Genomic DNA, 72,089 nt, shown 5'->3' on the forward strand with positions numbered 1-72,089 from the left:
CTGAATCATTTCATTTTGAAGCCACACCTACCGGGAGCTGTTTGGGTTTCAAAATAAATCTAATATTGTAAACAATCTAATCTTTAGTATTAGATTATTACCTTTAGCTAATAGTTTTTTGCTGGTACTTGATTTAAATGAAAATTGAATCTTCATGATTTGCATGGTAGGAGAAGCTCAAATCCATGAAATAAGTGCTCATTGTAAATCATGTGTTTGTCAATGACTTTGTCTCACATTCATGTCTTAGCTCTTCAAGGAAAACTTCCCCTTCTAAAACAGCCCCTCTCTCTCAGTCACACTCTACCACATCCTCCTGCTGTATGTATAGCACTGTTCACTACTTGGAACTCTCTTGTTCGTTTGTTTACTGGTTTATGTGTATGTCCCTCAACAACAGCACCCCACACACACTATAATATAAGCTCCATGAGGGAAGGAACCTTGTGTTTTGTGTCTACAGCAAAAACCCCAATGCCCAACACATAATGACTACTTAATAAATGGCTATTGAGTGAATGAATGAAAGTAGAAAAAGTTCATAGTACATTAAGCATTATTGTTTAGACCTAACAGTCTATGTTTTAGCATAATCCAGTAATAATGAGGGAGATTTAAAGAATGCAAATCATGTGTAGTTTAAAATGTAAATTGTTTCCTAGGGTAATGTACCAGGCATGAGGATTATCTTTAAAGCCTCCTTGGTTTTTCAAAATTACGTAAGAGCTAAGCACTTAGAGGTCCCTCAGTGACCTAAAGAGGAATAATTCACCTCCCTGGGAGAGGTTTCAATGCGAAGGAGAAAAACCTCATCATTTAGTGGAAGCTGAAATCTTCCCTTCAGAATATCCTTTTCCCAGGCACTTGGGGCTGGGTAAACATTTATTTTGACCCACTTGTTAGTTGTTTGTTAACTTTTTTGAGAGAGAGAGAGATATATATATACACACACACACATCAAAATACATATTTTATATATATAATCTTTCCAATTGCCTTCCTGTTGATTTTCATATCATCTTTAAATTTGATTAATATCATTTCTTCAGACAAAGAAAGTAAAACCCAAAGAAGACAGCAACAACATGAAGAATAAATTTGGCAATATGCAATCTCAGGGCAGAGTGTCAAAGATTTAAAAACAAGACCAAGCAGGTATGGAGGTACACCAGTAGTCCCAGCTACTCTGGAGGCTAAGGCATGAGGAGGATAACTTGAGTCCAAGAGTTTGAGTCCAGCCTGGGCAACATATCAAGACACTCATCTGAAAGGAAGAATGAAAAATTGAAAGAAAGAAAGACAGAGAGAAGGGGAGGAAGAAAGAGAGAGAAAGAGGAGATAGAGAAAAGAAAGAAGAGAGAAAGAGAGAGAGACAAAAGAAAAGCAACATCAATAAGAATAAACAGGTAATTGGCAGCTTGTTGCCACCTGCTGCTCATTCTCCCATAGCTCCATCCATAGGAGCACCTGCCTAGCTAAAAGACTACATTTCTAAGGACTTCTTTGCAATTAGGAATGGCCAGTGCAACTAAATTCTGGCCAATGAAATTCATTTGACATCCAGGAAGGCATTTGAAGGAAAATGACTCAACTAGGGCATGTGCCATTTTGCCATTATTCCAGTGAATATATGAATAATAAGAAAGCAAAACAGCCTTATTGCTGACATTAAGAAAGTTGCAGTGCTCTGATCTAACCAGCCCCAACATTCTCTTAACCCAAAGCCTAATCCAGAGCAAAGCCTTAACTCTTCAATTCTATAAAGGCTGAGAGAGGTGAGAAGGCTGTAGAAGAAAAGTTGCAAGCTAGCAGAAGTTGGTTCATGATGTTTAAGGAAGGAAGCCATCTCTAAAACATAAAAGTACAAGGTGAGGCAGTGAGTACTGATGAGGAAGCTGCAGCAAGTTATACAAAAGATCTAGCTCAGATCATTGATGAAGGTGGCTACTCTAAACAAAAGATTTTCAGTGTAGACAAAACAGCCTTCTATTGGAAGAAGATGCCATATAGAATTTTCATGGCTAGAGAGAAGTCAATGCCTGGTTTCAAAGCTTCAAAGAACAGGTTGACTCTCTCATTAGAGGCTAATGCAACTGATGACTTTAAATTGAAGCCAATGCTCATTTACCATTCAAAAAATACCAAGTCCTGGCCGGGCACAGTGGCTCATGCCTGTAATCCCAAGCACTTCGGGAGGCCAAGGCAGGCAGATCATGAGGTCAAGAGATTGAGACCATCCTAGCCAACATGGTGAATTCCTGTTTCTACTAAAAATACAAAAATTAGCTGAGGGTGGTGGCACGTGCCCGTAGTCCCAGCTACTCAGGAGGCTGAGGCAGGAGAATTGCTTGAACCCGGGAGGTGGCAGTTACAGTGAGCCGAGATCGTGCCACTGCACTCCACCCTGGCAACAGACAGAGTGAGACTCCATCTCAAAAAAAAAAACAACAACAACAACAACAACAAAAACCCAGGGCCCTTAGGAATTATGTTAAATCTATTCTTCCAGTGCTCTATAAATGAAAAAACAAAACTTGGATGATGGCACATCTGTTTACAGAATTGTTTACTGAATATTTTAAGATCACTGTTGAGACCTACTGCTCAGAAAAAAAAAAAAAGATTCATTTCAAAACATTGCTCATTGACAATGCACCTAGTTACCCAAGAATTCTGATGGAGATGTACAAGGAAATTAATGTTGTTTTCATGCCCACTAACAAAAAAAATCCATTCTGCGGTCCATGAATCAAGGTGTAATTTTGACTTTCAACACTTAGTATTTAAGAAATACATTTCATAAGGCTTCAGGTGCCATATATAGTAATTCCTCTGATGGATCTGGTAAAGGTATATTGAAAACCCATAAAGGATTCACTATCCTCGATGCCATTAAGAACATTTGTGATTCATGGGAGGAGGTCAAAATATCAACATTAACAGGAGTTTAGAAGAAGTTGACTCCAGTCCTCATAGATGACTTTGAGGGGTTCAAGATTTCAGTGGAGGAAGTCACTGCAGATGTGGGAGAAATGGCAAGAGAAGTAGAATCAGAGGTGGAACCTGAAGATGTGAGTAAATTTCTACACTTTCATGATGAAAATTGAATGGATGAGGAGGTGTTTTGGTTTTTTTTTTTTTTGGTTGATTTTGTTGTTTTGTTTTAGAGATAGGGTCTCAGTCACCTAGGCTGGAGTACAGCAGCATAATCATAGCTCACTACAGGCTCAAATTCCTGGGCTCTAACAATCCTCCCTTCCCAAGGTAGCTAGGACAACCAGCAAGCACCACCACCACACCCAAGTAATTTTTTTCCTGTAGAGGTGAGATCTCACTATGTTGCCCAGACCAATCTTAAACTCCTGACTTTAAGCAGTTCTCCTCTGTTTTAGTCCACTTTCACACTGCTGTAATGACACGCCAGAGACTAGGTAATTTATGAAGGAAAGAGGTTTGACTCACAGTTCTGCATGGTTGGGAAGGCCTCAGGAAACTTACAATCATGGCAGAAGGGGAAGCAAGCACATCTTACACGGCAGCAGGCAAGACAGTGAGTGTGTGTAGGAAGAGGAACAGTCAAACACTTATAAAACCATCAGATCTTGTGAGAACTCACTCACTGTCACAAGAACAGCATGGGGAAACCTTCCTCATGATCCAGTCATGTCCCACCAGGTCCCTCCCTCAACATGTGGGGATTATGGGGATTACAATTTGAGATGAGATTTGGGTGGGGACACAGAGCCAAACCATATCATCCTTTGTCAGCCACCCAAAGCACTGGGATTACAGGTGTGAGCCACCATGCCTAACCTGGAATTGTTTCTTATGGATGAGCAAAGACAGTGTTTTCTTGAGATGAATATACTCAGTATACTTTGAAATGACATCAAAGAATTTAGAATATTACATCAACTTAGTTGATAAAGCAACAGGGTTTAGGACGATTGCCTGCCATTTTGAAAGAAGTTCTGTGAGTAAAAGGCTATCAAACAGCATGGTATGCTACAGAGAAATCTTTCTGAAAGAGTTAACTGATGCCAGGCGTGGTGGCTCACACCTGTAATCCCAGCAATTTGGGAGACTGAGGTGAGCAGATCACATGAGGTCAGGAGTTCAAGACCAGCCTGGCCAACATGGTGAAACCAGGCGTGATGATGCATGCCTGTAATCCCAATCCCAGCTACTTGGGAGACTGAGGCAGGAAAATCACTTGAACTCAGCAGGCGGAGGTTGCAATGAGCCAAGATTGTACCATTGCACTCCAGCCTGGGCAACAAGAGCAAAACTCCATCTCAAAAAAAAAAAAAAAGTTAACTGGTATAGCAGATTTCATTGTTGTCTTATTTTACTAAGTTGCTGTAGCCTCCCCAGCCTTCAGCAATGACCATCCTGACTAGTCAACAGCCATCAACAACAGGGAAAGTTCTTCCACGAGCAAAAAGATTACAAGTCACTGAAGGCTCAGATGATTGTTAGCACTGTTTAACAATAAAGTATTTTTCAATGAAGGTACATACATTTTTTTTTTTTTTTTTTTTTGAGACGGAGTCTTGCTCTGTTGCCCAGGCTGGAGTGCAGTGGCGCAATCTCGGCTCACTGCAAGCTCCGCCTCCCGGGTTCACGCCATTCTCCTGCCTCAGCCTCCCGAGTAGCTGGGACTACAGGTGCCCGCCGCTGCGCCCGGCTAATTTTTTCTATTTTTAGTAGAGACGGGGTTTCACCATGGTCTCGATCTCCTGACCTTGTGATCCACCCGCCTCGGCCTCCCAAAGTGCTGGGATTACAGGCGTGAGCCACCGCGCCCGGCCAGGTACATACATTTTTAAGATATAATGCTATTGCATATTTAGTAGACTACAATGTAGTATAAAATTATCTTCTATATGCGCTGGTCAATCAACAACTTTCTGCTACTTGTTTTATTGAAATATGTACTTTATTACAGTGGTCTGGAACCAAACCTGCGTTATCTCCAAGACATGCCTGTGTGTACCGCCTCTATCCTGAGGAGACCTCCCCAGGTCTCTGATTCTGCTGCACCTTTTATTCTGGCATCTGTCTTCTCACATTGCTAGGATCTTTTATTGTCCCACAAATCCAAATATTCTCTACATGTTGGAGGATACTAGCATCTTTTTTTTTTTTTTTTTTTTTTTTTGAGACTCTCCCTCTGTCGCCCAGGCTGGAGTGCAGTGGCCGGATCTCAGCTCACTGCAAGCTCCACCTCCCGGGTTTATACCATTCTCCTGCCTCAGCCTCCCAAGTAGCTGGGACTACAGGCGCCCACCACCTTGCCCGGCTAGTTTTTTGTATTTTTTTTAGTAGAGACAGGGTTTCACCGTGTCAGCCAGGATGGTCTCGATCTCTTGACCTCGTGATCCGCCCGTCTCAGCTTCCCAAAGTGCTGGGATTACAGGCTTGAGCCACCACGCCCGGCCATACTAGCATCTTTTAAAAATGATATTCTCATTGTATTTCCTGCATAGTTTAATAAACCAATAATTATTTTGACCATCTTCAGCAATTCTACTCTCATTGCCTCTTTTAGGCCTAGCATTTATAACACTTCTGATTGGGCACTTTGGGTTTATATTAGGCAGCTCCTAAATTCACCTACCCATAGAAAGAGTCACAGATACAAACCTCTGTAAGAGTTACACGTAGTAATATTTATATTCTAAAATCATTAGCTGGGTGTGATGGCACATGCCTGTAGTCCTAGCCACCTTGGGGGCTGAGGCATGAGGCTTGCTTGAGCCTAGGATTTGAAGGGCTGCAGTGAGCTGTGGTCACATGACTGCCCTCCAGCCCGGGTAACAGAGTGAGACCCTGTCTCAAAAAAAAGAAGAAAAGAAAGAAAGAAAAAGAAAATCAGTTATAACTCAGCACTACAATGATTAGTTCTAAGTGTCTCTAAAAAAAATGGTTTGCAAGCTTGAGCATACACCTGGAACTCATTAAAACACAGATTTTTGGCTCCAATTCCCAGGGTCTCCAATTAGGTCAGTCTGAGGTAGGCCCCAGTTGCTGCTGCTGCTGCTGCTGCCGCCGCTGCGTCTGCTGCCACTGCTGCTTCAACAACCACGCTTTGAGAACCACTGCTCTAAATCATGGCAAGCAATTTGCACCCTTTCAAGCATAAGCAGCCTACCTGGCTTCCAGATGTACCCACCAACTACGAGTTCAGGAGGAAAGACTAGAAAAGTACTTCTGTGTTGTGCTATGGTTTGAATGTTTGTGTCCCCTTAAATTCACACGTTGGAACCTAACACTTGATGTGAAAAGGATTAAGAAGTGGGGCCTTTGGGGAAATGATTAAGTCATAAATTATGAAGGCTCCATTCTTATGAATGAGAGTAGTGCCCTTATAAAAGAGGTTGAACCGGGCGCGGTGGCTCACGCCTGTAATCCCAGCACTTTGGGAGGCCAAAGTGGGCAGATCACCTGAGGTCAGGAGTTCGAGCCCAGTATCAACATGGAGTAACCCTGTCAGTACTAAAAATACAAAATTAGCTGGGCGTGGTGGTGCATGCATGTAATCCCAGCTACTCTGGAGGTTGAGGCAGGAGAACTGCTTGAACCTGGGAGGCAGAGGTTGCAGTGAGCCGAGATCACGCCATTGCACCCCAGCCTGGGCAACAAGAGTGAAACTCTATCTCAAAAATAAAAAATAAAAAAAATTTAAAAATAAAAGGTTGAAGGGAGCTGCCTTGCCCCTTCTACCATCTGAGGACACAAAAGAAGCCATCTCTAAAGCAAATGGTGGGCCTTTACCAGACACTGAATCTGTTAGCACTTTGACCTTGGCCTTCCCAGCTTCCAGAACTGTGAGAAATAATTTCTATTATTTATAAATTACCTACTCTATGGTATTTTGTTATAGCAGCCTTCACAGACTGAGACATGTTGCTACTTACAACATATGGTCTAACCTAAATGAAAAGCTGTGACAATTTTTCTCTTGGTATTTTTCCAGCAATAAGGAAAACAATCTAAGCACTGATTTTAGGAGCAGTTTAGGGAGGGTCAGAATCTTGTAGCCTCAAGCTACATGACTCCTAAACCATAATTTCTAATTTTGTGGCTAATGTTAATCCTACAAAGGCAACCTAGTCCCCAGACAAGAAGAAGATCAGCTTTGGGAAAGGGCTGTTGTCATCTTTGTTTTAAACTATAAATTAAGTTTCTCCCAAAGTTAGTCCAACCTAAATCCCAAAGTGCTGGGATTACAGGCATAGGCCACTATGCCCAGTTAAAGTAAAACAATTTATGTGACTTTTTTTTAATGTGACTCAATAAAACCACTTTATTTTCATAAAATTTTATTTTGTCTGATTGACTGATATATATATATAGATAGATAGATAGATATAGATATATATATTTATATTTATATTTATATTTATATATATAAAGCTTGGTTCTGACTGCCCCAAGCCACAGCCTGACTCCACACAGATAACAGACCATCAGTAATAAAGCCACATCTCCTAGTCCTTGAGACCAGGTTTCTGACCTTGAACAGTTTACTTCAATTCTTTTCATGTCGTGTGTGTGTGTGTGTGTGTGTGTGTGTGTGTGAAATATAGAATGAGGAGTTAACATACGTAACCTTCCATATCTTAAAAACTATGGTTCTCGGATTCTAGAGATTAAACTGAAGGAAGATCTTCTTGATCCACAGTTATGATGGAAACTGGGATGTGGTGACTGGAAGTAGCCAAGAAGATGATTTAACATGTTCCCAAAATGCCAGATACCTTAAGTAATTTCCCCAAAATGTCATGCTAGCTAATGTGTTGGGAAAGGAAGACTTTTTTTTTTTTTTTTTTTTTTTTTTTTGAGACAGAGTCTCACTCTGTCGCCCAGGTTGGAGTGCAGTGGCACAACCTCTGCTCACTACAGGCTCCACCTCCCGGGCTCAAGTGATCCTCCCACCTCAGACTCCCAAGCAGCTGGGAGGCTGTACCACTACATAGGCATGTGCCACCACAGCCTGCTAATTTTTGTATTTTTTGTAAAGATGAGATCTTGGCATGTTGATCAGGCTGGTCTCAAACTCCTGATGTAAGTGCCCAAGGGGTTCACCTTGCCCACTGCCTGGACAAAGCCAATTTATCAAGACAAGGGAACTGAGATTGAGAAAGAGTTATCCACACAGAGCCAGCTGTGTGGGAGGCCGGAGTTTTGTTATTCCTCAAATCAGTCTCCCAGAGCATTCAGAGAGCAGAGTTTTTAAGGACAACTTGGTGGGTGGGGGTAAGCCAGTAAGCTGGGAGTGCTGATTGGTCAGAAATGAAATCGTAGGGAGTCTTCGGGCTACACGGAGGCCCATAATCACATGTAATCATAGCTGTCTTCCTGCACTGAGTCAGTTTCTGGGTGGGGCCACAAGATCAGATGAGCCAGTTTATCGATCTGGGTGGTACGAGCTGATTCATCAAGTGCAAGGTCTGCAAAATATCTCAAGCACTGATCTTAGGAGCAGTTTAGGAAGGGTCAGAATCTCGTAGCCTCCAGCTGTATGACTCCTAAACCATAATTTCTAATCTTGTGGCTAATGTTAGTCCTACAAAGGCAACCTAGTCCCCAGGCAAGAAGGAGGTCAGCTTTGGGAAAGGGCTGTTGTCATCTTTGTTTCAAATTATAAATTAAGTTTCTCCCAAAGTTAGTTCAACCTACTCCCAGAAATGAACAAGGACAGCTTGGAGGTTAGAAGCAAGATATGGAGTCAGCTAAGTTAGATCTCTTTCACTGTCTCAGTCATAATTTTGCAAAGGCGGTTTCAATGGGCTCAAGCAATCCACCTGCCTCAGCCTCCCAAAGCACTGGGATTACAGGCATGAGCCATGCACTTGATTGGGAAGACTTAAGGTGAAACTTATTTATTTATTTATTTATTTTTAGATGGAGTCTTGCTCTGTCACCCAGGCTGGAGTACAGTGGCCCAATCTCAGCTCACTGCAGTTCAAGCAATTCTCCTGCCTCAGCCTCCCCAGTAGCTGGGATTACAGGCATGTGCCACGATACCTGGCTATTTTTTGTATATATACTTGAGATGGGGTTTCACCGTGTTGGCCAGGCTGATCTCGAACTCCTGACCTCAAGTGATCTGCCCACCACGGCCTCCCATAGTGCTGGGATTACAGGCATGAGCCACTGTGCCCAGTTAAAGTGAAACAATTTATGATGTTCTGTATACTTTATACCACGTACATACATTAATGTCTTTTTTAAGTTTCTGGCTAACTCGAATTTCCCTATTAGTTTCCCAGAAAGAGATATATCTGGAAACACATTTAAAACTTGGAAAGTAGATACCAGGTTGATGGGCCTCACATGTAGCCTGAGAGTCTGTGATCTGGCACAGCAGTCACTGCTGGGCCCAGAAGAAGCACAGTGTCATTTCTGAATAGATGATCTGTTTTATTATTTTCTTAGCACTTTTACAACAATCCTGTGAGATAGGCAGGGTTTACATCTCATAGAAGAGGAAACTGAGGACGCAAGATGATACATGACTGCCCAAAGTCATTACTGATGAGGATAAACATGTTAAGGCCCTTTTATGAAGGATATTTTATAAAGGATATAACCTTGATCTGGATATCATTTTTATTTTATTTTATTTTATTTTAAAGATAGGGTCTTGCTCTGCTGCCCAGGCTAGAGTGCACTGGCACAACTCTAGCTCACTCTAACCTAGAACTCCAGGCTCAAATGACCCTCCTGCCTCAGCCTCCTGAGTAACTGGGACTACAGGCATGCATCACCACACTCAGCTATTTTTTTTTTTTTTTTTTTTTTTTTGAGACAGAGTCTCGCTCTGTCGCCCAGGCTGGAGTGCAGGGGCACGAACTCGGCTCATAAAACCTCTGCCTCCTGAGCTCAAGCGATTCTCCTTCCTCAGCCTCCCGAGCAGCTGGGACTACAGGCACCCGCCACAGCACTTGGCTAATTTTTTTGTATTTTTAGTAGAGACACAGTTTCACCATATGGGCCAGGCTGGTCTCAAATGCCTGTGCTCAAGTGATCCTCCCTCCTCGGCTTCCCAAAGTGCTGATATTACAGACATCAGTCATTATGCCCAGACTGGAGATTTTTTATTTTTTTTGGAGAGACTAGGAAAAATATAGATGCCCCCAAAGCTGTCTAGTACAACAGATATATCCCAGAAGCTTGTGAACTTCTCTACCACTCAGCTCCCACCGTAACATAGTTTGTTTTGCCATTATGAGGCAGTTCTTTTTTTTTTTTGAGACAGTTTCACTCTTGCTGCCCAGGCTGGAGTGCAATGGCACGATCTCGGCTCCCTGCAACCTCCGCCTCCCAGGTTCAAGCGATTCTCCTGCCTCAGCCTCCCAAGTAGCTGGGATTACAGGCGTGCCCCACCACACTCGGCTAATTTTGTATTTTTAGTAGAGACGGGGTTTCGCCACGTTGGCCAGGCTGGTCTCAAATCCCTGACCTCAGGTGATCCGCCCGCCTGGCCTCCCAAAGTGCTGGGACTATAGGCATGAGACACCACGCCCAGCCAAGGCAGTTCTAAGATCTTTGAAGCCATAAACTTTTCGTGAACTGAAAATGTCTTTTTGTGGCACTGCTCACACACAGAGAATCTATAAAAGTCATGGATGTTGCACCGTGAAGAAACTTGAAATAATTCCAGAAAAGTTCATCAAATACCAAAGCGTTCTGTGGAAGAAAAGATAAAAAGTGTTTAGTCTGTGCAAAAAGGATAGAAAACCTATATTAAAGAGAAGAAAGATCTCAAATAAATAACTTAACATTCTGCCTTAAGGAGCTATAAAAAGAAGACTGAACTAAACCAAAGCTAGCAGAAGGAAGGAAATGATAAAGATAAGTGTAGAGAGAAATAAAATCATGAATAAAATATAAAGAAAATCAATCAAACCAAGAGTTGGTTATTTGAAAAGATCAACAAAAGTGACAAATCTCTAGTCTAAGATGAAAAAGAGAAACAACTCAAATTATTAAAATCAGAAATGAAAGTGGGAACATTACTAATGACCTCACAGAAATACAATTATAAAAGGATACTATGAACAATGGTATATCAACAAATTAGAAAATCTAGATCAGTGTTTTGTACATAGAAAGCTACAAAACATTGCTGAAAAAAATTAAAGAAGACCTAAACAAATGGAAAGACATCCTATGTTCATGAACTGGAAGACTTAATATTAACCTAATAACAAAATTCATATGGAATTGCAAAGGGCCTTGATGGAATTGCAAAGGGTTTTGAATAGCCAAAACAAATGATATGGTTTGGCTATGTCCCCACCCAAATCTCATCTTGAATTGTAGTTCCCATAATCCCCGTTGTGGGAGGGACCAGGTGGAGATAATTGAATCCTGGGTGTAGTTTTCCCCATCCTGTTCTCATGTTAGTGAGTTAGTTCTCACAAGAGCTGATTGTTAATTTGTTTTGACATGGAGTCTCACAGTGTCGTCTGGGCTGGTGTGCAGTGGTGCAATCTCAGCTCACTGCAACCTCCGCCTTCTGGGTTCAAGCGATTCTCCTACCTCAGCCTCCCAAGTAGCTAGGATTATGGGATTATAGGCACCCGCCACCACACCTGGCTAGTTTGTTTTTTTTTTAATTTTTATCTTTAGTAGAGACAGGGTTTCACTATGTTGGCCAGGCTGGTCTCGAACTCCTGACCTTGTGATCCGCCTGCCTTGGCCTCCCAAAGTGCTGGGATTACAGGTGTGAGCCACTGCGCCTGGTCAACCTGATTGTTTTATGAGGGGCTTCCCCCTTTGCTATGCATCAGTCTTCTTCCGGCCGCCATGTGAAGAAGGACATGTTTATTTCCCCTTCCACCATGATTGTACATTTGCTGAGACCTCCCCAGCCCTGCAAAACTGTGAGTCAATTAAACCTCTTTCCTTTATAAATTACCCAGTCTCAGGTGTGTCCTTATAGCAGCATGAGAACAGACTAATACTGTAAATTTGTACCAGGTAGTGGGGTGCTGCTGTAAAGATATCTGAAAGTGTGGAAGCAACTTTGGAACTGGGTAACAGGCAGAGGTTGGAACAGTTTGGATGGCTCAGAAGACAGGAAAATGAGGAAAAGTTTGGAGCTTCCTAGAGCTTTGTTGAATGGCTTTGACTGAAATGCTGATAGTGATACAGATAATAAAGTCCACGTAGAGGTGGTCTCAGATGGAGATGAGGAACTTTTTGGGAACTGGAGTAAAAGTCACTCTTGCTATGCAAAGAGACTGGTGGCATTTTGCCCCTACCCTAGAGATCTGTGGAACTTTGAACTTGGCAGAGATAATTTAGAATATGTGGCAGAAGAAATTTTTAAGCAGCAGAGTCCAAGAGGAAGCAGAGCATAAAAATTTGAAGAATTTGAAGCCTGACAATGCAACGGAAGAGAAAAACCCATTTTCTGGGGAGAAATTCAATCCAGCCACAGAAATTTGCATAAGCAATGAGGCGCCAAATGCTAATCACCAAGGCAATGGGAAAAATGTCTCCAGGGAATGTCAGAGCCCTTCGCAGCAGCCCTTCTCATCACAGGCCCAGAGATCAAGGAGGGAAAAATGGTTGGTCTCCTGGGTCGGGTCCAGGGCCCCCCTGCTGTGTGCCTGACTTGGTGCACTTCCAGCCATTCCAGTCATGGCTAAAAGGAGCCAAGGTACAGCTCAGGCCATGGCTTCAGAGAGTGCAAACCCCAAGCCTCGGCAGCTTCCACATGGTGTTGGGCCTGCAGGTGCACAGAAGACAAGAATTGAGGTTTGGAAGCTTCTGCCTAAATTTCAGAGGATGTATGAAAATGCCTGAATGTCAAGACAGAAGTTTGCTGCAAGGCTGGAGCCCTCATGGAGAACCTCTGCTAGAGCAGTCCACAAGGGAAATGGATCAGAACCCTCACACAGAGTCTCCACTGGGGCACTGGCTAGTAGAGCTGTGAGAAGAGGGCCACCATCTTCCAGAATCTAGAATGGTAGATCCACTGACAGCTTGCGCCATGAGCCTGAAAAAGCCACAGACATTCAATGCCAGCCTGTGAAAGCAGCCAGGAGGGAGGCTGTACCCTGCAAAGTTATAGGGGCAGAGTTGTCCAAGGCCATGAGCACCTACCTCTGGCATCAGTCTGCCCTGGCTGTAAGACATAGAGTAAAAGGAGATCATTTTTGGAACTTTAAGGTTTAATGACTGCCCTATTGAATTTTGGACTTGCATGGGGCTTGTAGCCCCTTTGTTTTGGCCATTTTCTCCCATTTGAAATAGGTGTATTTACCCAATGCCTGTACTCCCATTGTATCTGGGAAGTAATTAATTTGTTTTTGATATTACAGGCTCATAGGCAGAAGGGACTTTCCTTGTCTCAGATAAGACTTTTGGCTTGAACTTTTGAGTTAATGCTGGAATGACTTAAGATTTTAGGGGACTGTTGGAAAGGCACTATTGTGTTTTGAAATGTGAGGACATGAGATTTGGAAGGGGCCAGGGATGGAATGATATGATTTGGCTGTGTCCCCACTCAAATCTTATCTTGAATTATAATTCCCATAATCCCCATGTGTCATGAGTGGGACCAGGTGGAGAAAATTGAATGCTGGGGCAATTTCCCCCATCCTGTTCTCATGATAGTGAGTTCTCACAAGATCTGATGACTTATAAGGGGCCTCCCCTTTCACTGGGCACTCATTCTTCTTCTCTTTGCTGCCACCATGTGAAGATGGATGTGTTTGCTTCCCCTTCCACCATGACTGTAAGTTTCCTGAGGCCTCCCCAGCCCTGCAAAAGTGTAAGTCAATTAAACCTCTTTCCTTTATAAATTACCCAGTCTCAGGTATGTCCTTATAGCAGTGTGAGAATGGACAAATACAACAATCATGGAAAAGAAGAACAAAGTTGGAGGACTCATATTTTCTGATTTCAAAACATACTACAAAGCTGTAGTCATCAAAACACTGTGGTGTTGGCATAGAGATTGACATATAGACCAATGAAATAGAATTGAGGGTCCAATTGATTTTTGACAAGCATGCCAACACCATTTAATGGAGAAAGAATAGTCTTTTCAACAAATGGTACAGGGACAATTGGACATTTACTTCAAAAGAATGAAGTTGGACCACTAACAACAACATACATAAAAATTAACTCAAAATGGATCAAAGATCTAAAAGTAAAAGCTTAAATTATAATACCCTAGGAAGAAAACACAGGGGTATATCTTCAGGACCTTGGATTTCACAACAACTTCTTAGGTATGACACCAAAAGCACAAGCAACAAAGAAAAAATAAATTGGACCTAATCAAAATTTAAAACTGGGCATAATGGCTGACACCTATAATCCCAACACTTTGGGAGGCTGAGGCAGGATGACTGAGCAGAAGAGTTTCAGACCAGTCTGGACAATATAGTAAGATACTGTCTCTACAAAAAAATTTAAAAAATTAATTATTCATGGGCCGGACACGGTGGCTCACATCTGTAATCCCAACACTTTGGGAGGCTGAGGCGAGTAGATCACAAGGTCAGGAGATCGAGACCACCCTGGCTAACATGGTGAAATCCCGTCTCTACTAAAAAAAATACAAAAAATTAGCCAGGCATGGTGGCGGGTGCCTGTATTCCCAGCTACTCAGGAGGCTGAGGCAGGAGAATGGTGTAAACCTAGGAGATGGAGCTTGCTGTGAGCCAAGATCACGCCACTGCACTCCAGCCTGGGCGACAGAGAGAGACTCCATCTCAAAAAAAAAATAAAAAGTAATCATTCATGGTGGTAAGTGCCTATAGTCCCAGCTACTTGGGAGGAACATATGAGCCCAGGTTTTCAAGGTTACAGTGAGCTATGATTGTGCCACTGCACTCCAGGATAGGTGACAGAACAAGACCAAGACCCTGTCTCAAAAAAAAAAAAAAAAAAGTAAAGGTTTAAAACTTTAGTACATCAAAGAACACTACCTAGAAAGTGAACAGAAAGACTATCAAATGGCAAAAATAACTTCTAAGCCAGTGCAGTGGCTCACACCAATAGTCCCAGCTACTCATGAGGCTAAGTTGAGAGAATTGCTTGAGCCCCAAAGTTTGAGTCCAGCCTGGGCAATATAGTGAGATTCCTGGCTCTAAAATAAATACGATAAAATAAAAATTTGTTTAAGTTATTTACAAACCATACATCTGATAAAGGTCTAATATCTGAAATTTTTTTTAGCTTTTACAACTGGACAACAAATAGACAACCCAATTCAAAAACAAGATAGAACATGAATAGACATTTCTCCAAAGAAGCTATACATGGCTAACAAGCACATGAAAAAGTGTTCTATGAAGTTATGTCCCTCACAACATGGATGGCACTGGAGGCTGTGGTCCTACGCAAATTAATGCAGGAACAGAAAACCAAAAACTGCATGTTCTCACTTATAAATGTAAGCTAAACATTGAGTATACATGGACACAAAGACAAGAACAATAGACACCAGGGCCTACTTGAGGGTGGAGGGTGGGAGGATGGTGAGGATTGAAAATCTACCTATCAGGTACTATGCTTATTACCTGGATGACTAAATAATCCGTATACAAAACACCCATGACACACAATTTACCCATTGTATTAGTCCTTTTCATGCAGCTAATAAAGACATACCAGAGACTGGGCAATTTCCAAAAGAAAGAGGTTTAACTGGACTCACACTTCCATGTGACTGGGGAGGCCTCACATTCATGGTAGAAGGCAAGGAGGAGCAAGTCATGTCTTACGTGGATGGCAGCAGGCAAACAGAGAGCTTGTGCAGAGAAACTCCCATTTTTAAAACCATCAGATCTCATAAGACTCATTCACTGTCACAAAAATAGTGTAGGAAAGACCTGCCCCCATTATTCAATCGCCTCCCACTGGGTTCCTCCCATAACACATTGGAATTGTGAGAGTTACAATTCAAGATGAGATTTGGGTGGGGACATAGCCAAACGATAATATTCTGTCCCTGGCCCCTCCCAAATCTCATGTTCTCACATTTCAAAACCAATCATGGCTTCCCAACAGTCCCCCAAAGTCTTAACTCATTTAAGCATTAACTCAAAAGTCCACAGTACAGTGTCTTATCTGAGACAAGGCAAGTCCCTTCCTCATATGAGTCTGTAAAATCAAAAGGAAGGGGCCATGTGCAGTGGCTTATGCCTGTAATCTCAGCACTTTGGGAGGCCAAGGCAGGCGGATCACCTGAGGTCAGGAGTTTGAGAGCAGCCTGACCAACATGGAGAAACCCCATCCCTACTAAAACTACAAAATTAGCTGGGTGTGGTGGTGCATGCCTGTAATCCCAGCTACTGGGGAGGCTGAGGCCAGAGAATCACTTGAACCCAGGAGGCGGAGGTTGCAGTGAGCCGAGATCATGCCATTGCACTCCAGCCTGGGCAACAAGGGCAAAACTCCGTCTCAAAAAAAAAAAAAAAAATCAAAAGCAAGTTAGTTACTTCCTAGATACAATGGGGTACAGGCATTGGGTAAATACAGCCATTCCAAATGGGAGGAATTGGCCAAAACAAAGGGGCTACAAGCCCCATGCAAGTCTGAGACTTAGCGGGACACTCAAATCTTAAAGCTCCAAAATGATCTCCTTTCACTCCATGTCTCACATCCAGATCACGCTGATGCAAGAAGTAGGTTCCCATGGTCTCAGACAGCTCCATCCTGTGGGTTCGCAGGGTACAGCCCTCCTCCTGGCTGCTAAATAAAACTTGGTAGGAAAAAGAGAGAAAAAAAAAAGAAAAGATGTTCTAGATCATTAGTCTTTAGAGAAATGCAAACTAAAGCCACAATGAGATAGCATTTCATACCCATGAGAATGGCTATAATTTTTTCTTTTTAATGAAAAATAAGTGTTGGCAATAATGTAGAGAAATTGGATTCATCATATGTTGCTGCTGGGAAGGTAGAATGGTGTGGCCACTGTGGATAACACTCTGGTGGTTCTTCAGTTACTTAAACATAGAATTACGATATAACTCAGCAATTCTGCTCCTAGGTATATATCCAAAAGAACTGAAATCAGATATTCAAACAAATACTCATACAGGAATGTTAATAGCAGCACTATTCACAAAAGCCAAAAGGGGGAAAAAAACAAATATTCTTCAACAGATGATTGGATAAACAAACGTGGCATATTCATACAATGGAATCTTATTCAGCCATAAAATAAAACTGATAACATGCTACAAACATGTTTTGAATGAACTTCAAAAACATTATGTAAAGCAAAAGATCACATCTTGCATGATTTCATTTATATGAAATATCCAGAATAGGTAAATTCATAAAGGCAGAAAGAAGATTAGCAGTTGCTTGGGCTGGGAGAGAGTGCGAATGAGGAGTGACTATTTAATTAGTATAGAGTCTCTTTTGAGGGTGATGAAAATGTTTTAGAACTTTTAATAGATAAAAAGCTATGGTTACACAACATTATAAATGTACTGAATGCCTCAGAACTATATAATTTTAAATGGTTAATTTTATGTTACATTAATTTCCCCTAAATTAAAAAAAAAAAGACAAACTGGACTTGCTTCTATATTTTCAGAAAGGCAACTCTCTTCTCTTCCCAGATCCAGTAACAAGATACAAGGCTACATGGAACCTCGGTGCTTTCAAAACACACCTGCGGCTGGGCGCGATGGCTCACACCTGTAATCTCAGCACTTTGGGAGGCTGAGGCAGGCGCATCACCTGAGGTCGGGAGTTCGTGACCAGCCTGACCAACATGGAGAAACCCCGTCTCTACTAAAAACACAAAATTAGCCCAGCATGGTGGCACATGCCTGTAATCCCAGCTACTCGGGAGGCTGAGATAGGAGAATCGCTTGAACCCAGGAGGTGGAGCTTGCAATGAGCCGGGATGGTGCCACTGCACCCCAACCTGGGCAACAAGAGCGAAACTCCATCTCGAAAAAAAACACTTCCCTACATATCTAAAAAATAACTTCATTCATTTAGCAACCACTCTGTGGAACTGATATTCAGCTCAAACCACTATTATGGATTACACTGGTGCTGAAATGCAGGGATATTTCTGACTGGCTGAGCATTTTTTTGATGCCTGTGCTATACTGGGGTTAAATACTTGACATCAGCCTGGTCACTCTGTGGCAGGCTCTGCTCTGAGCACTGAGGATACCGTAATGAACAAATCAGACAAAACTCCCAGCCCTCCTGAAGTTTACATGCCAGTGGGGGATGAGAGAAAAGAAACAATGAAAAAGTAATTGCAGCATGTTAGCTACAGATAAGTTCTAAGGAGAAAAACAAAATAGAAAAGGGAATAAGAACTGTTAGAAATGATGTTCCCAGTCATGGCAGAGGAGCTCCTATGAGACCAATCCTGCTGCTGGTAACAACTGTAAACTCTGGACCAAAAACAAAACAGGCCGGGCGCAGTGGCTCAAGCCTGTAATCCCAGCACTTTGGGAGGTGAGACGGGCAGATCACGAGGTCAGGAGATCGAGACCATCCTGGCTAACACGGTGAAACCCCGTCTCTACTTAAAAAAATACAAAAAACTAGCCGGGCTTGGTGGCGGGCGCCTGTAGTCCCAGCTACTGAGGAGGGTGAGGCAGGAGAATGGCGTAAACCCGGGAGGCGGAGCTTGCAGTGAGCTGAGATCCGGCCACTGCACTCCAGCCCAGGCGACAGAGCGAGACTCTGTCTCAAAAATCAAACAAACAAACAAAAAACCAAAAGCAACCTGACTGGAGAGAGACCAAAAAAGGCAGATTCTGAGGGGTTTGAGAGCTTTAGCCTGAGGGCAGCCCCAGGTTTGCACCAAGGCATAGACCAGGTGCAGTTTATTAGTTCAAAGAATCCAAGGAGAGAGTTCAGAGAAACCATAGCAGCTGGAAAGTGAGAAGAGAAATCCAGGAAAAGGGAGAGGTAGGGAGAAGTTCCAACTTCTCTGGGTATTAGCCCTTCACTGAACCTGGCTGGCGTCTGAACCGGGCACATATGCCAACTCCAAGCTGCCCAGCTAAATTAAAATAGCTGAACTAAAATTCTGCCACTCACTGCAACGAAAACAGTGTTTACTGTTGTGTTCAGCCAAGGCAACCAACTGATTTAAAAAATAAAAATAAAAGGCCGGGCGCGGTGGCTCAAGCCTGTAATCCCAGCACTTTGGGAGGCCGAGACGGGCGGATCACGAGGTCAGGAGATCGAGACCATCCTGGCTAACACAGTGAAACCCCGTCTCTACTAAAAATACAAAAACTTAGCCGGGCGAGGTGGCGGGCGCCTGTAGTCCCAGCTACTCGGGAGGCTGAGGCCGGAGAATGGCGTGAACCCGGGAGGCGGAGCTTGCAGTGAGCTGAGATCCGGCCACTGCACTCCAGCCTGGGCGACAGAGCGAGACTCCGTCTCAAAAAAAAAAAAAAAAAAAAAAGAAACCCTGTCTCTACCAAAAACACAAAAAATTATCCAGCCGTGGTGGTGGGCGCCTGTAGTCCCAGCTAGCCGGGAGGCTGAGGCAGGAGAATGGCATGAACACAGGAGGCAGAGCTTACAGTGAGCCGAGATCGCGCCACTGAACTCCAGCCTGGGCAACAGAGCAAGACTCCATCTCAAAAAAAGAAAAAAAAAGCTATCTTCCTACCTACTGCACCTTACCTCTTTACAATCTATTTAAGTAATCTCTTTTTAAGCTTTGTTAGATGGGAATGAGAAAATTAGCACATCTTTCTGGAAAACACTCTAGCAAAAAGTAGTAAGAGTTTAACATTGTACCTTTTGATCTTATAATTCCTCTCTAGGATCTTATCTTTGAGAGATAAGCAGACAAGTATGGGAAGAGAAATGTAAAAAATGTAGAGTGGGAATATTTTCCTTTTCCTTTCTACATATCCTAGGTTCTGCCATAATGAAACAGCATTTCACAACCATGAGAATAGCAATGATTTTTAAAAATGGAAAATGAGACCGGGCATGGGTCCTCATGCCTATAATTCCAGCATTTTGGGAGGTCGAGGCAGAAGGATCACTTGAGGCCAGGAGTTTGAGAACAGCCTGGCCGACATGGTGAAACCACGTCTCTACTAAAAATACAAAATACAAAAATTAGTCAGGCATGTTGGCGCATGCCTGTAATCCAAGTTATTTGGAAGACTGAGGCAGGAGAATTGCTTGAACCTGGGAAGCGGAGGTTGCAGTGAGCCAAGATCGTGCCACTGCACTCCAGTGACAGAGTGAGGCTCCATCTCAAAAAAATAAAAATGGAAAATAAGTATTGGCAAGAATGTAAAAAAATTGGCTGAGGCCGGGCGCGGTGGCTCAAGCCTGTAATCCCAGCACTTTGGGAGGCCGAGACGGGCGGATCACGAGGTCAGGAGATCGAGACCATCCTGGCTAACACGGTGAAACCGTCTCTATTAAAATACAGGCGGGCGGTGGTTCCAGCCTGTAATCCCAGCACTTTGGGAGGCGGCGGGTGGATCACGAGGTCAGGAGATGAGACTATCCTGGCTAACATGGAGAAACCCGTCTCTACTAAATACAAAAAACTAGCGAGTGGTGGCGAGCCTGTAGTCCCAGCTACTCGGGAGGCTGAGGCGAGGAGAATGGCGTGAACCGGGGCCGGAGCTTGCAGTGAGCTGAGATCCGGCCACTGCACTCCAGCCTGGGCGACAGAGCAAGACTCCGTCTCAAAAAAAAAAAAAAAAAAAAAATTGGCTGGGGCCATATAAAATTAGACTGACAAAAGACAAATGAACAAGAGAAAAACAAGTTTATCAACATGTGCATTGGAATATATATATGTGAGCATTCAGTGATAAATTCTAACCAAGGGGTGGTTAGAACTTGGGCTTATATCTTAACAAAAGAGCAAAAGATTTTTATATAAGTGACCAGACAAAAGAAAAGGACTTTGGACTTCTAGGGGTGAGAAACTGTGGAAAGGTAAATACATGGGGAAAATAATGGAAGTTAAAGGGTAGTTAGTAAAAGTTATTATGATTCCTCGATGCCCCCTCTGGGCTGATTGGAGCCTATAGTTGACTCCAGTGATTAACTTTTTAATTCTTTTTTAGAGACAGGATCTTGCTCTTTCACCCAGTTTGGAGTGCAGTAGCACAATTATAGTTCACTGCACCCTCGAACTCCTGGGCCTGAGTGATGCTCCCACTTCAGCCTTCCAAAGTGCTGGGATTACAGGCATGGGTCATCCTCCTCACTCAGCCTCCAGTGATTAACTTTTATCCTTCCTGGGACAAAGGGACACCTTTACAAATTTACGTCTTGCATTTGGGTAAATAAAGGAAGGGCAGAGAACTTTTTTTGTATCTGCTTCCTCTCAATTGCTTTCAGCTCGAAATAATCTTCAAGTCAAAGTGGCATATTTTGGGGTTGCATATTCTGCTACTCTTCAAATTTTTAATCATAGCACTGTTTTTAATGTGTAAAATTGCATATTACCTATGAGGTAGGGAAAGATTTAAAAGTTTCATAAAATGCCATGTTGGAAAGGCTTATTGTTGATATTGAGTTGTTTGTTTGTTGTTGTTGTTGTTGTTTTTGAGACATGGTCTCACTCTGTCAACCAGATTGGAGTGCAGTGGCACGAACACAGCTCAGTGCAGCCTCAACCTCCTGGGCTCAAGTGATCATTCCACCTCAGCCTCGCATGTAGCTGGACCACAGACATGCGCTGTCACACCTGGCTAACTTTTTAAATTTTTTCTAGAGATGGGGTCTTGCCCACACCAGTCTTGAACCCCTAGACTCAAGCAATCCTCTCACCTCAGCCTCCCCAAGTGCTGGGATTATAGGTGTGAGCCACTCTGCCCGACCGATACTGAGCTTTTCATTGCAACAACTCTAATGAGGGCAATTTAGGAATAATCAACCAGAATTACAAATTTCCTGCAATTCCAGATCTAGGAACTTATCCTACGGATATACTGACATATATGTGAAACTACCTATGTGCAAGGTTACTCATTGCAGTCATATTTGTAACAATGCAAATTTGGGAACTACTGAAATCATCCATCAATGAAGGATTGGTGGCCAGATGTAGTAGCTTGTGTCTGTAATCCCAGCACTTTGGGAGGCTAAGGCGGGCAAATCTCTTGAGCTCTGGAGTTTGAGACCAGCCTGAGCAACGTAGTGAGACTAACGTCTCTACAAAAAAACTAGCCAGGTATGGTGGCGCATGCCTGCAGTCCCAGCTACTCGGGAGGCTGAGGCATGAGAATCGCTTGAACCTAGGCGGTGGACACGGCAGAGAGCCGAGTTGGCACCACTGCACTCCAGCCTGGGGGACAGAGCAAGACTCCATTTCAAAAAATAAAAATTAAAATAAAAAAATAAAAATAAGGATTCTCTTTAAGGACTAACATTGAATCATCACCAAGACATATAAAGTAAAATAGGCAAGGCACAGAAGAGTATTAACTGTTCCCTGTTACTCTTTCTCCCTTCTCCCAAAAGTTTTAGCCAGACACATGACCATCAGGAGTAGACTGCATTTTCTTTTTTTTTGTTTTTTTTTTTTTGTTTTTTTGAGACGGAGTCTTGCTCTGTCCTCCAGGCTGGAGTGCAGTGGCGCGTGGCGCGATCTCGGCTCACTGCAAGCTCCGCCTCCCGGGTTCACGTCATTCTCCAGCCTCACTCTCCCGAGTAGCTGGGACTACAGGCGCCCGCCACCACGCCCGGCTAATTTTTTTGTATTTTTAGTAGAGACGGGGTTTCACTGTGTTAGCCAGGATGGTCTCCATCTCCTGACCTCGTGATCCGCCCGCCTCAGCCTCCCAAAGTGCTGGGATTACAGGCTTGAGCCACCGCACTGGGCCAGACTGCATTTTCTAGTGTCCCTTGCAGCTAAGAGTGGCTATGTTATTGAAGTCTCCTCATTGAGATATGAGTAAAACTATTATGTGGCAGCTTCCAGGTCCCTTCCTTACAGAGAGGTATTATGTGGCCTTTGTTTCTCCATTGTACACATCCTTCATTGAATACACACCATCCTGCTCCCTGGAAATTAGTTCTTTCATCTTGGTTCATGATTGAACTGGAAGAAACCCAAGTCCTTTTTGGAGTTCACACACATCACAACTCTGGACCACTCTTGGAATTTCGCATGACAGCGATATAACCATCTTTTTTAATCCATTGTTATTTGGGGTTTCAGTTATTTGAAGCTGAACCCAGTCCTATCTCCTACACAAGTATAAATTTTGCAAGACTTATAATATATCTGGCTAAATTGCCTGCAGAAAGATTGTGTCAATTTGCACTGCAACAAGTGCTGTATAAATGTGTACAGAGCTCTTTTTGCTGCACTGTACCATCTCACGGATACCAGATGCCAACTGCCTGCTGGATCTAGAGACAGGTAAAAGGATCCACAAACATGACCTGGATGCCAGGACAGGCAGAGGCACCAGTACCAGCAAGAAGCTTCAGAAATAGAGTAGTTATTAAAAGATCATTTACAGTGAGAAAATAAATCACTATAAACTACCAACTACCAGAGGCTTGGAGATTCAGGTCCCTTTCTTGTGACATCTCTTTAGGCAATTTATCATAAATGTTTTTATATGGACGCATCCTAGTTACAACCTGGTTTCCCCTTCCGCTTAGGTCACCCTTTAACTCTCTGTAAGTCCCAGCACCCACACAACCTGGGCAAGTGAAGGACCAGGAAGTGTAAACCTCAGTAAAGTCCATCATGCAGTTAATGTTAATCTGCCTCTGAGCAGACACACCTTGTAAATATTCTCAGAAAAAGGTTCAAAGTACCAAGGGCACTTGAGGAGGACATGGCTTTGCTTCAGTCAGGGAAGATTTCCTAGAAAAGTTAATGCTTAACAGAAACCAACAAAGAAATGGGTGAAAAACGGAAGAGGAACTAGGATTTCTGCCCAAATGGGAATTTTGGCATTTACAAAACACCATTGAAACACTTACTCAATTATCATCTTCCTCCTGGAAAGACAGAAGTCTTCCCTATGATGATAAAGAGGACACATTTTCTTTTTTTTTTTCTTTCATTTAATTGTCAAAATAGTTTCTTTATTTTATGTTTTAGATTCACTTTTTCCATCTGTTTTTTAATCTTTTCAGTATAATGCCCATTCTTAAAGACCAAGAGATTAAAATTGAACACCAGCGTTCATTAGCATCCAGGTCAAAAATATATATTAATACGTGCATTTCTAAAGGTAAAGTCCCCATTAGCTCATGCTCTTACCTATAGACACAAACATTCATAAAAGGGAATTTGTTAGGAGGCCAAGGTGGGCGGATCACCTGAAGTCAGGAGTTTGAGGCCAGCCCGACCAACATGGTGAAACCCTGTCTCCACTAAAAATACAAAAAATTAGTCAGGTGTGGTGGTGGGCGCCTGTAATCCCAGCTACTTGGGAGGCTGAGGCAGGAGAATTGCTTGAACCCAGGAGGTGGAGGTTGCAGTGAGCCAAGATCATGCCACTGCACTCCAGCCTAGGTGTGACAGAGCAAGACTCTATCTCAAAAAAAAAAAGGGAATTTGTCATTGCTGAGGTCCATGTTGTCATGGAGACAGAGGTAAGGGCTCCTCTGATACATGTTCTCGTTCCTTTTGATTCTTTACTCTTCATTCTCTTTTCTTCTCTACACTACAGGATTCCATATACGTCTCCTCTGACCTAGCTCCTAAAGTTTTTCTGACTTGACCCTTTTCTCATTCCATGTGTTATCTCTCTGGATAATCTTATCCATTACCCTTGTAAACTGTTATCTTTAAGTACAGGATTTTTAAGTTAACTGCTCCAGCCAGACTTCCATCCCAGCTCCAAGCCTATGTTTCCATTAGCCACCCTGACATCTCCTCTCACACTTCTCCTGGTGTATCAAACCTCTCCCAGTAGACTGCGAGAAAACTCAGTCATTGTTGACTCACTCCTCTTCCTCACCCCCATATTTGATCAATCACTGAATTCTATCATTTCATCTTTGCAGTGCCTATTCTCTTCATCTGCCCAGAATATGGGCAAGCAAGCCCCAATCACTTCTCACCTGACTTTTCAGGGATCTTGCCAACTCCAATTCCTTGCCTCATCAATGGATGCTTCTCATTAGGGAGGCAAGATGGCACAAAGTGGCCAGGTTCCAACGTGGGTCAAATAGAATCTCTGCTCCCCTGCTTTGTGCCTCCTAGCAAGTCATCTCATCCAGCTAAAACACAACTGCTTTATGTAGAAAATGGGCAATAACTCATAAAGATGTGGTAAGGAGTACATAAAATAATCTATGCAAAATTTCTAGTACATACAAGTACTTAATGTATTTTACCTGTTTTTTTTTTTTTTAGATGGAGTCTTGCTCTGTTGCCCAGGCTGGAGTGCAATGACACAATCTCGGCTCACTGCAACCTCTGACTCCCAGGTTCAAGCAATTCTCCTACCTCAGCCTCCCAAGTAGCTGGGACTATAGGCATGTGCCATCACACCCAGCTAATTTTTTGTCTATTTAGTAGACACGGGCTTTCACCATGCTGGCCAGGCTGGTCTCGAACTCCTTACCTTGTGATCCGCTCACCTCAACCTCCCAAAGTGCTGGGATTACAGCCATGAGCCACCGCGCCTGGCTTTATTTTACCTGTTATAGCATAACTATTAATGTCTAACACATCATGAAGCCTGTATTTATATAAGTTTATATAAATACAAGCTTCACTATGTGCTAGACATCACTGGTGCACACTAGGGCTTCTCGCCTTTGGGGCACATGGAAGACTTCACTTCCTAACCACCTTCCAGTTAAGTGGGACCATGTGACTAATTCTAGCAAATGAGCCAAAATGTAGATTGGGTATGAGATTTTGATGAGTTTTTTTGTCTCATTTGATGACCAAGAAGGCCATGTGTTCCAGGTGGCACTTCTATGAGATGGTGGAGGCTCCTCAGCTTGGGTCTCAAGTTGCAATAGACACCAAGTATGAGCAACTCAGATTGGGAAGCTGTTATTATCACAGCGAAGCTTAGCAGGTGGTATCCCAACTAATATAGAACATCTCATTTCCTACTGCTCAATCCTGGGGATAGGCCCTAACACGTGTAAGATTTCCTAAAACAAATGAACTAGCAGACACCGAAAGTTCTAGTTATTTGGGGACAAAGTAATGTTAGCAGTTCTCATTTATTTTTCAAAGTTATTACATCTTTATATATTTACTTGTAAGTGATTTTAAAAACCAAATGAGGCTGGCATAAGCAAAATAGGAAACTGATTAACCTACGTAAATTAGAAGTCCAAGAGCAGACAAGTATTAGGCATGCTGGATCCAGGGGCTTAAGGTAGATATCAAGGATTCAGTCTTGCCCTTTTCATAGCTCAGGTCTCTTTTCTTCTGTGATAGCCACATTTGCAGACCAAGTCTTCTCTTTTATTGGAAAGATGATTGCCAGCAGTTCCAAGATTACATTGTTTTCTATTAGCTCTTACAAGTTTTCTAAGTACAGCACAAAGAGTGATTCTTTCTCCCAACCATCCTGGTAAAAAGTCCTGGGACACAATCTAATTGGACCAAAGTCAGCCATATACCCAGTGCTAAACCAGTAAATATGACCAGAGAAATAAGATATTCTGACTGGCCACTCTACACCACGTGTCTAGCCCTGACTCACAGGGTAGGGCAATTCACAGTGAAGCCATGTGGACTGAAACAGAGGATTGGAGGTTCCCCAGGAAAATCAAGGAACTACTACCAAAGAAGACAGAATTGACACAGGGTAGGTAAAATGATACATGTTCACTACAGACATTAATACAATGCACCTGGTGATGTTGGTGAACTATGTAATCAGTTAAGAAATTTTATGAAGTCCTGATTATAAGCTTAAAACCTACCATTCCTGCCTGACCTTCAAAGGACCATCTTCCTTCCAAGTATTAGGTTGACGCAAAAGTTAATGCGTTTTTGCACCAAAGAAATACATTGTAAGGTTCAAAATACTCTACTGGCTGGTCACAGTGGCTCAAGCCTGTAATCCCAGCACTTTGGGAGTCTGAGGCTGGCAGATCACTTGAGCTCAGGAGTTTGAGACCAGTATGAACAACATGGTAAAACCCCCATCTCTACAAAAAATACCAAAAAAAAAAAAAAAAAAAAATTTGCTGGGTCTGGTGGCGGGTGACTATGGTCTCAGCTACTTGGGAGGCTGATGTGGGAGGATCACTTAAGCCCAAGAGCCGGAGGTTGCAATGAGCCAAGATTGTGCCACTGCACACCAGTCTGGGCGACTGAGCCAGACCCTGGGGAGAAAGAAAGAGAGAGAGAGAAGGAAGGGAAGAAAAATAGCATGCTTTCAGCTGTATACCACTCTCATTACCCCCATCCCCACCTTAGTAGATGTCTAAAATTGTACTGGAAAATAATTTTAAGGATCATGGCATAGAATAGACTTCTTAGTCGAAGCTATTGTGATTTTAGATCACTTTTACATTACTTATGATCTCAAATGTGAGTGAAACTTGCAAGGAAAGAAGTGCAGCAATACATCTGGTTTTCTTTTCTGTTGTTGTGCATGTTTGCATTTTCTTTTGTTTTGTTTTTGGCCTCATGGGTGAAACTCCCACATCAGCCATTCCAGCCTCTACATCTCTCTCCCAAGCGGGTGTTCCTCTTGAGAGTTTCTGGCTTCAGCAGCTCAGCTGATGCAGTAACAGGCACAAAGTTGTATATGAAGAGAATCACTCTCTGTCGAGTTAATCTGCCTCTTTCAGGGTGTTGGGTCTTAAGCGGAGAAACGAACATCAGGAGAAATTGAAATGGGACACTACTCTTTGGCTTGTCCACAACTTGTGCAAGATGAAGGAATTTATGGATAAAACCATCTGCCCACTCAGGGTTTTGAGCTCTTCAAGGACTTAGCATGTATCTTTTTGACATCTGTCTCCATAGGCCCCAGTAGTATGAGGGACAAAGAAGTGATGGACTCTGCCCCAGGTTGTTCATAGTCTAGTAGAAGTATTAAACTGGCATAGGAGTGACCATAATATAAGATGGAGAATATGAACTGATACTTGAAGCACGGGCAAAGAGTTTTCGGATTTCAAAGAAGAAAGTGATTACAGCTAATGGATAAGCAATCTTTAACAAGGAGGTAGCTTTAACAGAGGTAAGGGAGGGATGGGCAGAGCTGGGGGCAGGAAGTGCCAGGCAGAGGAACCAGTAGTAAAAGAAAACAAAAAAGGTGACATTTTCAGCTTAATCACTAGTACCAGAAAAGGAGAGGACATTCTTTGTTTGGAAAAATATTTTGGTGAGCTACTAGAATTTAGGGTGAGAACTTTAAATTCATGAACATGGGCCTAAGCAAAGCCATGATCCCTGCACTGTACTGGGTAATACAAGAAAGGGGCTCATGCGTAGCTAGATTTGGGGACATATACCCTCCTATGTCACAATGGAATATACTAAGCATTTGGAGGAATGGCAAGGAGTTGGGAAGGGGCTGCAAATTTAAAAAGTTTTATCATTTCACAAATGTTATATAAGAATTATACATATGTTATTTTAGGGTATTGACTGTTTTCATTCAGAACAACTTCCTTGTGATTCATCCAAATTCTTGCATGTATCAATAGATCGTTCCATCGTTGCTAAGTAGTATTAGGGGGAATATATCTACCTTGGTTGTTTAACCATTTACCTGTTGAAAGATGTCTGCTTTATCAATTACCCCAGAATAAGAAAAAAGGAGAAGGATATCTGAGTTATTTTCAATTTTTGACAATTGCAAATAAACCTGTATACAGGTTTTTGTGTAAGTTATAATTTCTCTGGGTTAAATGCCCAAGAGTGTCATTGCTGGGTCACATAGTCATTGCATGTCAATTTATAAGAAAGAGCCAAACTGTTCGCCCAAGTATCTGTACTGTTTTAAAATCCTCACCAGCATTTACCGTGTTCACCATTTTTTACTGTAGCCATTTTGAGAGGTGTGTAGTCATAATTCACTATACTTTTAATTTGCCTTCCTCTGTGGGTAATGCTGCTGGACAGCTTTCCATGTGCTTATTTGCCTCCATAGATCCTATTTGATGAAACATCTGTTCATGTCTTTGCCCCTTTCTAATTGGTTTGTTTGTATTTTTACTTTTGGGTTTTGAGAGTATTCTAGATACTTGTCCTTTGTTGTATATGTCCTTTACAAATATTCTTTTCCACTCTGTACTTTGCATTTTCACCCTCTTCTCATGGGCTTTTACCAAACACAGTTTTTAATTTTGATGATCTCAAATTGATCAAATTTTGTTTCCATGAATAGTGCTTTCATGGATCATGTATGAAATTATTGCCTAGATCTAGATACCAAAGATATTTTTTCCTAAAATTTTTTCTCAATTGTTTATTTTATTTTATTTATTTTTGAGACAGGTTCTCACTCTGTTGCCCAGGCTAGAGTGCAGTGGTGCAATCTCGGCTCACTGCAACTTCCGCCTTCCGGATTCAAGTGATTCTGTACCTCAGCCTCCCAAGTAGCTGGGATTACAGGTGTGAGCCACCATGCCCAGCTAATTTTTGTATTTTTTAGTAGAGACAGGGTTTTGCCACTAGTGTCGAACTCCTGACCTCAGATGATCCACCCACCTCAGCCTCCCAAAGTGCTGAGATTACAGGTATGAACCACCACACCCAACCAAGAGTTTCCTTTTTACATTTTTCATGCAAGTTCATGGCTCATTTTGTGTTAATTTTTGTATTAAGTTGAGTTTTGTTTAAGTCAAGTTTCATTGTCTGATCATGAATGTCTCATTGTTCCAGCCCGTTTGTTGGAAAGGCTGTCCTTCCTGCATTGAATTGCTTTTGTACCTTTGTCAAAAACCAATTGAGTGGATTCTTATGGATCTGTTTCTGGGTTCTCTATCTTGTTCCATTGATCTGTGTGTCTAACTCCTCATCAATATACCACGCTATCCTGATTACTTCAGTTATCAAGTCTTAGCATCAGGCAGAGCAATTCCTCCACTCTATTCTTCTTTGTCAATGTTGTTTTAGGTATTTGGGAGGCCCATGCCTTTCCGTATAAATTTTGGAATAACCTTCTCTCCATCTTCAGAAAGTTTCCTAGGATTTTGACAGAAATTGCATTAAACCTATAGATCAATTTGGGAAGAATCAACATTTCTGTTATGTTGACTCTTCCAAAATATAATATAGTACGTCTTTCCGTTTATTTAGGTTGTCTTTTATTTTTTTAACCAGTATTTTGTAGTTTTCAGCACACAGATCTTGTGCATGTTTTGTTGAGTGTATAACTAAGTATTTTGTTTTCTTTAGAGCAATCAAATGGTATTGCATTTTATTTTATTTTTATTACAGCAATGCCAGCCTAAGAAGGTATTGCATTTTAAAATTCAGTTTCTTTCTTTTTTTCTTTTTTAGATGGAGTCTTACGCTGTCGCCCAGGCTGGAGTGCGGTGATGCGATCTCAGCTCACTGCAAGCTCCACCTCGCGGGTTCACTCCATTCTCCTGCCTCAGCCGTCCGAGTAGTTGGGATTACAGGTGCCCGCCACCACGCCCAGCTAATTTTTTTGTGTATGTTTTAGTAGAGACGGGTTTCACCATGTTAGCCAGGATGGTCTCCATCTCCTGACCTCATGATTCGCCAGCCCTAGCCTCCCAAAGTGCTGGGATTACAGGCGTGAGCCACCACGCTGGGCCTCTTCTTCTGTTCCAATATGTATGCCCTTTCTCTTTCTTTCTTTCTTTCTGTCTTTTCTTTCTTTCTTTCTTTCTTTCTTTCTTTCTTTCTTTCTTTCCTTTTTCTTTCTTTCTTTTTCTTTCTTTCCTTCCTTTCTTTCTTCCTTCTTTCTTTCTTTCCTTTCTTTCTTTCTTTCTTTTTCCTTTCTTTCTTTCTTTTTCTTTCTTTCTTTTCCTTTCTTTCTTTTTCTTTCTTTCCTTCCTTTCTTTCTTCTTTCTTTCTTTCTTTCTTTCTTTCTTTCTCTCTCTCTCTTTCTTTCTTTCTTTCTCTCTGTTTCTTCTTTCTTTCTTTCTCTCTCTCTCTCTTTTTTTTTTCCGCTTATTGCAGTGGCTAGAACTTCCAGTACTATGTTGAATGAGAGTGATGAGAGCTGACATCATTACCTTGTTCCTAATCTTAGAGCAAAAGCATTCAGTCTTTCACGATGAAATGCGATCCTAGCTGTAGGATTTTTTTTTTTTTTTTTGGAGACAGGGTCATGCTCTGTTGCTGAGGTTGGAGTACAGTGCCGTCATCATGGCTCACTGGTACCTCAGCCTCCCAAAAAACTGGTACTACAGGTGTGTATCACCACACCTGTACAATTTTGTTTATGTTTTGTAGAAACAGGGTCTTACTTTGTTGCCCAGCCTTGCTGTAGGTTTTTGTAGATGCTCCTGATCAATTTGAGATAAATCTCTGCATTTCTAACTTGCTGACACCTTTTTAAAAATCATGAATAGATATTAGATTCTGTGAAATGCTTTCTTTGTGATTTCGCTATGTGACTTTTCATCTTTAGCTTGTTGATATGGTAGATTAATTACATTAATTGATTTCTAACGTTGAGCTGGGCTTATATGACTGGACTAAATCCTACTTGGTTGTGGTGAACAATTCTTCTTATACACTGTTGGTCCACGTACCTTTAAAATTGAGAAACTTATGTGTCATCCTGAACATTTCCCTCTCCTTCTCCCTCTCCCAAACATTGCCATTGCCATGACTTTTACCCCCATTACCCTTCTAGTCAAAGCCTCTACCACCATTCACCTGTTCTACTTCAACAGCCTCCTAACTGTTCCCCCTGCATTAAGTTTTGCTTGCCTCTAGCCATTCTCCACACAGTCAAGGGTATTTTCAAAACACAAATCCAATTTTGATGCTTCTTTTCTTAAAATCCTTCAATGTCTTCATGCCACTCCTAGGTTAAAGGCTCACATCTTTAATGTGGCCTACAAGCCTCAGTGTGATGTGGCCCCGCTCTGCGTCTTAAGCCTGCTAAGCCCCACTCTGTGCATCTGCACGTGCACCTTCTTGATTCCCTCAGCATCACCTGCCATCCACCTTGGAGCCTTTGTGTGTGCGATGCCCACACACTCTTGCCCTGCTCCTTCGTCAGGATGACTCTTTCAACTGACAAATTGCTTTTCCAGGAAAATGCTCCTGGCCCTTCTAGCTTGGTCAGGTCCAAGTATTTATCATAGTTTCATAATATTTAGCATAGCTTCATAGTATTTAGCATAGCTTGTGGGTTATGCTTATTTGTATGGTTATTTGATTAGTAGTAGTTTCTCCTGAGACTGTAAAAGCTTCATCAGTGCAGGGACTGTATCTGTTTTGCCCAACAAATGTATTTGAATTTGTTTTGCCCAACAAATGGAATCAACTGTCCTACTTAGTTAATCAATATGTGTTTACTGACCATTATATATACCTTATCAAGTATATTAGGCCATTCTAGGGAGGCATGGTGGCTCAGGCCTGTAATCTCAACACTTTGGGAGACCAAGGCAGGAGAATCACTTGAGCCCGGAAGTTTGAGACCAGCCATAGTGAGACCCTGTCTCTATAAAACATTTACAAATTAACTGGACTTGGTGGCACATGTCTGTAGTCCCAGCTACTCAGGAGACTGAGGTGGGAGGATTGCTTAAGCTGGAGAGTTTGAAGCTACAGTGAGCCATGATCACACCACTACACTCCAGCCTGGGCAACGGAGTGAGACTCTGTCGCAAAACAAAAAAGAAAACAAAAAAACCAAAGGAATACCTGAGACTGGGTAAGTTATAAAGACAAAAGTTTTAATTGGCTCACAGTTCTGCAGGCTTTACAGGAAGCATAGTGCTAGCATCTGATTAGCTTCTGGGGAGGCCTCAGGGAGCTGCCAATCATGGTGGAAGGCAAAGAGGGAGCAGGCACATCACACAGTCAGAGTAGGAGGAAAAGAGGGCAAGTGAGAGGTGCCACACACTTTTAAACAACCAGATCTCACGTGAACTCACTCAACACCAAGTGGATGGCAGTAAGCCATTCATGAAGGACACACCCTCATGAAACAAACATCCCCACCAGGCCCCACCTCCAACAACAGACCTTCCTTTTTTTTTTTGCGAAGGAGTTTAGCTCTTTTTGCCCAGGCTGGAGTGCAATGGCGTCATCTCGGCTCACCACAACCTCTTCTTCCTGGGTTCAAGCAATTCTCCTTCCTCAGTCTCCTGAGTAGCTGGGATTACAGGCGCCTGCCACTGCACCAGACTAATTTTTTGTATTTTTAGTAGAGATGGGGTTTCTCCATCTCTACTAAACCCAGCCACAGGATGGTCTCGAACTCCTGACCTCAGGTGATCCCACCCACCTCGGCCTCCCAAAGTGCTGGGATTACAGGCATGAATCACCGTGACCAGCCTGAGATTATATTTCGACATGAGATTTGGCAAAGACACACAGATCCAAATCATATCATCGGGAGAACAATAACTAAGGAGAGTGAAAACAAGGGGGCACAAGAGAGCAAGAGAGAAAAAGAGAGAACAAATGCTTACTAGGTACTATTACATACACATGAAACAATCCTATGCACTATGTCATATAATTTTATTAGGGGTAAGGATGTTTTCTGCTAATTTAATTGGTAAAAGAATTACTAAGTAGCTACAGTGCTCAAAATCATCTCTAGATGGTAGGATTCAAAATAATTTTTATTTCCTTCTTTTTATTTCTCTCTCTATATATAAATACATATACATATATTTTTTTTTCTTTCTTTTTTTTTTTTTTTTTTTTGAGCCAAGTTCTCACTATGTTGCCCAGGCTGGTCTGGAACTTCTGGGATTAAGTGATCCTCCCACCCCAGCCTCCCAAGAATGGAAGCCACTTTTGCAAAGATGATAGCAGTGAGAGAAATCTAACATAACTGACTCCATCTTGCTTCTAACTTCACAAGTTAACTGTGTTTGCTCATTCCCGAGCATGGGCCAAGCTAATTATGGGAAGAATTTAATTTATAGCTTAACCTTAGAGCAAGGATGATGATAGCCCTTCCTAAAACTACCCTGCTCCTTGTTCAGAGACTGAAATTGCCCTTTGTAAAGCTAATGAAAGGCTATAAGGTTAGAATTATGGTAGAGGCCTGCTAAATTCTGCTAAACCCTAGGCATGGTAAAATAATTACTAGTCATTGTCTCCTAACTTATGTAGCTAGAAGTCATGTAGCCAGAGGTCACAAGATTTGCAACTTCTCTAATTTCCCCTATAGATAACATCACTGTTGTTAAACCTCAGACTGGTGTTTGCAATATTTTTCAGACTTTGCATTCTGGTGGGCTAACACACCTGGACTCATGACCCACACAAAGGAAATGACTTAACTGGCTCCCCACTCAGAAACTGACTCAGGGCATGAAGACAGTTTCAAACCCCTGTGATTTCATCCCTAATCCAAACAGCCAGTCAGCATTCTCCATTCCCTAGTCCCCTGCCTACCAAACTATCCTTGAAAAACCTTAGCCTCCGAACTCTTAGGGAGGCAGACTTGAAAAATATCTCCTGTTCTCCTAGCTTGGCTAGCCTTGCAATTATTAAACTCTTTCTCCACTGCAACTCCTACTTTTCTCAGTGTCTTGGCTTTTCTAGGCAGTGGGCAAGAAGAACCCAGTTGGATTATTACAGTCGCTGGGACAACAGGCATGTGTCACCACACCCAGCCTTCTTTAATTTGTAAGATGAACACATATTATTAGTTTATTAATGAAAAAACTATAGAGCATTCTTGGAAAATGTTCTCACTTTATTTGCCTTTCTTCAAAATACATAAAACAAAATTTAAAAGATATAACAGGCTAGGTGGGGCGGCTCACGCCTGCAATCCCAGCACTTTGGGAGGCCGAGGTGGGCGAATCATCTGAGGTCAGGAGTTCGAGACCAGCCTGACCAACATGGAGAAACCCTGTCTCTACTAAAAATACAAAATTAGCCGGGTGTGGTGTCGCATGCCTGTAATCTCAGCTACTTGGGAGGCTGAGGCAGGAGAATCACTTGAACCCAGGAGGCAGAGGTTGCGGTGAGCCGAGATCGTGCCATTGCACTCTAGCCTGGGCAACAAAAGCGAAACTCCATCTAAAAGAAAAAAAAGAAGAAGAAGGCTCGGCGCGGTGGCTCATGCCTATAATCCCAGCACTTTGGGAGGCCCACGCGGGCGGATCACGAGGTCTGGAGCTCAAGACCAGCCTGACCAACATGATGAAACCCTGTCTCTACTAAAAATACAAAAATTAGCTGGGAGTGGTGGTGCATGCCTGAAATACCAGCTACTTGGGAGGCTGAGGCAGGAGAATTGCCTGAACCTGGGAGATGGAGATTGCAGTAAGCTGAGATCAGGCCTCTGTACTCCAGCCTGGGCGACAGAGCAAGACTCTGTCTCAAAAAAAAAAAAAAAAAAAAAAAAAGGAATTTATATTTCTAATGATCATTTGCGTCAAAAATACTATATTATGCTTGAATTAATTTGTATAAAATTCTAACACTATATTACAATTCAGAAACACCAGAAGAATACACACACACACACACACACACACACACCCCACAATTCATTCTGCTGACTGGGATGAGATTGAATAATAGAGTTGTAAATCAGTTAGAAGACTTAATTTGCACTTTATATTATCTATACTGTGTTTATACTATCTACTTGAATATGTATTGTTTTCATATTTTTAAATAAAACTACTTTTCAAAAATGCATTTGGAGACAATTTTTTAGAAAAAAACAAATGAGGCCGGCCGCAGTGGCTCATGCCGGTTATCCTAACACTTTGAGAGGCCAAGGCAGGCAGATTGCCTGAGCTCAGTAGTTCCAGACCAGCTTGGGGAACACGGTGAAACTCCGTCTCCAGTAAAACAAAAAATTAGCTGGACATGGTGGCGTGCGCCTGTAGTCCCAGCTACTCAGGAGGCTAAGGCAGGAGAATTGCTTGAACCCGGGAGGTGGAGGTTGCAGTGAGCTAACATTGTGCCACTGCACTCCAGCCTGGGCGACACAGTGAGACCCCAGCTCAAAAAAAAAAGAAAGAAAAAACAAATAACCTGGATCCCTGTCACCTTCCTCCATACCTGCCCCTTGTTATACACATTCATCAACCTTCACAAACACGCATAACCACATTGCAGGCTCAAATGGAGCCGTTCTATCATTATACATATGCTATAGGGGAGGAAAAGATTATCTCTCTGTCCTTCTAGGGTCTCTCACTGGGGCCCTGGAAATTAAGCTCATAAAAGCCAGATTAACAAGTGAGGCCCCAGACATGGTGGCTCATGCCTGTAATCCCAATGCTTTGGGAGGCCAAGTGGGTCTATCACTTGTGTCCAGGAGTTCAAGACCAGCCTGGGCAACATGGTGAAACTTCATCTCTACTAAAAGTACAAAAAATTAGCTGGGCATAATAGTGCATGCCTATAGTCCCTGCTACTCAGGAGGCTGAAGTGGGAGAATTACCTGAGTCTAGGAGGTCAAGGCTGCAGTAAACCAAGATCACACACCTGTACTCCAGCCTGGGTGTAAGTGAGACTCCGTCTCAAAAATAAATAAATAAATAAATAAATAAGAGAAAAGTTTAATTACGTATGTATGCAAAGGCGTTTCAGAAAGAAAAGAGACTCAAAGAGGTGGCCAAATAAGTGAGGCTTATTTATCATCTTAGGCTAAACAAATTAAAAGTAGTTTGGGGCTTCTGAGTCGGGGAGGCACATCATAGGAGAGAGAGGAGTGGAAATATATAACAAATAAAAGTAGTCTGGTTACGCAGCTAAGAGTCTCAGGTGATAAGAGTTGTTTGCCAGAGTACCTTTCTTCCTGGTACAGAGATACCTTTACAAATAGAAACTTTCTTTATAAATGTAAATGTATTTTACAAAAGGGGAAATGAATACTCCACTTTTAGGCAGTTAGAGGGAGGTAAAGAGCTTTTCTGCATCTGCTGCTTCTCAATTGCCTTTAACTTAAAGTAATCTACATGACAAAGCAGCATACTTTGAGAAGGCATATTCCGGCATCTTTCAATGCCAACCTCAAAAACCGTAAGAAAGTGACTTCTGCTTCCCAGTAAGATGGAGTAACAAGGCCCAGGATGACTGACATGACTGAAAAAATGGTGTGTAAACAACGGTTTTCGGACATTGGACATCAGGCAATGCAAGAAAGTATTCCCTGAGAGGTGAAAAACAAACCAAGTGAACCCAGACCTGCCCAAGCTTATTGCCTGGTAAGGGAAACTAGATGAAGCCAGCCCAGCTGAATTGAGACGGTGGAAGTTCAGGGAGGCCAGGGCATCTAGAGTTCACAGGGCAGAGTACTGGAGAGGAGAGAGTTGCAGAGACAGAGAAAGCTGGAGATCTGTGAAAGATTCCTCTAGAGTCCCCAGCTAATTATTTATCAGCATATGAGTGATTAGAGGGAACAGTCCTGGGAGATCACACAGATCTGGTATGTGAATAATTCATCTGCCCAACAGACAGACCAACTCAAGGGACATTAAGTGGAGTACTCAGAAGAGCATTCTCTCAGTAGCGGGGCAAAATTAGCCCTTCACCAAATCCTGCTCCAGTCCACTTAGCAAAGCTTAAAAGCAAGATCCAGAAGGATACAGACATTTCCAAGTAACAGTGTCCCAGAACAAAACTAGAGAATAATTAAAAGAATATTAAAATATACAGCTGGATATTTTAATATCCAGGATAAAATTCACAATTTCTGGCATTTTATCAAAAAGTACCAGGCATGCAAAGAAGTAGGAAAACATGACTGTGATGGCTAATTTTATGTGTCAATTTGATTGGCCACAGGGTGTCCCAATGTTTGGTTAAACATTACTCTGAATGTGTCTGTGAGAGCATTTGCGGAAAAACATCAACATTTGAATCTGTAGCCTGAGTAAAGAAGGTTGATGAGCCTCATCCAATTCAGTGAAGGCCTGAATAGACAAAATAGTTGAGTGAGGGAGAATTTGCTCTCATGACATGACTGTCATCAAGCAAGCACAGTCTTTCTTTGCCTTTGGGCCCGGACTAGAACTGGAATTTACATCCATCTCTCCTGATTCTCAGGCCTTCACACTTGGGCTAGAACAATATCACTGGCTCTCCTGAGTCTCCAGCCTGCCAACTGCAGATCTTGGGACTCTTCTCTGCCTCTATAAGTATGTGAGCCAATTGCATAAAGAAATAAATACCCTGTTTTAGCTGGGTGTGGTGGCATGCACCTGTAATCCCGGCTACTCAGGAGGCTGAGGCAGGAGAATCTCTTGAACCTGGTAGACAGAGGTTATAGTGAGCTGAGACCGTGCCACTGCACTCTAGCCTAGGCGACAGAGCGAGACTCCGTCTCAAAAATAAATAAATAAATAAATAAATAAATAAATATCCTGTTGATTCATTCTTTTTCTTTTGAGATAGAGTCTCACTCTGTCGCCTAGGCTGGAGTGCAGTGGCGTGATCTCAGCTCACTGCAACCTCCGCCTCCCTGGTTCAAGCGATTCTTCTGCTTCAGCCTCCTGAGTAGCCAGAATTACAGGCCTGCGCCACCATAAGCGGTTAATTCTTGTATTTTTAGTAGAGACGGGGTTTTGCCATGTTGGCTAAGCTGGTCTCCAACTCCTGACCTCAGGAGATCCACCCACCTTAGCCTCCCAAAGTGCTGGGATTACAGGCGTGAGCCACCGCTCCTGGCCTCCTGTTGATTCTTTCTCGGCAGTACCCTGATTAATACAAAAAAGTTCAATGTATTATTATCATTTCTATTTTATGTAAAGAAGAAATTGAGGGCACTAGAGATGTAAATGGTCCCAAATCAGACAGCTGATACATGGTGAAGGGAGGACTTGAACCCTGATTTTGGGTTTCTACATTCTCTGTCCCGCCCACACTCAATGTCTTTCCTGGTTGAGTGTGAATGTGCAGCTCTCATGCTCTGGCCCCTTCCTTTTTATTTAAGTTGCATCTATTGCAACTTCATATTATAGTTTCAAGGCATTTATTATTATTGTTACTAATTTTAGAGATGGGGTCTTGCTGTGTTGCCTGTGCTGGAATGCAGTGGCTATTCATAGGCACAATCATAGCACACTGCAGCCTCGAACTCCTGGGCTGAAGTGATCCTCCTGCCTCAGCTTCCCAAGTAGCTTGGACTACAGGCGTGCACCATGGTGCCCAGCTTTCATGGCGTTATTCTTAAATCCCTATCTGGTCTGCAAAGCTGAGAAGAAAGTACATGAGTTCTGGGGTTAGACAGCCTTGAGTTTTAATCCTACCTCCCTTGCCACTTCTTTATTTTGAGACCTTGGGCAATAACAATAATCTCCAATGCTTATTGAATGCTTAGTATGTTCAGTGATGCTAAGAGCTTAATATTGATTAATTTCCTCTAATCTACACAACAACTCAAGAAGGTGGAAACAATTATATTTCCATTTTGTAGAAGAGGAAATTAAGAAAATCCGTTTTCTCTCTCTCTTTTTTTTTTTTGAGATGGAGTTTTGCTCTTGTCGCCCAGCCTGGAGTGCAATGGCACAATCTCAGCTCACTGCAACCTCTGCCTCCTGGGTTCAAGTGATACTCCTGCCTCAGCCTCCCAAGTAGCTGGGATTACAGGCACAGGCTACTACGCCCGCTAATTTTTGTATTTTTAGTAGACACAGGGTTGCACCATGTTGGCCAAGCTGGTCTCCAACTCCTGACCTCAGGTGATCCGCCCACCTCGGCCTCCCAAAATGGTGGGATTACAGGTATGAGCCATCACGCCCGGCCGAGAATCCATTTTTTGTGTGACGATAGTCACATCTAATTTACTAGGCTATCATGACGATTACATGAGATAACACATAGAAAGTGCCTAGAGGATAAGAGTAGCTTTGCAACTGTTCCTCTCCTCCCCCTCACCTCCTCCACTGAGGGCAAGGACCACATCTCTGCTGCTTCTGCTTTCTCCTAGTAGATGGCAGGGATGAGCAAGTAACAGGGACACCAGAAATGTTATCAGTGGTCAATCTGAAGATTGGAACTCCCCTCGCATTTGACCTTAATTCCTCTTTCACCGAAAATACCAAACATATAGATGTCACTTGCTCTGCCTGCCACTATCCACCCAACAAATACAGCTCATGGAGCAGCTAAACTTCTCTGGTAATAACAACTGCTTGATATGTTCCACCATCATGTTCTGGAACCAACTGACTAAGAAAAACACACCTGGACTGAATAATGACCGCTTGCACATTGGGTGTAACTCAGCACTTTGTTGACTATTGTGTGCCACTTTGGCTACACAAAGAATCACCCAGGATCTCTCTGAAAATACTGATGCCTGGCTCCATGCCCAAGATCATGATTCATTCGATCTGAAGTAACTGACACCGAGACATTAAAAATGCTTCAGTTCTAGAGATGACTCTAATGTGTCACCAGGGTTACAAATAGTTGATTTATCTGTATACATGAAAGGGAAATTCATTTTAGCCATTCTTATTATTATTTAGGATGGTAAATCTGTCTCTTTGCATGTGTTATTCAGACTATAACCAAATATTACAGCATGGTGCAGTAACCATAGAGGGAAACTAAAAAAAAAAATAATGATGTAGACTGAGATCAGCAAATACATGGCTGCCCCTCCCTGTGTCCATAATTGCAACACTCCTCTGAGTCCTGGTCTTGCATCTTTTCTGAAGAGAGCATCCTTGTACGGCCAGGCACAGTGGCTCGCGCCTGTAATCCCAACACTTTGGAAGATTGAGGCGGGCGGATCATCTGAGGTCAAGAGTTCGAGGCCAGCCTGGTCAACATGGCGAAACCCCATCTCTACTAAAAATGCAAAAATTAGCTGGGCGTGGTGGCGCATGCCTGTAATCCCAGCTACTGGGGAGGCTGATGCAGGAGAATCATTTGAACCCGGGAGGTGGAGGTTGCAGTGAGCTGAGATTGCTCCATTGCACTCCAGCTTGGGCAACAAGAATGGGCCAGGTGCGGTGCCTTACGCCTGTAATCCCAGCACTTTGGGAGGCCAAGGCGGGCAGATCAAGAGGTCAGGAGATCGAGACTATCCTGGCTAACATGGTGAAACCCCATCCCTACTAAAGATACAACAAAATTAGCCGGGTGTGGTGGCGGGCACCTGTAGTCCCAGCTACCAGGAGGCTGAGGCAGGGGAATAGCATGAACCCAGGAGGCAGAGCTTGCAGTGAGCTGAGATGACGCCACTGCACTCCAGCCTGGGCAACAGAGCGAGACTCCGTTTCAAAAAAAAAAAAAAAAGAGTGAAACTCTATCTCAAATAAATAAATAATAAAAAAGCGATTACAAGACAGTATTTATTGTATTTATTCAACAAATATTGATCAAGAACCTACTATATGCCAGGACCTGGGTTAGCTACTAGTAATATGAAGATGGATAACATGTGATTCGGCCTCCAATAACTCAGTCTGTCAGAGGAGAGAGGATGTGGTAAGTGCTTTGTAGAATATGTACAAAGTGCTGTTAAAACAAAGAGAACAAATCAACTATTTATGCCTGGGAGAATCAGGAAAGACGACGAGAATTGTCAACTGTGCTGGATCATAAGGGATTGAGTAGGAATTCACAAGGCCCCATTCAACTGAAGCGGTATTCTAGTGAAGGAATAGCATGTATGACTGCAGTAACACAAAACAGCTGCTGTATTTAGTCTACAAGTGGTGTTAATAGTGTGACCATGGCCAAAAGTGAGTATGAGGGACTGATAAAAAGTCAGGCTAGAAAAAGAAGTATCAGGGCCTTTGCATGGCATTTTGGTGTTCAGGTGACAGTTAAGGCTGTCCAGTGACATTTCTGTGATGATGAAAATTAAGGAGGTAGTTCAAGCAAGAAAGAGGATGGGAATTCCAAGAGTGGACCTAAACTCAAAGGGAAGGTCTTGCACTTACATCAAAAGTTTGAGAAATCAACATACTTGTATGTTTTTTTTTTTTTTTTTTTGAGACGGAGTCTCGCTGTGTCTCCCAGGCTGGAGTGCAGTGGCGCAGTCTCGGCTCACTGCAAGCTTCGCCTCCCGGGTTCACGCCATTCTCCCGCCTCAGCCTCCCAAGTAGCTGAGACTACAGGCGCCCGCCACCACGCCCGGCTAGTTTTTTGTATTTTTAGTAGAGACGGGGTTTCACCATGTTAGCCAGGATAGTCTCGATCTCCTGACCTCGTGATCCGCCCGTCTCGGCCTCCCAAAGTGCTGGGATTAAAGGCTTGAGCCACCGCGCCCGGCCCATACTTGTATGTTTTGATCTAGATAAAATTCTTAAATTCCGCTTGTCTTTTAAAAAATAATTATTCCCAATTCTAACAAAGTTTTTGTCTTCATAGACCAATCAACAATCCGTAGAGCTTCATTCCAGTGCCACAGCTAAGGATGTGAAGATACTGTTTACCCCGTGATGTTTACTCAGCAATACAATTCACCAGGACTTAAAGGAAAGTTGCTACCTCCACCCACCATTCATAACTCACTTTTTTTCTTTATAGTCTCACTTTGTTTTTATTTTTTCTTTACTTTTAAAAAATGTTTTAAATTTTAATATAGTTAAGAGATACAAGTACAGATTTCTTAAGGCGTGCGTGTACTGTATCACGGTGAAGTCTGGGCTGTTAGTGTACCCATCACCCAAATAGTGAACATTGTCCCCAGTAGCTAATCTACAACCCTTACCCCACTTCCACCTAAATAACTCACTTCTGGTTCACTCTTTTCAACCTTGTGTTCGCTCCCTAGCCTAGGTTGGTTTCAAATTTCCTAACTACCAATGCTGATCTTTGTTTCTAGTTTTTGTCTTTGCCTAGTGCTTTGGCCTCAGTGCTCAATCCTGTTTTTCCAGCTGCAAGCTCAGCTTTACAGTCTATTTCTCCACCTCGCTATGTAGTCATAGGAAAACACCCTTCCTACTTTTGATGGGCCTGAGATCCACCTAGCTCAGGGTACCCTTTATCTGTGATCATCCCACCAGGCTGGCTTCAGTTTTTTAAGAAGGTCAGAGAGAGGAAGAAAGGGAATCTAGACCAAAGCCTAGGATACCTGAGAGCAAACACTGAAGGACAGATTTCGGGAGGAAGATAATGAGTTCAGTTTTAGGTGTGTTCATTTAAAAAGGTTTTTGTACCATTCAAGTTGAAGCTACCTTTGCAAAAATTATACCAGTGAGAAAATTATGACAGTGTAAGTGATCTGACCTCACCAATTCCATCTTGCTTCTAACCTCTAAGCTGCCCTTGTTTATTCCTGAGCATAGTAGTGTATTGCTGAATCTTGAAATAAAGATGATAGATAATAGCCCTTTCCCAGAACAAATTCTCTTCTTGCCTGGGGACCAGACTGCCTTGGTAAGACTAACAAATTAGCCACAAGATTAGAAGTTATGGTTTAGAAGTTGGCCGGGCACAGTGGCTCAGGCCTGTAATCCCAGCACTTTGGGAGGCCAAGGTGGGTGGATCACGAGGTCAGGAGATCGAGACCATCCTGGCTAACACAGTGAAACCCCATCTCTACTAAAAATACAAAAAATCAGTTGGGTGTGCTGGTGAGCACCTGTAGTCCCAGCTACTCGGGAGGCTGAGGCAGGAGAATGGCGTGAACCCGGGAGGCAGAGCTTGCAATAAGCTGAAATCGCGCCACTGCTCTCCAGCCTGGGAGACAACAAGACTCCATCTCAAAAACAAAACAAAACAAAACACCTGGGAAAGGAAATGTTCAGGTTAAGATAAAAGATTGTAGAGACCAAGGTTCTTTTGAAGTCTCATAGTGGCTGCCTTTAGAGACAACAGATGACAAATGTTTCCTGTTCAGATCTTTAAATGGTGCTAGACTCTCAGTTAATCTCTTAAGGATTGGGAGGGCCTAAAAGAAAAAGATCTAGCTATGTTAACAGAGATTCTTTACAGATGCAAATTTTCCCCCACAAAGGGCAGCTTTGCAGCGCCATTTCAAAATGTGGCAAAGAAACACATTTTGAGATAAAATATTTTGATTTTCTTCTTTGTCACGTAATGTTATGCCAAAGTCAGATTGGAAAGTAGTCACGATATATATATAGGGTTAAACAAAACTCATCTGATGAGAATTTATGGTTTGTAGGTCATGACTCCCCAAACTCCTTAGATAGGAATCTGGGCAAGATAAGAAAAACTGAGCTTAGTCCTCTGCTTGGATAAGAAAAACAGGACACTTTTCCCATAACAGGAAGAAAGGAAAGATAAGTTTTAGAGAAGTTGTTCCTAAAAAGCAAGCATGGTTTCACATCCTTTACTAAATGCAGTTAAGGGTTGATGTTTCGCTTTTATTAGGAAATGTCCTAAGTTGGCTAAACATAACGTTTGTCAAGCTAAGTCAGACTCATATTTCTCCTGACTTGCGTTCAGGTTTACAGGCACAATGAGTACAGAGCTCACACCATTAGCACTCAATAGGCATTCAATCTTACATTTGGGAAGCTCTTGGTTAGTAATTACAGAATGAATGAAATAATAAATCTGTATAACAAACCCCCAGGACACAAGTTTACCTGTGTAACAAAGCTGCCCTTGTAACCCTGTAAACCAAAAATAAAAATCTAAGACCCCCCCAACCATCTGAGTGAACTTCCTCCTCGGCCAGGGCCTGGATAAAATTTAACCTGAAGGACTGGTTCAGGCCATGGCAGGAAGTGAGGGTCTGACAGGCCTCATTATACCTCCCAGGCATTAACATCAACAGAGACCTTAAGTCTGATAAGAAGCATTCACAATCTATTATCTCTGAAGCCTGCTGCCTGAAGCCTTCGTCTGCACAATAAAAACTTTGGTCTCCACAAGTCTTTATCTTTTTTTTTTTTTTTTTGAGTTTCTCTCTTTTTGCGGAGGCTGGAGCGAGATGGCGTTAGCTCACGGCAGCCTCCGCCTCCCAGGCTTAAGTGAATCTCCTGCCTCAGCCTCTCAAGTAGCTAAGATTATAGGCATCTGCCACCACGCCCGGCTAATTTTGTATTTTCAGTAGAGACGGGGTTTCTCCATGTTGGTCAGGCTGGTCTCGAACTCCCAAGGTGATCTGCCCACCTCAGCTTCGAAAAGTGCTGGGATTACAGGCGTGAGCCACCGCGCCCAGCCCACAATTCTTCACCTTAACCCAAATATTTCCTTTCTATTGATCCCAGGTCTTAAGATAAACTCAACCAATTGTCAACCAGAAAAATTTTAAATTTACCTATAATTGGAAAGCCCCACCCTTCAAGTTGTCTCACCTTTCTGAACTAAACCAATGTATTACTTGAATGTATTTGATTGAAGTCTCATGTCTCCCTGAAATGTATAAAACCGAGTCGCACCCCGACCACCTTGGACACATGTTCTCAGGACCTCCTGAGGGTTGTCTTATGGGCCATTGTCACTCATATTTGGCTCAGAATAAATCTCTTCAAATGTTTTACAGAGTTTGACTCTTTTCGTTGATACCCCTGAATTTAAAATTTAAAAAAGAAAAATAAAAAAAGAAAAAGGATAAATGAATGAAGAAAAAAACCTTTTAACTTGCCCAGGGAATATATGCACCAATGGCAGGAAGTCAAAAGATAAACCTTTCTAAATTCAAAAGATTTACCTTAACCAACTCCACAGGTTTATTTCTCTCATTATCATCTCTAAAAACTGAGGGAACCAGTGTTTTATTAACTTCCTAAAAGCCTTGAGGAGTCGTTTACATTTTAAAAGGCTAAGACTCATTAGGTATTAGTAGATCATTTCTTTTTTTTTTTTTTTTGAGACTGAGTCTCACTCTCGCCCGGGCTGGAGTGCAGTGGCCCGATCTCAGCTCACTGCAAGCTCCGCCTCCCGGGTTCACGCCATTCTCCTGCCTCAGCCTCCCGAGTAGCTGGGACTACAGGCGCCCGCCACCTCGCCCGGCTAGTTTTTTTTTTTTTTTTTTTTTTTACTAGAGACGGGGTTTCACCGTGTTAGCCAGGATGGTCTCGATCTCCTGACCTTGTGATCCGCCCGTCTCGGCCTCCCAAATGGCTGGGATTACAGGCTTGAGCCACCGCGCCTGGCCAGTAGATCATTTCTTAATATAAGCTAATAAATAACACAATGCAATAGGACTATCTACTGAACTTAATAGCCATGCTAACACTTTGCTACTTGGTTCACCTGGGAAAAATTCAGGAATACAATACAAAATTATTTACAGAGGGATTTTTATTTACTCATTTTTCTTCTTCCTCTTTTTTTTTTTGAAACCAGTCTCACTCTGACATCCAGACTGCAGTTGCCATGGTAAAACCATAGCTCACTGCCGCCTCCACTGGGCGCAGGTGATCTTTCTGCCTCAGCCTCGCAATTAGCTGGGATTACAGGCATTGTGCCGCCACGCCCCGCTAATACAGAAGGATTTTAAAACAAACTTTTTCATATTTTTGCTTTGATTATGTCCTTTACTTACTCTCTAGCTTGATTCAGATTCTCCCAGTCATTGGTCTCATACAGCCAAATAGGGCAAGAACTTAATTTACAAGATAATAAGAGGTTATATTCAACAGAAAACCCAATCCACCTGTTCTCAGCTGATCTAGGTTGCTACTATGGAAACAGATAAACCCACAGATACAAATAAACCACTGTGCTCTACTCAAGAATAAGAACCCCCTTACAATTCCTTTTGCTGAGACTGTTTTCTGATTTAATGTATTAAAATGTCACTATCAAGTGAATGTAATGTTGTTCTTGTCTTATTAGCTTTTTAAAAATTAAAATAACATTTTTTCTTATTACAAAAGCAATACTTTGCATTACAGAAAAATCTGAAAATGCAAGATACTCAAAGAAACGAAAATTACCGCAGGTAATTGGGCTGTCTGTTAATAGGTCAGTTGGGAGTTGAGTGATTAAATAAAAAAACAAAAAGAGCCGGGCGCGGTGGCTCAAACCTGTAATCCCAGCACTTTGGGAGGCCGAGACGGGCGGATCACAAGGTCAGGAGATCGAGACCATCCTGGCTAACACGGTGAAACCCCGTCTCTAGTAAAAAAAAAAAAAAAAATACAAAAAACTAGCCGGGCGAGGTGGTGGACGCCTGTAGTCCCAGCTACTCGGGAGGCGGAGGCAGGAGAATGGCGTGAACCCGGGAGGCGGAGCTTGCAGTGAGCTGAGATCCGGCCACTGCACTCCAGTCTGGGCGACAGAGCGAGACTCCGTCTCAAAAAAAAAAAAAAAAAAAAAGAGAAAAACGTCTAGAGATAACTACTTTTACACTCAGTATATGCAAGTGATTTGCAAATTTTTCAACCTTGCAAAACTTCTCCTTTAAATGAATCTTATGTAGGTTATCAATATGTAAAACACAAAATTAGGAGGTGGATGCCTGAAAACCCAATAGTTTGGTCTGCAAACATCCCCTGAGTTGAGTCCCAAAGCACCTTCTTGGTACCTCACAGTTCTTCAGAATGAAGTTTAAAATCCACTGGGATCTATTATTCTAGAAATTTTTCCTATGAATAATATTCCTATGTACCACTTTATAAAAAGATCATATAATGTATGCATTTTTACAAAGGCAAATACTATTTTCACCACACAATATTACAAATCATAAACAGCTTTCCCACATCAAGATATTCCCTTCTGAGGGGCAGTAAGGGTAAACTTCTTTGTCCTTGGTCAGGTCATAATTTTTTTATTTTTTATTTTTTTTTCGGTAAGTTCTCACTGTCACCCAGGCTGGAGTGTGGTGAGGAGATCATAGCTCACTGTAGCCTCAACCTCCCATGCTCAAGTGATCCTTCCACCTCAACCTCCCCAGTAGTTTTTGTTTTTGGGGTTTTTGTTTTGTTTTGTTTTGTTTTCGTTGCCCAAGCTGGAGTGCAGTGGCATGAATACTGATCACCACAGCCTCAACCTCCTGGGCTCAAGCCCAGCTCCTCTTGTCTCAGCCTCCCAAGTAGCTGGAACTACGTGCTCATGCAATCACGCCTGGTTAGTGGTTTTGTTTCCTGGTTTTATGTTTTTTGTAGAGATGGTGTCTCGCCAAGCTGCCCAGACTACTTTCAAACTCCTGGGCTTAAGCGATTCTCCCTCTTTAGCTTCCTAAAGTGCTGGAATTACAGTAGTCAGCCACCTGTTCTTGTCTAAATTTTTAACATTTGGTTTTAATAGTAAATACTGTTACTTGTTCATATGCCCTTCCTATCTCCTTGGTGGTTAGGGAAAGGAACTATTTTCATCCTTGCTTTAAAATTAACCCATAAACTAAATTCCTCCCATACTTAACGTGGCCTATGTGCAGAGATAAGGAAGGAAGTTAACCTAAAATATATCATTGTGGGAGGTTAGCATTAAGAGCAAAATGGAGGTAGTCATGATAGGCCTTTGTTTCACTGTTCCAATACCAAACTGTTTCAGCACCATTTATGAAACAATCCACCAATCAATCCACAACACTAACTCTATAACATAATATTTTCATGCACGTGGATCTGTTTCTAGGCTTTTCCCCATTATTTTGGTCTGTATAATACTGTGCCAATATTATACTTTCTTGATTACTATAGCTTTGAAATAAAACTTGACACCTTGAACTTGGGAGGACAAGTTCTCCCATCTTCTTCAAAGATCATTTTGCAAAATTTTGATAGGAAATCAACCGCTCTGCTCAGATTCCAATCTGGAGTTTCACATTGCATCAAGTGTGTGAATTGTTTCTACAGAATGTAAGAGAATTGCCTCTTTATTGTCACCGAATGTAATGTTTATAGATGATCTGCAAAATTTTCCTTTTATTTTTCAAAGGATTCCAGTAACAGGAATTTACTGCTCAATTTCTCAGAAAAAAAGATTTTTGGACCCTTTTTGTCCAATCACTTTTCTACATGGCTGATCATACGTTGCTGAACCTAAGCATAAAACTGGGCAGTTTCTCCTCTTTTCCAGCTAGAACCAAAGAGGGTGTCAAAGAGAAGCAGCAGCAGCTTCCTGCTGCGTCAGAAACTCTTAAGAAAAAACAAAGGAATTTTGCAGAGCTGAAGATCAAGTGCCTGAGAAAGAAGTTTGCCCAAAAGATGTTTTGAAAGGCAGAAAGAAGCTTATCTATGAAAAAGCGAAGCACTATCACAAGGAATATAGGCAGATGTACAGAACTGAAATTCGAATGGTGAGAATGGCAAGAAAAGTTGGCAACGTCTATGTACCTGCAGAACCCAAATTGGTGTTTGTCATCAGATTCAGAGGTATCAATGGTGTGAGCACAAAGGTCTAAAAGGTGTTGCAGCTTCTTCGCCTTCATCAAATCTTCAATGGAACCTTTGTGAAAATCAACAAGGCTTCAACTAACATGCTGTGGATTGTAGAGCCATACATTGCATGGGAGTAACCAAATCTGAAGGCAGTAAATGAACTAATCTAGCAGCGTGGTTATGGCAAAATCAAGAAGAAGCAAATTGCTTTGACAGATAACACTTTGATTGCTCAATCTCTTGGTAAATATGGCATCATCTGCATGGAGGATCTGATTCATGAGACCAATACTGTTGGAAAACGCTTCAAAGAAGCAAATAACTTCCTGTGGTCCTTCAAATTATCTTCTCCAAGAAGTGGAATGAAGAAAATGACCACCTATTTTGTAGAAGGTGGAGATACTGGCAACAGAGAGGAACAGATTAACAGGCTTCTTAAAATAACGAACTAAGGTGTCTACCATGATTATTTTTCTAATCGGGCCAGTTAATAAACAGTACTTGCTCTCAAATTTAAGAAAAAATATGAACAATTTCCCCTGTTTTTGTTTGTTTGTTTTTTTTTTTTTTGGAGACGAAGTCTTGCTCTGTTGCCCAGGCCGAAGAGCAGTAGCACGATCTTGGCTCACTGCAACCTCCGCCTCCCAGGTTCAAGCTCCCATATAAACATGTTAAATACATTTGCATGCCTTTTATCCAAATAATCTGCCTTTTGCAAGTTAATTTTTCAGCGAAACTTCAGAGGGCTCTTGGCCCTTAAATTATCCAGACTTGGGATTTTTCCAACCTTCCAGGTGTACACATTCTTTACTCATTATTTACTTGTTGTTCTTACAGAGACAGAATACGAGTTGCAAATGTGATTCCCCAGTTCTTTTTATTTTATGTGCTTCTTTTTCCTGCCTTTTAGTTTTATTTTTGTACAAGTTTCATTTTTATATAGTCAAATTTATCAAGCTATTCTTTTGTGACTTTAGGATTTTAAGGCATAGTTGCAAAGGTCTTCCTACCTCCAAGATTTTAAACGTATTTCTTCCGCTTCTTTCGAGAACTCTTTAGTTTACAATAATAACTTACGCAAGTAGTGATAGTTTTACTTTCTCCTTTCCCAATTTTTATACCTCTAGCTTCCGTCTCTTGTCTAATTGTAATTCGCTAAAACCTCAGCACCCTGTGAAATAATAGTAGTGATGATGGACATCTTTTATCTTTTTCCTCACTTTATTGGAAATGTTTATAAGTTCTGGCATTAAGCATGATGTTGAACTGAGATCAATTTATCTTACCATGCTAAGGATCTATATATAGATATATACACATCTATATCTACCTAAGTCAATATTTTTATCAAGTATGGTTGTCAAATTTGGCCAAATGTATTTTCAGCATCTATGGAGACCATTTTATGATTTTTCTTCAAATCTACCCATATGATCAGATATATTAATATATTTCCAATATTGAAATATCTAGACTACACCTCAGTGCACATTTCATTTCTTCATGCTTTCTGGCCATGTTCTTTTTCTCACCATCTCTTATTTTTTTCTTTCTTCTTTTCTTCTCTTTTTTTTTGAGACGGAGTCTCACTCAGTTGCCCAGGCTGGAGCGCAGTGGCGCAGTCTCGGCTCACTACAAGTTCCGTCTCCGAGGTTCACGTCATTCTCCTGCCTCAGCCTCCCAAGTAGCTAGGACTACAGGCACCCACCACAATGCCCGGCTAATTTTTAGTAGAGATGGGGTTTCACCGTGTTAGCCAGGATGGGCTCGATCTCCTGACCTCATGATCCGCCCGCCTCAGCCTCCCAGAGTGGTGGGATTACAGGCGTGAGCCACTGTGCCCGGCCTCTTTTTTTTCTTTTCTTTTCTTTATTTATTTTGAGACAGGGTCTCGCTCTGTCGCCCAGGCTGGAGAGTGCAGTGGCACCATCCCAGCTCACTGCAACCTCCGCCTCCTTCCAGATTAAAGCGATTCTCCCGCCTCAGCCTCCTGAGTAGCTGGGACTACAGGCACTATGTTTACATAGAAAAGGTTATATACATATATATATATATTTTTATGTACTTCTTTTTCCTGCCTTTTAGTTTTATTTTTGTACAAGTTTTGTTTCTATATAGTCAAATTTATCAAGCTTTTCTTTTGTGACTTTAGGATTTTATCTTACTATGTTAAGGAAATATCCATCTATATCTAAAAAATATATATTTTTTATTTTTTATATATTTATATATATTTATATATATATATTATTTCATTAAAAGGATGCTCGTGGCAGGGCATGGTGGCTTATGCCTGTAATCCCAGCACTTTGGGAGGCTGAGATGGGTGGATCACCTGAGGTCAGGAGTTTGAGACCAGCCTGGCCAACTTGGTGAAAAATATTACTAAAAATACAAAAATTAGCCGGGCATGGTGCTCGGCGCCTATAATCCCAGCTACTCAGGAGGCTGAGGCAAGAAAATCACTTGAACCCGGGAGGCAGAGGTTGCAGTGAGCCGAGATGGTGCCATTGCACTCCAGCCTGGGCAACAAGAGTGAAACTCCATCTCAAAAAATAAAAAAAAGAGATGCTCATATAATTATTTTCATGTTGTTAATGATATGGGGAGGGTAGTAAACAGTAGATAACTTTTGCTTTCTCTTACAAATGGAAATAAATTTTTTCCTAACTATAAAGTAAAACATTTTAATTTTTTAAATGCAGACAGTATAAAAAGTGTTGACTCTGTAACCCCACCATGAATAAAGAAGTTATTACTATTTATACTTTTGTTCTAGGCGTCCAAGTTTTTTTTTCTACCTTCATCTCCACTCAAAGTTTTGTTCTAAGTATGTACAGTCATCTTTTGATATCTCTGGGGCTTTGGGTCCAGGACCTTCCTCAGACATCAAAATGCACAGATGCTTATGTTCCTGGTAGAAAATGATAGAAAATGGCATAGTATTTGCAAATATCTGATGCACATCCTCTCATATACTTTAAATCATCTCTAGATTACTTATCATAACTCATACAATGTAAAGTTGTGTAAATCTTTGTTATACTTCATTGTTTTTTGTTCGTTTGTTTGTTTGAGACAGTGTCTCACTTTGCTGCCCAGGCTGGAGTGCAATGGCGCTATCTCTGCTCACCACAACCTCCACCTCCCGAGTTCAAGTGATTCTCACACCTCAGCCTCCCAATTAGCTGGGATTACAGGCATGTGCCACAATGCCCAGCTACTTTTTGTATTTTTAGTAGAGATGGGTTTCACCACGTTGGCCAGGCTGGTCTCAAACTCCTGATCTCAGGTGATCCGCCAGCAGTGGCTTCCCAAAGTGCTGGGATTACAGGCATGAGCCACTGCACCTGGCCAATATACTTCATTGTTTAGGGAATAATAACAAGAAAGAAACATCTGCCCTGGGTGCAGTGGCTCACGCCAGTAATCCCAGCACTTTGGGAGGCCAAGGCAGGTGGATCACCTGAGGTCGGGAGTTCGAGACCAACCTGACCAACGTGGAGAAACCCCGTCTCTACTAAAAATATGAAACTGGCAAGGCGTGGTGGCACATGCCTGTAATCCCAACTACTTGGGAGGCTGAGGCAGGAGAATCACTTGAACCTGGGAGGCAGAGGTTGTGGTGAGCCGAGATCATGCCATTGCACTCGAGCAGCCTGGGCAACAAGAGCAAAACTCTGTCTCAAAAAACAAAAACAAAAACAAAAAACCATCTGTACATGTTGTACAGATAGAATTTTTGTTTTGAAAATTTTCTATCTGTGCTTCGTTGAATCCATGGATACAGAACCCATGGATACAGAGGGCTGACTCTACTAACAAATTACAAGCACATTCACATGTATTTAAAAAAATACAATCATAGCATGTCTTCTGTTTTGTAACCTGTTTTTTCACTTATATCATGGCCCTCTTTTTTTTTTTGAGAGGGTCATTGTGGTTTGCTGCACCTATCAACCCATCATCTAGGTTTTAAGCACCACATGCATTAGGTATTTGTCCTAATGCTCTCCCTCCCCTTGTCCCCCAGTCCCCGACAGGCCCCTGTGTGTGATGTTCCCCTCCCTGTGTCTGATGTTCCCCTTCCTGTGTCCATGTGTTCTCATTGTTCAACTTCCACTTATGAGTGAGAACATGCGGTGTTTGGTTTTCTGTTCCTGTGTTAGTTTGCTGAGAATGATGGTTTCCAGCTTCATCCATGTCCCTGCAAAAGACATGAACTCATTCTTTCTCATGGCTGCATAGTATTCCATGGTGTATATGTGCCGTATTTTCTTTATCCAGTCTATCATTGGTGGGCAATGATACATATATATACCTATGTAACAAACCTGCATATTCTGCACATGTATTCCAGAACTTAAAGTAAAATAAAAAATTTTTTTTTTTTTTGAGACGGAGTCTCGCTCTGTAGCCCAGGCTGGAGTGCAGTGGCCGGTTCTCAGCTCACTGCAAGCTCCGCCTCCCGGGTTTACGCCATTCTCCTGCCTCAGCCTTCCCGAGTAGCTGGGACTACAAGCGCCCGCCACCGCGCCCGGCTAGTTTTTTGTATTTTTTAGTAGAGACGGGGTTTCACCGTGTTCACCAGGATGGTCTCGATCTCCTGACCTCGTGATCCGCCCGTCTCGGCCTCCCAAAGTGCTGGGATTACAGGCTTGAGCCACCGCGCCCGGCCAAAATAAAAAATTTTTAAAATTAGCCAAGCATAGCGGCCCAGGCCTGTCTCTTTTTTTTTTTTTTTGAGACAAAGCCTCGCTCTTGTGCCCCAGGCTGGAGTGCAATTGCATGTTCTTGGCTCACAGCAACTTCTGCCTCTCAGGCACAGGCGATTCTCCTGCCTTAGCCTCCTGAGTAGCTGTGATTACAGGCACCTGCCACCACACCCAGCTAATTTTTGTATTTTTAGTAAAGACGGAGTTTCACCATGTTGGCCAGGCTGGTCTTGAACTCCTGACCTCAGGTGATCTGCCAACCTCTGCCTCCCAAAGTGCTGGGATTACAGGCGTGAGCCACCGTGCCTGGCCAGGCCTGTCTCTTAAAACAAAAAACAAAAAACAAACAAACAAAAAAACCAAAAAAAACCCCTGCAAATATTGGATGTAATCTTAAATAAATGAGGATTTATACCTATGGAAAATTTCTGTTACCCCAGAAAAAAAAAATTTATTTTACGTTTTAGCCATCAAGTCCTTATGTCTTTCTGGAAAAGCAGTGATTTGTTAGAATGATTTCCTTACCAAGTCTTCCAACAGAATAGGTGAGATTATAAGAGTGATCATAATGTTACTGTTATTTGAAGTCAAGTTCTTTGAAGTATTATTTATATTCAGTAAAATTACCATTTTTTTGTATATAAATTTATGAGTTTTGGTGAATTCATACAGTCATGTAACAATAATAAGATATAGAACACTTACACCACCCATAAAATTCCCTCCTGGTCCTTTGGTGGCAGCCCTACTTCAGCCTCCAGCAACCACTGATCTACTTTCTATCTCTACACTTTTGGCTCTCCCAAAATTCTATTTAAATACACTCGTGCAGGCCCAGCATGGTGGCTCACACCTGTAATCCCAGCACTTTGGGAGGCCGAGCCGGGTAGATCATTTGAGGTCAGGAGTTTGACACCAACCTGGCCAACATGGTGAAACCCTGTCTCTACTAAAAATACAAAAATTAGCCAGTCGTGGTGATACAAACCTGGTTAATTTTTGTATTTTTAGTAGAGATGGGGTTTCCCCATGTTGGTCAGGCTGGTCTTGAACTCCTGACCTCAGCTGATCTGCCCACCTCAGCCTCTGAAAGTGCTAGGATTAAGGCATTAGCCTCCATGCCCGGCCATGACTATAAGTTTTTATTTTTCATGGGTAAACACCTAGGGCTGGGATTACTGGATTGCATGGTGTATCACTCAGGGTTATCCAGAGAAAAATTATCAATGGAATACAAATATATATAGGAAATATATATCTCCTATATATCTACACATCTATCTATATCTGTATCTATATATTACATACATACACATATGTGTGTGGGTATTCACTCACACACACCACACATACTTACAGAGAGGGAAAGAGAGATTTATTTTAAGGATTGGTTCAAGGACTGGGTACAGTGGCTCACGCCTGTAATCCCAGCACTTTGGAATGCTGAGGAGGGAGGATCACCTGAGACTAGGAGTTCGAGATCAGCCTGGGCAACAAAGTGCGACTACATCTATACAAAAAAAAATATTTTTAGTTAGCTGGGCATGATGGTGCATGCCGGTAGTCCCAGTTTCTCAAGAGGCTAAGATGGGAGGATCTTGAGCCCGGTAGTTCGAGGCTGCAGTGAGCCATAATCATGCCACTATACTCCAGCCTGGGCAATGAAGTGAGACCCTGTCTCGAAAGAAAAAAAGGATTGGTTTGCACAGTTGTGGCAGGCTGGCAAGTCCAAAATTTATAGGGCAGGCCAGCAGGCTGGAAATTCAGCTAAGAGTTTGATATGGTTTGCCTGTGTTCCCAAATCTCATCTTGAATTGTAGCTTCCATAATACCCACGTGTCATGGGAGGGACCTAGTGGGAGGTAATTGAATCATGAGGATGGGCTTTTCCTGTGCTGTTCTATTGATAGTCAATAAGTCTCATAAGAACTGATGGGTTTTTTTGTTTTTTAGACAGAGTCTTGCTGTGTTGCCGAGACTGGAGTGCAGTGGCATGATCTTGGCTCACTGCAACCTCCGCCTCCCAGGTTCAAGTGATTCTCCTGCCTCAGCCTCCCAAGTAAATGGGATTACAGGCACCCGCCACCATGCCTGGCTAATTTTTTGTATTTTTAGTAGATATGGGGTTTCACCATCTTGGCCAGGCTGGTCTTGAACTCCTGACCTCATGATCCACCTGCCTTGGCCTCCCAAAGTGCTGGGATTACAGGCGTGAGCCACCATGCCCGGCCAAGATCTGATGGTTTTATAAAGGGCAGTTCCCTTGGACAGGTTCTCTTGCCTGCTGCTATGTGGGACATGCCTTTGTCCCTCCTTTGCCTTCTGCCATGATAGTGAGTCCTCCCCAGCCATGTGGAACTGTGAGTCCATTAAACCTCTTTTTCTTTGTAAATTGTCTAGTCTTGGGTATGTTTTTATTACCAGCATGAGAATGGACTAATACAGAGTTGATGCAATTTTGAGTCCAAAATCTACCAAGGAGGCCAGGAGCCTGAAAGTTCAGGCAAGGTTTCTGTGTTGCAGTCTTGAGGCAGAACTGCTTCTTATTTGGGGAACCTTAGCTTTTGCTCTCAAGGTCTTCCAATGATTAGATGAGGCCCACCTATCATTAGGTAAGATCATCAGCTTTACTCAAAATCTACTGATTGTAAATGTTAATCACATCTTTAAAATATCTTCATAGCAACATCTATACTGATATTTAACCAAACAACTGGGTACTACAACCTAGTGAAGTTGACATATAAAATTAATCATCACATATGGTCCAGGCACAGTGGCTCACACTTGTAATCCCAGCACTTTGGGAGACTGAGATGGGAGGATGGCTTGAGGCTAGGTGTTCAGGACCAGCCTAGGCAACTTAGTAAGACTCCGTAGCTTAAAAAAAAAAAAAAAAAAAAAAAAAATTAATTAGCTGGGCATGGTGGGATGCGTCTATAGTCCCAGTTTTTTGGGAGACTGAGGTTGGAGGATCTTTCGAGCCTGGGAGGTTGAGGCTGCGTTGAGTCATGCTCACACAGCTGCATTCTAGCCTGGGTGACAGCACAACCCTATCTCAAAAAAAATAAAAATTAAATTAGATCAAATTGACCATCACATATAGTGTGTTTAACTGCCAAATTGTTTTCCAAAGTGGCTGTCCCCTTTTCATTCTCACCTGCAATGTATGAGTGTTCACGTGAGTGATTATAAGCATTCTTCTAGCCAAAACTCTTACATTATACATTCAATTTGCTATAGCATTGGGATATTAAAAAAATAAGTCAATCTTACTGTACAAAAGGGAAAATAATTTTCTCTCTATCCTTTGTAGTTCTTGGTTGGGACAGAGTGACAGACATCTGTACCCAAAGACAGATTACCAAACAGGTCTATAAGCATGTGTACCTAGGAGATATCTGCTGAAATTGGTAAATCTCAAAGCAATGGCTTTGAATTTAGTCTTAAATACCATCATGTGCTGAAACGTAGAAAGAATGGTATTGGGAAGGCCAGTTATGTGGAGACGCTCAGGAAAAGCAAGGGTAAGGTTTGTTATGCAGATTTCAGCCAGTGCCTTCTCCATTTATACACATCTTAGTGACTTTGTCATCCATCTCTTCCTGGTACAGAGAAGGAGGCACTCTTACAAATGGAGATTCCCTTTGTAGATATACATTTCTCTTACAAAATGGTAACTTCTAGTACCCTGTTTTCAGAATTTCTCCTGTGTCTGCAGTTTCTCAAAATAATCCTTATACCAAAAAAAATGTATTTTGGAGCAGCATATTCTGGTCCTCAGCACTGCTATCGGGAATTTGTTTGTAAACAAACATCCAGTATGAGTATTTTGCCTTTAAAGTATTGACCTTAGCAGGAAGTACATTTATTGTAACATAGGTTAAAAAGGGTAAGTAAGCTGTTTAATGTTACATTACTAATAAACCTGGCTTACTAGCTAGTATGTCTCATCCTTCAAAGGCTGGCAAGTATTTTAAAATCTAACCTAGCTTAGGTATGCCCTCAGCAGAAACCAGTATCTTAATTAGAAGCAACAAATCAAAAAACCTAAATGGTGTTAAAGAGCACCCGCTTCCCAGACCTTTGTTCTTATTTTTCTCCCCAGTAGGAGATGTTAGCGTTTATTATTTTAAATTTGCTTGTGTTTTTTTAAAAGATAGAAGTCACAGCCCAAGAGGAGAGAGAAAATTTGCCTTCCTCAATCCTTTTTTCTTGAGACAGAGTCTCGCTCTGTAGCCCAGGCTGGAGTGCAGTGGCCGGATCTCAGCTCACTGCAAGCTCCGCCTCCCGGGTTCACGCCATTCTCCGGCCTCAGCCTCCCGAGTCGCTGGGACTACAGGCGCCCGCCACCTCCCCCGGCTAGCTTTTTGTATTTCTTAGTAGAGATGGGGTTTCACTGTGTTAGCCAGGATGGTCTCGATCTCCTGACCTCGTGATCCACCCATCTCGGCCTCCCAAAGTGCTGGGATTACAGGCTTGAGCCACCGCGCCCGGCCTCCTCAATCCTTTTGTATATTTGCTTTTAATGAAAAGTGAAGGGTTTATGTAAATCAGCTGTGACTCCTTAGGTATGAGTAGAGGCTAAGAACAGCTACTCCAGTTCTGCAACAGAAAGATGCTTAGCTCCATCCACACTGAGCCGGTCATCTCGTTACCATGGTAACACCATCCCTTGTTCTCACTCTCAGAAACTTTGCCTGCATCTGCTGATGGAAGGGCACTGCCACATTTGCATCAGAAATTAAATAATACTTTCCAAGACAGATCATACGCAATGGCTGGGGTCACAGGGATCACCAGTATGGCCTTGAAAGAGATGAGCAGAATTAGTCCAGTGGTTACAGTATTTCTCTTTAGCATCATTTCCCAAAAAAGAATGGAAAATCGATGACTCAGAACTTAGTAAGCTCGTTCATTAGCAGGGTACCAGGTGGGAGTATTCTCTCCTAAGTAAAAACAAAAAGCAGGAGCTTTCAGCAGCAAGCCTGCCAGGTTTTCAGGACTGTTTCCCGCTTTGCCCATCAGGGCATGGCCCCACACTGCTCAGAAACCTTCTTACATGGTAGGCAGCTGCTTGTTCGGGATCTCTCTCGCTCTATCTCTCTCTCTCGCCCACCTCTGTTTTCTGCCTTCATTCTCATCTGTTGGCCTGCATTTCTTCTTAGGCTTGTTTTATAGTGACTGCTTGCTGGGTGATCAGTTCGTCGTGCTGGTGGACTTTGCTCCAGGATCCTTCCCCTACTCCCACCCTATCACTGGAGGTGGTTGCTGCGGTGTCTGGGAAAGGAGGCCTGCCAATTTCTCTTCCTGGCACTTGTTCTCCTGCTTTCTCCCTTCCTCTTGTCCTCTTCCTCTTTCCCTACTCCCACACTTCCTTTTTCTCTCTCTCCTATTTTTCCTTTGCTTCTCCACTTCTCAATCTAAAATTTAGCACCCTCCAAAACACAGCCACACACATTTCACCCTACTGGTGGCTCTGTAAACCAAAAATACAACTCTAAGGCCCCCCAAAACCATCTGAATGGAATTCCTCCTTGGCCAGGGCACATGTCCTCAGGATCTCCTGAGGGCTGTGTCACAGGCCATGGTCACTCATATTTGGCTCAGAATAAATCCCTTGAATAATTATTGTTGACTCTTTTTGTCGACAGTAATTTGGTGCCTCAGAGAAGACTCAGGACCCCAAAAGAGTTGCCCGAACATGGAGCTAAGGTACTAGCAGGGAACCATGGAAGCCTCCCTGCCTTCGGGCTTCTCCAACCAGTGGAGCTGACGAGTCCTCCTGAGTCTTGGAACTCCCTTTGGTTGACGGTCCTTAATTTATTCTGAGCTGACATTTTTCTCTGAGGAAGTTATTGTTTAGGATCTTTTCTTTTCTTTTTTTTTTTTTGAGATGGAGTCTCGCTCTGGCACCCAGGCTGGAGTGCAGTGGTGCGATCTCCACTCACTGCAAGCTCTGCCTCCTCCCGAGTTCACCCCATTCTCCTGCCTCAGCTTCCCGAGTAGCTGGGACTACAGGCACGCACCACCGCGCCCGGCTAATTTTTCTATTTTTAGTAGAGACAGGGTTTCAGCATCTTGGCCAGGATGGTCTCGATCTCTTGACCTCGTGATCCACCCACCTTGGCCTCCCAAAGTGCTGGGATGACAGGCGTGAGCCACTGTGCCCAGCCTGTTTAGGATCTTCTAGTTTGGAGGTACATTCTAAAGGGTCTTCTCCATTACTTTTTCTTCCAAAAGTAATCTTGATTTGGCCTGTCTGTGCATATTTGCCTGGGGAACTGAAATGTTGTTTTCATAGGTAAATAAGAGACTGAGTTTCCTCAGCTCTGAAGAGAAAGGCCATTTTGTTCCTCCCTGCCAAAAAGCACCCCTGGGTGACAGGGGACCACGTGAGAATGTCTGTGGGGTTGACTCCCGTGACATGCAGCGGCCTTCAGGGAACCCCCAACAAAATTAGTTTAAAAAGGGCTTTTCCAGGAAGTGCATATAGAACCTGGTCACTCCATGCTTTGAGCCCTCCCAGAGGTGCTTAGACCTCCGGAGAGAGAAACTGAGACCTGTATGAGGGTGTCAGCCACTCTGTGGTGACACTGTGGAGTCCAACCCACAACCAGCACACTTAACCCACCACACTGAACTCTAGGCCACAGCTCAGCTCAACCTTTTCAAGAAAAAAAAAAGCGGGAAACAATCTAAGAATGAGGAAAAAACAAGGAGAATGACAGCTTTCAGGCACTCTGTTGATTATATGGTGCCACTCCTTGCAAGTGTTTGTATAAAATAAACATATTATAGTCTTTCTGCACACTTACATCAAGGAAAAAGAACCCAAAGTTCGACCTGTAATTATAGGGTTTCTAAGTTCTCTTTTTTCTCTATTTTCTTGTCTGCCTTCTTTAAATCCAGTTTTTTTTTCTTTTTAAAAATAATTTTAAAATAATTTATTTTGATATAGGGTCTCACGATGTCACCCAGGCTGGTCTTAAACTCTCAGGCTCAGGTAGTCCTCCCATCTCAGCTTCCCAAAGTGCTGGGATTACAGGCATGAGCCACTATGCCTGGCCTGCTGTTTTCTACTGAGATAAAAGCCACTGTTTGGAGCCAACCATTTTTGGTTTGTTTCTTCGTGCGTTTGCTTTTTGCAAGCCTGTGAATTTGTATTAATATCTCATGGCTAGAGTTCTGAAGTAAAATCTATAGAATCGTGTGTGTGTGGCGGGGGTAGGGGAATGTATTTAAAAGGCCTTTTTGTTTTGTTTTATTTTTCATTTTTTCTCCTATGACCATGTTCTTATTGAGAAAGTTTTTTTTTTAGAAAAATAGTGTCTAACATCCCGGGATTCCTTAAAGTAAACAGAGAAGGTACCAAACTCCTTTTAAGGAAGAAACCTCTTCTTCCTTATGGAACCCCAAGAATGTAAACAAATGTGTTTTTTCTCAGATCTTAAACTGCTTCCTTCTGTATTGTGTTATCTGATTTTTTTTCCAACTAAAATAGTTATTACAACAGAGGCCACTGTTTGATGTTTAAGGAAGAATGTAGTTTAGACACTTAGAGAAACGTCTTTGTTAAAAAAAAAAAAATGTTGCACTGTAAAAGCATGATCTAATCTCATAATATAATCCTCTTTTTTTTTTTTTTTTTTTTTTTTTTGAGACGGAGTCTGGCTCTGTCGCCCAGGCTGGAGTGCAGTGGCCGGATCTCAGCTCACTGCAAGCTCCGCCTCCTGGGTTTACGCCATTCTCCTGCCTCAGCCTCCTGAGTAGCTGGGACTACAGGCGCCCGCCACCTCGCCCGGCTAGTTTTTTGTACTTTTTAGTAGAGAAGGGGTTTCACCGTGTTAGCCAGGATGGTCTCGATCTCCTGACCTCGTGATCCGCCCGTCTCGGCCTCCCAAAGTGCTGGGATTACAGGCTTGAGCCACCGCGCCCGGCCTATAATCCTCTTTTTTGAGACCCAGTGCTCAGAGCTTAAGAGGAGACTTAGGGCCAGGCACAGTAGTTCACGCCTATAATCCCAGCACATTGGGAGGCCAAGGTGGGCAGATCACCTGAGATCAGGAGATCGAGATTAACCAGGCCAACATGGTGAAACCCCATCTCTAATAAAAATACAAAAACTAGCTGGCATGGTGACACACACCTGTAGTCCCAGCTACTCGGGAGGCTGAGGGAGGAGAACCACTTGAACCCAGGAGGCGGAGGTTGCAGTGAGCCAAGATCATGCCACTATATCCAGCCTGGCAACAGAGTGAGACTCCATCTCAAAAACTAAAGAAAGGAGACTTAAATTAGAACTACTAAAAAATGGTGGATGGGAGACAGGACTAACATGCAGCTCCTGCTTAGACAGATAGAACAGTGTCTGGAGACTCACATTGTGAACTTTTGCTCCAAGAACCACTGCAGGAACATACCAGGAAAACCAAAATAATTCAAAGACCCTTTGAAAGAAGAGGCTTGCCACTGCAAACACAAGACAGCCAAAAAACTGTGAGTTCCGAAAGTGTAAGAGGAGGAAAAGGAAGCCTCCAAACACACACCTTCACTGGGGAATCTGAAAATCCAGGTCACAGGAGAAGGATTTAACCTTATCTACAGTGGAAACAGATTTAGGGAGCTGAGTGAAATATAAAAGTAGAAGAAGCAGTAGGAAGAGCCCTGTAGGCACTCCCAGTCTCCAGCTCAAGCCCAGTGAAGCCATTCCTGGATTTATCTCACAGAGATCTTTGGGGAAGTGAAGGCAGCCAGTGGAACTGGGGAGCAGCCACAGAGAGAAGGAAGCTCCTAGCTGAACTTTGTAATAATTTTGACTGAGCACTAATTTTTCTGAACAGAATCAGGTGGGACAAATGGGGAAGTGCCAATACAAGCACAGAAGCCACAGCTGACATTGCAGGGGTGAGGCCTGAGAGCCCTGTTTGCTTTCTCAATAGGGAGGCTTGTACCCTGGGGCAAGATCTCACCCCTGCATGCGGGCTGCCTGGACGTAAACTCAGTGCGGTTGGTGGGAGCATGGTGGGAGTGAGACTGGCCCTGCTGGCTGCATGGGAGCTAGGTAAGGCCTGTCACTGCTGGCTTTCCCCCACTTACCTGGCAACCTGTATGATGCAGCAGAGGCAGCCATAATCCCCTGGGAACATAACTCCATTGGCCTGAGAACCACTCCCCTATCCCCAACAGTGGCCACAGCAAGCCCCACCCATGGAGAGTCTGAGCTTAGACTCATCCAACCCTGCCCCCACCTGATGGTTTTTGTCTACCCACCCTGGTAGCTGAAGACAAAAGACATAAACTCTTGGGAGCTCAACAGCCCTGCCCATCACCTGGGAAATCTGAGTACTTATGCTCGCCAATGTAGAACTAGCCTATATCTCCCTTCCATCACAGTTGGTGCTCTCTTAAAAGTGCCACCTCCTAGTTGGAGGCCATCAACTCAAGCCATCACAGTAACTCAACAGAACGACCCTGCTCCAAAGGAGAAAACAACAACTAATTCCACTGCCTACAACACCCTAGCTAACCAGAGGTCCTGAGTCTGTCCACGTGACAACTTCACTGCTAGTATAATCACCATTCAAGAAAACCAGCACACTAAACAAAACTACAACCAAGGACTCCCAGAGTCTACTTCACTCCCCTTTCTTTCTTTCTTTTTTTTTTTTTGAGACAGAGTCTCACTCACTCTGTCGTCCAGGCTGGAGTGCAGCAGGGCAATCTCGGCTCACTGCAGCCTCCGCCTCCCAGGTTCAAGTGGTTCTCCTGCCTCAGCCTCCTGAGTAGCTGGGATTACAGGTATGTGCCACAATGCCCAGCTAATTTTTTTATTTTTAGTAGAGATGGGGTTTCACCATGTTGGTCAGGCTGGTCTTGAACTCCTGACCTCATGATCCTCCCACCTCAGCCTCCCAAAGTGCTGGGATTACAGGCGTGAGCCACCATGCCTGGCCATCCACTCCCCTTTCATCTCCACTGGAGCAGGTGCTGGTAGGGTAGCCATGGCTCAGGGAACTGGAGATGGATCATATCACAGGACTCTTTCTAGACTTTCCCCAGCACCAGCCTGGAGCCTGGATCTGGGTGGTTAGACCCAGAAGAACAATAGCAGTCACTGCAGTCTCGTTCACAGGACCCCATCCCTAGGGCAAGAGGGAGTGCACCACATCAAGGGATTAAGAGTGAAAAGAGCAAAACTCTGTTTAAAACAAAACAAAACAAAAACCAAAGGAACAGAGCCTCCAAGAAATTTGGGATTATGTTAAAGGATGAAACATAAGAATAACTGGTGTTCCTGGGAAAGAAGAGAAATCTAAAAGTTTGGAAAACTTATCTGAGGGAATAATTGAGGAAAATTACCTGGTCTCACAAGAGATCTAGACATCCTAATACAAGAAGCTCAAAGAATACCTAAGAAATTCAATGCAAAAAGATCATCACCTAGGCACATAGTCATCAGGTTATCTAAAGTCAAGAGGATGGAAAGAATCTTAAGAGCTGTGAGACAAAAAGCATCAGATAACCTATAAACAAAAACCTATCAGATTAACAGCAGATTTCTCAGGAGAAACCCTGCACGCATGCCAGAAGAGACTGTGGTCCTATCTTTGGCTTCCTCAAACAAAATACTTATCAGCCAAGAATTTTGTATCCAGCAAAACTAAGCTGCATAAATGAAGGAGATACAGTTTTTTTCAGACAAACAAATGGTGACAGAATTTGCCACTACCAAGCCAGCACTACAAGGAATGCTAAAAGAAGTTCTAAATCTTAAAACAAAACCTCAAAACACACCAAAATAAACCTCCTTAATTAAAGCATAAATCTCACAGGACCTATAAAACAATAACACAATGAAAAACAACAACAACAACAAGGTATTCAGGCAACAATTAGCATGACGAATAGAACAGTACCTTACATCTCAATACAAATGTTGTATATAAATGGCCTAAATGCTTCACTTAGAAGATACCAGGCCAAAAAAAGAAAAAAAGAAAAAAAAAAAGATACCAGGCCAGGCGTGGTGGCTCATACCTGTCGTCTCAGCACATTGGGAGACCAAGGTGGGCGGATCACATGGTTAAGAGATCAAGACCATCCTGGTCAAGATGGTGAAACCCCGTCTCTACTAAAAATACAAAAATTAGCTGGGTGTGGTGGCATGTGCCTGTAGTCCCAGCTACTCAGGAGGCTGAGGCAGAATAATTGCTTGAACTCAGGAGATGGAGGTTACAGTGAGCTGAGACTGCACCACTGCACTCCAGCCTGGCAACAGAGCAAGACTCCATCAAAAAAAAAAGATACAGAATGGTAGAATGGACAAAAACCCACAAATCAGAGTCCTAGCATAGTGGTTCATGCCTATAATCCCAGTACTTTGGGAGGCCAAGGTGGGCAGGTCACCTGAGGTCAGGAGTTTGAGACCAACCTGTTCAACGTGGCAAAAGCCTGTCTCTACTAAAATTACAAAAATTAGCCAGGTGTGGTTGTGGGTGCCTGTAATCCTAGCTACTTGGGAAGCTAAGGCAGGGAGTATTGCTTGAACCTGGGAGGTAGAGGTTGCAGTGAGCCAAGATCATGCCACTGCACTCCAGCCTGGGTGACAGAGCAAGGCTCCATCTCAAAAAAAAAAAAAAAAAAAAAAAAAAATCCACCAACCAGGCCAAGTGTGGGGTCTCACACCTGTAATTCCAGCACTTTGGGAGGCCGAGGTGGGTGGCTCACTTGAGGTCAGGAGTTCAAAAACAGCCTGCTCAACATGGTGAGACCCCATCTCTACTATAAATACAAAAATTATCCAGGCATGGTGGCACAGGAGAATCACTTGAACCAGAAAGGCAGAGATTGCAGTGAGCCAAGATCATGCCATTGTACTCCAGCCTGGGCAACAGAGCAAAACTGTGTTTCTTTTTTTTTTTTTTAGACGGAGTCTCGCTGGAGTGCAGTGCCACAATCTCGGCTCACTGCAAGCTCCGCCTCCCAGGTTCATGCCATTCTCCTGTCTCAGCCTCCCTAGTAGCTGAGGCTATAGGTGCCCACCACCAAGCCCGGCTAATTTTTTGTATTTTTAGTAGAGATGGGGTTTCACCATGTTAGCCAGGATGGTCTCGATCTCCTGACTTCATGATCCGCCCACCTTGGCCTCCCAAAGTGCTGAGATCACAGGTGTGAGCCACTGTGCCCAGCCCTAAAACTCTGTTTCAAGAAGAAAAAGAAAAAAAAAAAAATCCACCAATCAAGTATCTGCTGTCTTCAAGAGACTCACCTAACACATAGTGACACACATAAACTTAAGGTAAAGTTGTGGAAAAAGATATTCCATGCAAATGAAAACCAAAAGTGAGGCGGAATAGCTATTCTTTTTTTTTCTTTTTTGAGACAGAGTCTCGCTCTGTCACCTAGGCTGGAGTGCAGTGGCATAATCTCGGCTCACTGCAAGCTCCACCTCCTGGGTTCACACTATTCTCCTGCCTCAGCCTCCCATGTAGCTGGGACTACAGGTGCCTGCCACCATGGCCGGCTAATTTTTGTGTGTGTGTGTATTTTTAGTAGAGACTGGGTTTCACTGTGTTAGCCAGGATGGTCTCTATCTCCTGACCTCGTGATCCACCCACCTTGGCCTCCCAAAGTGCTGGGATTACAGTCGTGAGCCACTGTGCCCTGCCAGGAATAGCTAGTCATATACCAGACAAAACAGACTTTAAAGCAACAACAGTTAAAAGACAAAGAGGGACATTAAATAATGACAAAAGTATAAGTCCAACAGGAAAATATCACAATCCTAGATACATATGCACCTAACACTGGAGGTCTCAAATTTATAAAACAATTATTACTAAGCTTAAGAAATGAGACTGATGGCAACATGATAACAGTGGGGTACTTCAATACTCCACTGACAGCACTAGACAGCCATCAAGATCGAAAGTCAACAAAGAAACAATAGACTAAACTATACCCTAGAACAAATGGACTTAACAGATATTTACAGAACATTCTACCCAATACCTGTAGAAAATACATTATTTTCATCAGAACATGGAACATTCTCCTACGAAGACCATATGATAGGCCACAAAACAAGTCTCAATAAATTTAAGAAAATCAAAGTTATATTAAGTACTTTCTCAGACCACAGTGGAATAAAACTGGAAATTAACTCCAAAAGGAGCCCTCAAAACTATACATATACATGGAAATTATATAATGTGCTCCTGAATGATCTCTGGGTCAACAATGAAATCAAGATGGAAATTTGAAATTCTTTGAACTGAATGACATAGTGACACAACCTATGAAAACCTCTGGGATACCACAGAAGAGGGGCTAAGAGGAAAGTTCATAGCACTAAATGCCTACATCAAAAAGTCTAATAGAACACACATAGACAATCTAAGCTCACACCTGAAAGAACTATAGAAACAAGAACAAACCAATCTCAAACCCAGGAGAAAAAAGAAATAAGGAGGATCAGAACAGAACTAAATGAAATTGAAACAAACAAACAAAAACCAATATGAAAGATAAATGAAACAAAAACCTGATCTTTTGAAAAGATGAACAAAATCAATAGACCATTAGCGAGATTAACCAAGAAAAGAAGAGAGAAGATCAAAATAAGCTCAATTAGAAACAAAATGGAAGATATTACAGCAGATACCACATTACTACAAAAGATCATTCAAGGCTACTATGAACACCTTTATACACACAAACTAGAAAACCTAGAAGAGATGGAGAAATTCCTGGAAATATACAACCCTCCTAGATTAAATTAGGAAGAAATAAAAACTCTAAACAGACCAATAACAAGTAGCAAGATTGAAACAGTAATAAAAAAATATTGTGAACAAAAAAAGTCCAGGACCATATGGATTCACAGTTGAATACTAAAAGAAATTCAAAGAACTGGTACCAATCTTACTGAAACTATTCCAAAAGACAGAGAAAGAGGGAATACTCCCTAAATCATTCTATGAAGCCAGTATTACCCTAATACCGAAACCAGGAAATGACATAACAAAAAAAGAAAACTACAGACCAACATCCCTGATGAGTATTGATGCAAAAATCCTCAACAAAACACTAGGTAACCAAATTCAACAGCATATCAAAAAGATAATCCAGCATAATCAAGTGGGTTTCATACCAGGGATGCAGGGTTGGTTTAACATACGCAAGTCAATAAATGTGATACACCACATAAACAGAAACAAAAATAAAAATTATATAATCATCTCAATAGATGTAGAAAAAGCATTTGACAAAAATCAGCATCCCTTTTGATTAAAACCCTCAACAAAATTAGCATTGAAGGGCATACCTTAAGGTAATAAAAGCCATCTATGACAAACCCACAGCCAACATTATACTGAACACAGAACAGTTGAATGCATTTCCCATAAGAACTAGAAGAAAGCAAGTTGCTCACTTTTGCCACTTCTGTTCAACAAGGTAATGGAAGTCCTAGTTAAAGCAATCAGACAAGAGACAGATACAAAGGGCATCCAAATTGGTAAAGAGGAAGTCAAAAAGTTGCTGTTCACCAATGATATGATCGTATACCTAGAAAACCAAGACTCATCCAAAAAGCTCCTAGGAATGATAAATTAATTCAGTAAAGTTTCATGATACAAAATCAATGTATACAAATCTGTAGCACTGCTGTACACCAACAGTGACCAAGCTGAGAATCAAACCAGAAACTCAATCCCTTTTACAACAGCTGCAAAAAAATAAAATAAAACACTTAGAAATATACATAACCAAAGACTTGAAAGATCTCTACAAGAAAAACTATACAACACTGCTGAAAGAAATCATAGATCACACAAAAATAATGGAAATACATCCTATGCTCATGAATGGGTAGAATCAATATTGTAAAAATGACCACACTGCCAAAAACAATCTGTAAATTCAATACAGTTCTCATCAAAATACCATCATCTTTCTTCACAGAACTAGAAAAAAAAAATCCTAAAATTCCTATGGAACAAAAAAGAAAGCCCACATAGCCAAAGCAAGACTAAGCAAAAAGAATAAATCTGGAGGCATTACAATCACCTAACTTTGAACTGTACTACAAGTCCATAGTTATTAATACAGCATGGTACTGGTATAAAAACAAGCACATAAATCAATGGAACAGAATAAAGAATCCAGAAATAAAATCAAATACCTACAGCCAACTGATTTTCGACAAAGCAAACAAAAACATAAAATGAGGAAAGGACACCCTATTCAACAAATCGTGCTAGGATAATTGGCAAGCCCCATGTAGAAGAATGAAACTAGATCTTCATCTCTCACATTATACAAAAATCAACTCAAGATGGTCAAAGGCTTAAATCTAAGACCTGAAACAAAATTTTTAGAAGACAACATTGGAAAAACTTCTAGATATTGGCTTAGGCAAAGAGTTCAAAGAGTTCATAACCAAGAACCCAAAAGGAAATGCAACAACAACAAAGATAAATAGATGGGACCTAACTAAACTAAAAAGCTTTTGTGCCAGCAAAAGAAATGATCAGCAGAGTAAATAGACAACCCATGGAGTGGGAGAAAATCTTCACAAACTTTGCATCTGACAAAGGACTAATATCTGGCATCTACAAGGATCTCAAACAAATCAGCAAGGAAAAAAACAAATAATCCCATCAAAAAGTGGGCTAAGAACATGCATAGACAATTCTTAAAAGAAGATATACAAATGGCCAACAAACATATGAAACAATGCTCAATATCACTAATTATCAGGGAAATGCAAAAAAACCACAATATGGTACCACCTTATTCCTGTAAGAATGACCACAATCAAAAAATAAAAAAATGTAGACGCTGGCATCAATGTGGTGAAAAGGGAACACTTTTATGCTGCTGGTGGGAATATAAACTAGTACAACCACTATGGAAAACAGTGTGGAGATTCCTCAAAGAACTAAAAGTAGAACTACTATTTGATCCAGCAATCCCACCACTGGGTGTCTACCCAGAGAAAAATAAGTTATTATATGAGAAAGACACTTGCACAGGCATGTTTATAACTATACAATTCTCAATTACAAAAATATGGAACCAGCTGAAATGCCCATCAATCAACAAGTGGATAAAGAAAATATGGTATCTATATACCACAGAATACTACTTAGCCATAAAAAGGAATAAAATAATGGCATTTGCAACAACCTGGATGGAGTTGGAAGCCATTATTTTAAGTGCAGTAACTCAGGAATGGAAAACCAAACATTGCATATTCTCACTTAGAGACTATACAATGGAATATAAGTGGAAGTTAAACTATGAGGAGGCAAAGGCATAAGAATGATAGGATGAACTTTGGGGACTCAGGGAACAGTGGGAGAGGGGTAAGGGATAAAAGACTACACATTGGGTGCAGTGTACACTGCTTGGGTAATGGGTATACCAAAATCTCAGAAATCCCCACTAAAGTACTTATCTATGTAACCAAATATCACCTATTCCCCAAAAACTACTGACATAATAATAATAAATTAATCAAAAAATAAAACAAAATTAGTCTACCTATCTAAATAAAATTGGTCTCCCCATACAACCCTATGATAGATTTCTACAATTTTATGTTTTTGCTTTGTTTTGTTTTGTTTTTTTGGAGGCAGAGTCTTGCTCTATCCCCCAGGCCAGAGTGCGGTGGTGCAATCTCGGCTCACTGCAACTTCCGCCTCCCAGGTTCAAGCAATTCTCCTGCCTCAGCCTCCCAAGTAGCTGGGATTACAGGGGCCTGCTACCACATCTGGCTAATTTTTGTATTTTTAGTAGAAACGGGGTTTTGCCATGTTGGCCAGGTTGGTCTCAAACTCCTGACCTCAGGTGATCTGCCTGCCTCAGCCTCCGAAAGTGCTGGGATTACAGGCATGAGCCACCAGGACTGGCCTACAATTTTATGTTTAACTTGGCAGTTAAATCCATTTTAATTTCCCTCTAGCACACTAGAATTTTTCTGTCTACTTTGATTTTCCACCTAAGAGTTGTTTTCTTTAACATGCAAATTTAGGGCTACTTAGCTGACAACTGCCTTTGGTAATGAAAGAGGTTATCAAGAATTTGGAAGTCTGAAACAGGAAAAAAAGAGGCCTTGTGTATCTATAAAATGTACTTCTATCCACATGCCCAATATGTCTCTGTATTTATGTGTAATGTATATAATGTTTCACTACTAAAAATATATAAAAGAGCTCTAATTAATTGGCTTAAAGAAAAATAAAAACACTGAAATACTTTATTAGAAAAAAATAGAGACTTAGGCCGGGCGCGGTGGCTCAAGCCTGTAATCCCAGCACTTTGGGAGGCCGAGGAGGGTGGATCACGAGGTCAGGAGATCGAGACCATCCTGGCTAAGATGGTGAAACCCCGTCTCTACTAAAAATACAAAAAACTAGCCGGGCGTGGTGGCGGGCGCCTGTAGTCCCAGCTACTCGGAGGCTGAGGCAGGAGAATGGCGTGAACCTGGGAGGCGGAGCTTGCAGTGAGCCAAGATCGCGCCACTGCACTCCAGCCTGGGTGACACAGCGCGAGACTCCGTCTCAAAAAAAAAAAAAAAAAAGAAAAAAATAGAGACTTTAAGTCTAATGCTTTCCCAGGATCATATGACTTAAATAAAATCTTTAATAAATAAGCAGGCTTTAAAATTATTTGTATAATAATATAAATGTCTTAAGAATTGTTAGGATTTTTATTTGCATTTGTTGATCAAGTGGTTTCATGCTCATCCCTGCAGAATACAGCAGGCCAGATTGTCGCTAGGGTTAGCCCAAACGGCAAACCTAGCTCCAAACAGAACATTCTTGTTGCATTTTTGATAAATGTAACATTGTGAAGTTTTTTTTTTGAGGCGGAGTTCACTCTGTCACTCAGGCTGGAGTGCAGTGGCCAGGATCTCACTACCGTGCTTCTCCCATTCCGGGTTTACTGCTCTCCTGCCTCAGCCTCGAGTAGCTGGGACTACAGGCACCCGGCCTCACCTCCTGCCAGTTTTTGTATTTCTTAGTAGAGATGGGGTGTCACAGTGTTAGCCAGGATGGCATCTCCTGACCTCGTGATCCACCCGTCTCGGCCTCC

The 72,089-nt window shown here is 42.3% G+C and overlaps 1 pseudogene; it reads left to right on the forward strand.

The window, feature by feature from the left end:
* Nucleotides 1-23,304: 23,304 nt before the first annotated feature.
* Nucleotides 23,305-50,863, forward strand: LOC116270093 (annotated as a pseudogene).
* Nucleotides 50,864-72,089: the final 21,226 nt, after the last annotated feature.

This window comes from Papio anubis, chromosome 13 (genome assembly GCF_008728515.1).
Source record: "Papio anubis isolate 15944 chromosome 13, Panubis1.0, whole genome shotgun sequence".
NCBI lineage: Eukaryota > Metazoa > Chordata > Mammalia > Primates > Cercopithecidae > Papio > Papio anubis.